Source organism: Heptranchias perlo, unplaced genomic scaffold, assembly GCF_035084215.1.
Source record: "Heptranchias perlo isolate sHepPer1 unplaced genomic scaffold, sHepPer1.hap1 HAP1_SCAFFOLD_50, whole genome shotgun sequence".
NCBI classification, from domain to species: domain Eukaryota; kingdom Metazoa; phylum Chordata; class Chondrichthyes; order Hexanchiformes; family Hexanchidae; genus Heptranchias; species Heptranchias perlo.
Window position 1 is genome coordinate 5,802,711 of NW_027139516.1, and position 69,901 is coordinate 5,872,611.

The window sequence follows — 69,901 nt, forward strand, 5'->3', positions numbered from 1 at the left end:
AGAGAGACAGAGAAAGAGAGACAAAGGGGAAGAGAGAGGGAAAAGGCGAGAGAGGGAGAGAGAGTGGGAGAGAGACAGGGAGAGAAAGAAAGAGAGGCACAGAGACAGAAAGGGAGATATAGAGAGAGGGAAGCAAGGGAAAGAGAGAGACAGAGAGGGAGACAGAGAGAGTGGCACAGAGAGAGGCCGAGAGAGAGAGAGAGACCAGGAGAAAGACACAGAGAGAGGGAGAGACAGAGAGGGCAGAGAGAGGGAGAGAAAGAGACAGAAAAAGAGGCAGAGGGAGAGAGACGAGAGACAGAGAGAGGGACAGACAGAGAGAGAACCCAAGGACAAAATAAATGTAACACTGAGAAAACTGCAGAAATAAAGAGGGGCAGAGACAGATTTACTCAGAGACTGAGAGAAATAAAGAGTAAGTTGTTAAGACAAGAAAGAAAAATAAAGAGAGAAAGAAATCATATCGATATATCTATCTATCTATATATATATACATATATATATATATATATATATACACATAATGAGAGAGAGAGATACTGCTAAATAATTACAAAGTGATATGGGAGGAGAGGTAAATAGACAGATGAAATCAATTCAAAATACCTAGAGACTGAGGAAGAGTCAGAGCAGGAGAGTGTCGGACATAAAACGACAAAGAGAGAGAGAAAAAGAGATACAGAAAGCAGGGAGAAAATAGAAAAGTGGAGAGAGGAGGAGAAATACAAATATTAAAACAGAGACTGAGAAAGATGGAATGAAATACAGAAACAGATGCAAAGAAGAGTTCGAGAAGTCAAATAGAAACAGAGAGAAAGAAATAGGTCGAAGTAGAGCTGGAGAGAGTGAGAAACAAACAGAATGAAATAAAGACAGATGGAAAGGGAAGGAGGAAGAGACAGATAGAAAGAAGGAAAAGGGAAAAGTAGATCCACAGAGAGAAACAAAGAGAGAGGTGATGCCAGGAGGCTGCACAATAAAGTCACTCAGCCTTGTGTACCTGACCCTGACCATTACTTACTGCAGGAGTTTCCCAGCTGCTCTGTGTAGTAAACATTCATCTGATAAACGAAAGCCTGAGACTAAATCGGCTTCAGCATGTCTGAAGGAAAAGGACGATTAAAAGGAGGAAGGGCTGTTGGAAGGATTGTTAATGACACGTTGTGAAAGACCACACAGCAGAGGATAGATCACCATCGCAATAATAACGATTCCAGGAGGGCTGGAGATGGTTTGAACTCCTGCCGGCTTGACTTGGTTACGTTGTGGACACTGAGAGAAAACAAGTGAAATGTCAATCAATCATGGGTTGTATTTGTAGGAACCTATTTTTGATAAGCTAACGTCCCAGAGGTGTGGTTCGATGTTACAAAGAAGCTGGTCAGAAGTTGAGTGGGGAGAGACACAGATCCACCACTGCCGCTCCAAACTCACCTTTCGCTTCCTGGCAGCACCACCTCACCTGGAATCTTCATGACTGCTCGCCACCTCCCAGCTTGATGCCTCGATGCTGGTTTACAGATTGCCTGTGAAGCAGATGACCTGGATGCCAGAGTAAGACAGGCTACACTACAACGGTATCCATCAAAACGCCTGGAATCTTCCAGGCAAGCTTGAGTCAACCATGAGGATATAACTTTCGTTATCAGCTTAGTCGAAGACAGATATTGGATTTCCAAACGGTTATGCATTTTGGGAATCCAGACTATGTTGTTTTGTTGGTGTTAAAGCAATTCTAAATCGGGTATAATCCCCAGATGTTGATTAAATTCTAATGTAAATGCTTCTCGTGTATTCAGAATAATAAATGATTGTTTTGTTCATAAAGCCATGGTTTGTGCCTAAAGTTTCTTTCGGAGAAAGAGCCCATTATTTAAACATAAATTTTAACCTTTTGGAGATAAAAAGGCACTGCCCCAAATTAAAGTGTAAAATCACTTTGCACATTTTTATTCCTCCATCTGTACCATCTGTAACTTTCCCAGTGAGCTGCTGGGATTCTGTAATAAATCACAATGTACTCTTACCTCTTCTGCTGTGTTACTAAACTGGGCAGGGTCCCGCAGCACTCTCCTGTTCTGTTACTGTTACAAATACTGTTATTGTTTCAGATTAAAGAAACATATGAATAATGGAGACATTAACCAAATCCTAGATCAGAACTACACTCAGATTGATTCCAATTTTACAATGATTTATTTAATAGAAGATAGAACACAAAACGGCTCATTTGACCTTTCCTCTGAATGGCTGGTCTTTCCTTTTCCAGAAGCGTTACGTCCAAATAACCAAATGTTAATCCATTTTTTTGCAGAAGTTCACATTTTGTTCCTTGATTTCCTCACTGCTCCGCTGTCTTTTTGTTAAACACCAGCTAGTGCCAGTCTCACTCCGTTTGTAACTTTAACTATAGTGCGACAGTGATTTAACAGGAACAGCAAATGAACCCTCTCCGTGTCTCACACCACAGCAAACTTCATCTTGCCCCACAGTAAGATGGCTGCCTTTTTGGTGGCCATTCGGTTTCAGGATCAAGGCGGCCATTTTGTTTAAGCTTCATGGCGGCCAATTTGTTCAATGTGACCATCTTGTCCCCCAGTAATTTGGCCGCCTTGCCGCTCAGTTAAATGGCAGCCTTGCCCCTCAGTTAAATGGCCGCCTTGCCCCTCAGTGAAATGGCAGCCTTGCCCCTCAGCTAAATGGCTGCTTTGCCCCTCAGTGAAATGGCCGCCTTGCCCCTCAGTTAAATGGCCGCCTTGCCCCTCAGTAAGATGTCCAGCTTGCCCCTCAATAAGATGACTGCCTTCCTGGTGTCCATTGTGTTTCAGGTTCATGATATTGAAGTTGTTGTTCATAGATTTAAGGTTTCATGGTAACTATGGCACAAGAGGAGGCCTTTCGGCCCACTGTGCCTGTGTCAGCTCTTTGAAATGGCTGTCGAATTAGTCCCATTTCCCCCTTTGCTCTTTCCCCACATCCTTTATGGAGGCTTTGTAATAGTCGTTGTATTATGCAAATACATAGATATGTATATGTGCAAATTGATGTTGTAGTATTTGCTGTAAGATATAAATACAAGTTGTTGTCGATAAAGATTGCCTCTCAATCTTTTACTACTTAGATTCTTCTCCTTTATAAACTGGACTTTGTTTCTGTGAAAATTAATGTTGCTGAGAGATTGTCCCTGTAACTGAGTGAGGGATCATATTGTGTGTTAGGTTTTTTAAAAAAACGTTTTGCTTTGGCTGTTTTAAATGTCATGAATTTGTTTGAACTCTTTGGCTGATTGGAAAAAGCCACAAACTGTAAGTTGACCACGAACTACAGGCTTTCTCTCCACAGGGCACTGACCGAGGTCTTTAACACAGGCTGCACCCAAATGGGACTCACGTGAGTTTTGTCTGGGTCACTGTGGGATCATTGGGACCATTGTGGGGTCACAAGTTGCTTTGGGATCACTGGGACACTGCAGGTTCACTGGGGTATTTTGGGATCACTGTGACACTGTGGGATCAGTGTGACACTGTGGATCAATGGGGCACTATCACTGGGTGCACTGTGGGATCACTTGGTCACTGTGGGAACACTGTGGGATATTTAATGACCTGGATGGACCGAATGGCCTGTTTCTGTGCCGTGCTGTATTCTATGCAATATATATATATATATATATATAACGATATGTACGGGGTTAAATTCGATAACCCCCGAATCCGGGCGCGGGGGTCGATTAACCCCCACGTGATTAACCTGAACCCGGTCGTTGAGATGCAGACAGTCCGTGAGATTGGTGCTGTCTGGTGATCTCCGTGATTCCTGGCTGCGCTATTGAGCGGCTTCTCACCAGCAGGGGGGCCCCGATATTGCGTGAGTGGTCAGCACCTCTGAAAGGCAGGCTGCACCTCTTAAAGGCAGCCTGCACCTCACAACGTCAAACATTTGATTCAGATACAAACCTCCAGGGTCATTTCTTCTCATACAGTTTTGATTGGCAGCTTCTTTTGAATTAAACAGACAATTGCAAAATGACTGGCTCCCAGTCACTGTTTTGAAGGCATTTATCAGCCTGTCTTTTTCAAACTGGTGAGTATGTTTGGAATCTCTGAGAATGTTAATCAAGTCGACAGTTTCCATAGTTTGTGAGAAAAAGACAACAAAGAACCAGGATGTTTGAAAGTTCGGTCAACGTTTCGTATAGTATTTCTGAATTATTTATTATTATCTTTTCCAATAAGGATCTGGTTGATCTTTGCAGTAAAACTGTTGCCTTACTGCTCCTATTTGTTTATTCTCTTTCTGTTTCATCAATTTGTTTGGCAGTTAAAGTGTAAAACAAGATCTAGTGTAGTGTGAATGTGTCACACTTTGAAGAGCAGGCACTATTAGGCACTGGATGGAACGAGTGGCTGAGATAATCTGAAGGGGTTTCACTGTTCATTATCTGGAGCCCTTCAAATGTTACATTGATATCAGGACAAGCGGAAACACTGGGACATTGGGAGTGAAGCCTCACCTAACAGAGGAGCTGCTTTTTCAAGCTTAGAAATATATCTGATTTTAAATCAGCAAAATTTCACTTCATTTAAGTCCCCACTATCTGAAAAACACAGACATTTTACTGATCAGAGAATAATGAACTTGTTCAAAAAATACAAATTACAAATGAATTGTAATCTTTTTTTAAAACGATTTAATTTAAAGCATTCTCCAACCAAACAAAAGCACCAAGCATTCCCAGGACATTGCGAGATTATGTGAGTGGGTAAAACTGTGACAAATGGAGTTCAATGTGGGAAAATGTGAGGTCATCCACTTCGGATCTAAGAAAGAAAGATCAGAGAGTTTTCTAAATGGTGAGGAGCTCGGAACTGTGGAGGAGCAGAGAGATTTAGGGTCCAAGTGCAGAAATCATTAAAAGCTAGTGGACAGTGACAAAAATAATTAAAAAGGCTAATTGAATGTCGGCCTTTATTTCAAGAGGGCTGGAATATAAAGGGGTGTAAGTTATGTTACAGCTGTACAGAGCTCTGGTTAGAGCCCATCTGGAGGACTGCATTCAGTTCTGGGCACTGCACCTCAGGAAGGATATATTGGCCTTGGAAGGGCTACAGCGCAGATTCACCAGAATGATATCGGGGCTAAAAGGGTTAAATTATGAGGACAGGTTGAATAGACAAGGCTTGTATTACCCTGAATATAGAAGATTAAGGCGTGATTGAATTGAGGTGTTTTAGATGATGAAAGGAGTTGATAGGGTAGATAGAGAGAAACTACTTCCTCTGTTGGCGGAGTCGAGAACAAAGGGGCATAACCTTAAAATTAGATCTAGGCCGTCCAGGGGTGATGTCTGGAAGCACTTCTTCACACAAAGGGTAGTGGAAATCTGGAACTCTCTCCCACAAAATCTGTTGTGGCTCGGGGTCAATCCGAAATTTCAAAACGGAGATTGATAGACTTTTGTTAGTCAAGGGTATTAAGGATTCTGGAACCGAGGCGGGTAGATGGAGTTAAGATACAGATCAGCCATGATCAAATTGAATGGCGGAACAGGTTGAGGAGCTGAAATGTCTACTCCTGTTCCTATGTAACAGGCTCGTGTGGCTGAATGGACTTCTATTGTTCGTATGTAACATGCGCGAGGGGCTGAATGGCGTCCAGATCCTGTATAACAGTCTCGAAGGGATGAATGGCCTCCTCCTGTTCCAGTGCAACAAGCTCGAGCGGCTTAATGACCAAGTCCTATTCCAGTGTAATAGGCTCGAGGTGCTGAATGGCCTTCAGTTCCCGTATAACACGCTCGAGGGGCTAAATGGCCTGCTGCTGTTACTATGTAACAGGCTTGCGGGGCTGATTGGCCTCCAGGTCTGGTGTAACGGGCTCTGGGGCTGAATGGCCTCCTCCTGTTGCTATCTGACAGGCTTGAAGAGTTGGTTGGCGTCCAGTTCCTGCACAACAGGCTCGAAGGGCTGAATTCCTCCTCCCGTTCCTATGTTACAGGTTTGAGGGTCTGACTGGCCTCCAGTTGCGGTGTAATGGGCTCGAGGGGCTGAATGGCCTCCTCCTGTTGCTATCTGACAGGCTTGAAGGGTTGATTGGCGTCTAGTTCCTGTATAGCAGGCTCGAAGGGCTGAATGGCCTTCAGTTCCCAGATAACAGGCTCGAGGGGCTGAATGGCCTCCTCCTTTTGCTATTTGACAGGCTTGAGGGGTTGATTGGCCTCAAGTTCCTGGATAACAGGCTCGAAGGGCTGAATGGCCTCCTCCTGATTCTATGTAACAGGCTTGAGGGGATGATCGGCCTCCAGTAACGATGTAACGGGCTTGAGGGGAGAATTGCCTCCTCCTTTTTCTGTGTAACAGCCTTCAGAGGCTGAATGGCCTTCAGTTCCCATATAAGAGGCTTGAGGCCTCCTTCTGTTCCTGTCAAACAGCCGTGAAGGACTTGCCGCCATTTTGTCCAAGATGGCCACCGTACTTACAGCCATTTTGTCCAAAATGTCCGGCGAACTTGCCTCCATTTTGTCTAAAAATTAGAACCTGACCTTTCAGGAGCGAGATTAGAAAACATTTCTACACACAAAGGGTGGTAGAAGTTTGGAACTCTCTTCTGCAAACGGCAATTGATACTAGCTCAATTGCTAAATTTAGATCTGAGATCGATAGCTTTTTGGCAATCAAAGGTATTAAGGGATATGGGCCAAAGGCGGGTTTATGGAGTTCGATCACATATCAGCCATGATCTTATCAAATGGCGGAGCAGGAACGAGGGGCTGAATGGCCTACTCCTGTTCCTATGTTCCTATCGTATTATTTATATGGAATTCCGACAGGCATTTGATAAGGTTCCACACAAGAGACTGTTGGCAAAAATGAAAGCGCATGGAACTTGAGGCAATGTATTGACATGGGTCGAGAATTCCTCAGGAGATAGGAGACAGAGAGTAGGGATAATGGGTACAAACTCCAATTGGCAGGATGCGACTAGTGGTGTCCCCCAGGGATCTGTAACTGGGGTCTCAGCTTGTTACCATATTTATGAATGACTTAGATGAAAGAACAGAGAGTGGTGTATCCAAGTTTGCTGATGACACTAAGTTAGGTGGTACAGTAAGTAGTGTGGATGCGAGTGGAAAGTTGAAAAGGGACATTAAATATCAAGTGAGTGGGCAAAACTCTGGCAGATGGAGTTCAATGTGGGGTAATCCACTTTGGACAATGGTCAGGGTATTTTCCAAATGGTAAGAAGCTCGGAACTGTGGAGAAGCAGAGAGAATTAACGGTTCATTTACATAAATCAGTAAAAGCTAACGGACGGATACAAAAATAATTTAAAAGGCGAACGGAATGTTAGCCTTTATCTGAGGGGGCTGGAATATTACGAAGTGGAAGTTTTATTACAGTTATGTAAAGCTCTGGTTAGACTGCGTCTGGAGTAACTGCGTTCAGTTTTGGACACTGCACCTCAGGAAGGATAGATTGGCCTTGGAGGGGGTGCAGAGCAGATTCACCAGAATGTTACCGGGGCTAAAAAAGGTTAAATTATGAGGACAGGCTGTATGGACTGGGCTCGTATTCCCTCGAGTACCGAAGATTGAGGGGCGGTCTGAGCGAGGTGTTTAACATGTTTAAATGAGTCGATAGAATAGAGAGAGAGAGAATCAATTTCCTCTGCGGAATCAAGAACGAGGGGGACATAACCTTAAAATTAGAACCATGCCATTCAGGTTCGAAATCAGGAAGCACTTTTTTACACAAAGGGCAGTAGAAGTCTGGAACTCTGTCCCCGAAAAGACTGTGGATGTTGGGGGTCAATTGAAGCTTTCAAGACTGAGATCGGTAGATTTTTGTTAGTTAAGGGTATCGAGGGATAGGGAGCAAAGGCGGATAAATGGATTTGAGGTACAGATCATCTATGATCTAATTGAAGGGCGGAGCAAGTGTTCGGGGCTGAATGGCCTCCTCCTGTTCCCAATGGAAATGTTGAGAATATGTTTTGTTGAGGCTGTGACGTCAGGGTTAATCCCTGTCCCAACAAGGCAGGCCACATTTGGGAGTTTAATAACTTTGAAATGAACATTTTTCTTTTGTGACTTGTGCAACTTCGATCAATTGAATAGTTATGAAAGAGAATCAATGCCGTCATTCTAATTTCTGGCTGATAATCAAAGCAAAGGTTTCCGTAGTGTCGTGGTTATCACGTTTGCTTTACACGCAAATGGATCCTCGGCCGGAACATTATGTCGGGGCAAGTTTTTTTCCCTCTGTGAAATAGCCAGTCCTGTTAAATTTATCACAAATCCGTGGTCTCACGAGCACTGAACATTTTAAACCGAGCCCTTAAAAATACAGTGTGAAAAATGAGAAGGGATAAAAAGTTCATCGCACAAAAGAAATTATTAAAGTTTTTCAACTTCCCTCAGTAGCCTTTCATTCTGCAAAATAACGTTATTGGTTAATTAATGGCGATGAAAACAATGATTGTTTTTTTTTTCATCCAACTGAGTTTGAGTACTTTCATGCGATTAATATAACAACTGTTCAAACGTTAGTATCCTGATTGAGAATTGAACCCCGACCGCGGTTATAAGTGCGCTAAATCCTAACCACTAGACCATCAGGGAGCACTGTTTTGAATTTTATCAGATGTAACATGGATTTCTCTTTCTCTGTGATTCAGCTTTTAATTCTGTTGAGTTCCTGATTGCGGATATTCCCGTGATTAAATAGGAATAAAGTACAATAGGTTCAGGAAAACCCGGGGAGGTGGCATCCCGCTCACCGAGCCTCTCCAGCAGCATTTATCTGACCAAGCACTGGAGTGAGTGAAACTTTCTCCGGGTGGCGGGGGGGGGGGGGGGGGGCGGGGGGCTCTCAATGTGGAAAGGGTGGCGAGTAAAAAAGAGATTTATCAGTCAGGATGGCCGAGCGGTCTAAGGAGCTGCGTTCAGGTCGCAGTCTCCTTTGGAGGCGTGGGTTCGAATCCCACTTCTGACATCCTATTTTATTTGTAGCTTGAGCTGCAGTTGATTTTTCGGCCCAGTTGATTTGCTCTTCCCGCAATAACCAATCCGGTCTCCATCCATGGCACGTTTTGAAGCCCACCGGCTCAACCCGAAACCGAGCTTTAACGAAAATATGCTGGAAACACAAGGTGGTCATTCAAAAACTACAGAGAACAGACACTTGGGGAAATGTACCATCAGAACAAGAAGTGGGCTGTTTCGCCCCTCGAGCCCACTCCGCCATTTGATTAGATCATGGCTGATCTGTGATCTAACTCCATATCCCTGCCTTTGGCCCATATCCCTTCATACCTTCGGTTGGCAAAAAGCTATCGATCTCAGATTTAATTTTTAGACTGCGCCCCCTCGTCCTAGAATTCCCAACCAGCGGAAATAGTTTCTCCCTATCCAGAAAATGTCAATGACACAGTCAATGAAAGGTGCAGTTCACGAAGGCGACTCACCAGCACCTTCTCAAGAGCAATTAGGGATGGGCAATAAATGCTGACCTTGCCATTGACACCCACATCCCATGAATGAAGACAAAAAAGGTCGCCTGCATGGCCGAGTAATTTCATCCTGCTAAACGACGGGAAGAATGAAACCATCGGTTTCAGTCCTCGATGTCTTATTTTTCATTACACACTAATACATAACACAGATACACAGAGATATATTGATAATCACCAAACAGGTACACCCAAATGTATTTATAAGTGTCACAGATGCAATCATATGTATTTATAACGAGATATATCATATTGTAAAAATAATCAAAATAAATTTATAAATGACACACATAACATAAACACTCATTTTATAAAGAAGCATGACATCCATTTATACACATCCATTGTTTAAATTTTCACAACGTCTTGTTAGCAGTCCTGAACAAAGTTCACACATCGAAAGTCTCAGCGTTTTTTCAGATGCTGCCCGTCCTGTTATGATTTTTAGCAGTTCCTTTCCTGTGATATGATGATTCTGGGTGCCGGGTGTGTGCAATTAGATTTGATGCAGTCATGCTGCCGCGGACAGGTGAAGGCTGCTTCTGAGGCTGGCTGACACCCGGTGGGAGTGGGCGGGGATTTGGTAATCTGAAATAAATGAAACGGTGTATGAGAAACTTACATAAAGGTAAACATCCACGTCCCTGCCATCAGACTTCGAAGCGCAACGATAGCGCGTCTGATTCCACATCGGGAGGTAACGTGTTTAAGTCACGTCGGGGTTTTCCATGTATTTAGCGCTGGTAGGAGTCTGAGTAATTCCGGAAATCATTTTGCATTCCCTTTTCAACAATAAACAGAACGATGCTCTGAATTCTGCCTCACTAGTTCTCCAGCGTCAGGGAGAGAAGCGTCTGATTCCCTCATTTATTTATTGCAAGAAACAGACACAAACACACTTATTAATTCAAAATCAGCCTGCAGCTCCACACGCACAGAGATAAACACAGCCAGAGAGACAGGCAAACACCGGGAAATAGACAAACCGGTTTCTCAGAGAATTGCCTGTACCTCCACGGTCGAATGGAAGGGCGCGATGGCCTTAATGGCCTGCTTCTGAGCTGCATCCTTCTGTGATTCTGAACTCAGCCCCTGGGGCGGAGCCAGCAGCCGCCTCGCTGCAATAACAGACCAAATGGAAAACCTTAAGCAGGCCCAGCTAGCTCAGTTGGTAGCTTATGAGACTGTTAGGGTCGTGGGTTCAAGCTCCACCTTGGGCAAATTCTGTTTTAAACTATTACTCTGCTTTCGCGAGTGAACCCTCCGCTTGCTTGACTGTCAGAACAAGAGACGAGTCTGTAAGTGCCGCGTCGTGTGCAATGTTCAAAACTTTAAAAGGAGCAGAAGTTTATTAGGAGTTCAGATACACAAACCTCTCTGATGAGCCTGAGATTTTGTCAGAGGTTGCTGCCTCCCCTCCATCTCTTACCCTCTGACGAGGCACTTGCTCCGGTTTCAATTTACAAACTGGGTGAGTTGGTGATCGGGTGTAGGAGAGCTGGTTTGTGATCTGAGTAGGAGACTCAGCGGCACCGGGTGAGACAGAGAAAAAAATCAGTCCAGGCCCCGGCTCCAATCTGCGGATGTGGAAGAAAACACGGGAGGAGGGTGCAGTGTGAGGTCCCTGTCAAACCAACTGCCCGAACAAAACTGGCCACATTCACAGAATCAGAATGGCTACTTCCTGAGGCGGGGGGAGGCCGGTTCATTTGGAAAAGGATCCGGACGAGAATGCTCTGATTCATAAGGTCAGGGGAGGGAAATTAGGGAGCTCCTTCGGAACGTTAATTACTTGAAAATGAAGCCTTTTTCCTGTGTAACTTGTGTGGTTTTGATGAATGAAATGGTTGTAAAAAGGCATCCGTGGAGAAGGATTGAGAGCTTTCAGGACTAGAGGGGAAATTAGGAGATTTTGTTTTTCACACAGAGGGTTGTTACGATCTGGTAGCCACTCCCTGAAAGGGTGGTGGAAGCAGCTTTCATAGGAACTTTCAAAAGGCAATTGGACAGGTACTTGAAGAGGACTGATTTGCAAGGTTACGGGGAAAAGGCTGGGTTTTTTGGGACTAAATTGGACAGCTCTTTCAAAGAGTAGGCAGGACAACACGGCCGAATGGCCTCCTTCTGTGCTGTAATATTCTATGATTCTATTCCATGATTTTAGTGTGGGACAGGAGAGATGTTGTTTAAAGAGAAGTAAAATTGTCCCAATCAGAGCAGAGAGAGGTGAGTGGTCAGTTCCCCTCTGTCCAGTATAAGTCACCAGCGGTTTTTTTGTGGTGTAGCGGTTACCAGTTCACATTACACACGAACGGCCCTGCTTTCGATCCTGGGCGGACAATTTATATTGCAGTTACTGTTCACATTCTATATTAATGACTTAGATGAGGGGACCGAGTGTAATGTATCCAAGTTTGCTGACGATACAAAGGTAGGTGGGAAAGTAAGCCGTGAGGAGGACGCAAAGAGAGGTGGACGGTTAAGTGATTGGGTAAGAAAGTGGCAGTTGGAGTATAAGGTGGGAAAATGTGAAATTGTCCACTTTGGTAGGAAGAATAGAAAAGCAGAATATTTTTCAAAAGGTGAGAGTCCAATAAATGTTGGTATTCAGAGGGAGTTGGGTTTACTTGTAAATAAATCACAGAAATTTAACATGCAGGTACAGCAAGCAATTAGGAAGAAAAATGGAATGTTGGCCTTTTTGCAAGGAGGTTGGAGTATAAGAGTAAGGAAGTCTTGCTGCAATTAAATAGAGCTTTGGTGAGAACACACCTGGAGTACTTTGATGTAGTCCGCATAGATTTTAGCAAGGCTTTTGACAAGGTCCCAATTGGCAGACTGGTCAAAAAAGATGGAATTGCACGAGAGAGGGGACAGAGGAGATTTACGAGGAGGTTGCCATGGCTGGAGAATTTTGGCTGTGAGGAAAGATTGGATAGGCTGGGGTTGATTTCTTTGCAACGGAGGAGGCTGAGGGGTGATTTAATTGAGGTGTACAAAATTATGAAGGGCCTTGATAGAGGCGATTGGAAGGACCTATTTACCTTTGCAGGGAGGTCAATAACCAGGGAGCATAGATTTAAAGTGATTGGTGGAAGGATTAGAGGGGAGCTGAGGGGAATTTTTTTCACCCAGAGGGTGGTGGGTGTCTGGAACGCACTGCCTGAAAGGGTGGGAGAGGCAGAATCCCTCGTTACATTTAAATAATACTTGGATATGCACCTGGAGTGGCTTAACGTAAAATGCTGAGGACCGAGTGCTGGAAAGTGGGATTAGACTGGGTGGCTTATTTTCGGCCGGGCCGGACGCGATGGGCAGAATGGCCTCCTTCTGTGCGGTAAATTTGCCATGATTCGACAAAATTTGCGTTTGTTTTTTGTAAAAGCAAAATTCCCTAACCGAGAATCGAACCCAGGCCACAGCTGTGAAAGTCCCGAATTCTAACTACAAGACCACCAGGTAAGCCATGACAGACTTTCAAATATATCTGGGAGTGTTTACATTAGGTACAAATAACATTTCTGGTTTCGTGACTCTGTTATTTACAAATGTATTATTGTATTATTTGTATCATTTATTTATTTATTGGGGTGTATATATTTTAAAGCTACTTTTGGCGCTGATATGAGTCTGTATAATTCCGCAATTAATGCTTCATTTGCGTTTTCACAATAACAAGTCTGTCTCACTTGTTTCCCAGTGTCAGGGAGGGAAGTGTCTGATGCCCTCTTTTATTTAATGTTCAAAACAGAAGACAAACACTCGGATTCGTTCAATATCAACCTGCAGGTTGACAGAGACACAGAGATAATCACAGCCAATGATATGGACAGCCAGGGTCGAGTTCACTGAGACGACAGACAAGAGTGGTTGCAACTTCCAGGCCCGGCCAACTCATTCGGCAGCACATGAGCCTCTTAAACTCAGGGTCGTGGGTTCGAGCCCCACGTAGGCCGAATGCTCTTTTAAACTGTTTCTGTTGCTTTCAGGGGTGAACCCCAGCTCTGACTCCCCCCTGACCTCCCGTGCAGTGTCACCGCGCACATTGTGGCCGCGCCCGGGCTGATTTCTCTCTCTCTCACCCGGGACCGCTGAGTCTGCTGGACCGTGATCACCAGCTCACCCAGTTTGTAAATTTAAACCGGAACAGGTGTCTCACAAAGGGCAAGAGAAGTTGGGAAGGCTGCAACCTCTGACAAAATCTCATTCCCATTAGAGGTTTGTGTATCTGAACCCCTGACACTTTCTGCAACTGTTAAAAGTTTTGACATTCACTGTACAGGACGCGGCACCTTGAGACTCGTCTCTTACACTCACAGTGATGCGTATGGCCGTTTTCACTCGTTAAACAGAGATTGTGACGTTGTGATATTGTCTTCGACTCCCTCACCAGCGGAAAGGTTTTGTCTATCTACCTTTCAAAATCCGAAAAAGCCTTCTATATTCCAGGGAATACAATTATGTAACCGCTGCTCATAATTTAACCCTTCGAGCCCTGCTGACGTTCTGGTAAATCTGGGCTGCGCTCCTTCCAAGACCAATATACCCTTTTGGAATAAAAGGGAATAAAACTTGAAATGAGCATCACTGAGGATCAGTTTTCTCTCACTCAAAGTTTCGTGAAGTAAAAGATACAGCTTTTCAATAATAAGGGAGCAGCCACTGTCGCCTTTTTTGGCAGGAGAAAATAACTCCTCCCTGGATTTTTATGGAGAGCAAGTTTCAACATAATATTTATGCTCTGGTACCTTTCGTGTGTTAGAGCAAACGCGATAACCGCTACACTACGGAAACTGCTACTATTTCATTAACAACAATGGTGAACTGACTGACTCTCCTGTCTCTGTTCTGATTTGGAATGTGTTGCTTCTCCGTCCAGCAACACTTAACATGTTACAAAACAGAAGGAGATCATTCGGCCCATCGTGCCTGTGCTAGCTCTTTGAAAGTGCTATCCAATGGTCTCACCACCCATAAGCTCTTTGCTCATAAGCCCTGCAATTTATTTTCCTTTTCAAGTATTTATCCAATCCCGTTTTGAAAGTTACTATTGAATCTGCTTCCACCGGCCTTTCAGGCAGCGCATTCCAGATCATAAAAACTCGCTGTGTAAATTATGTTCCCTCATGTCGCCTCTGGCTCTTTTGCCAATTACCTGAAATCTGTGTCCTCTGGTTACCGACCCTTCTGCCACTGAAAACAGTTTCTCCTTATTTGCTCCATCAAAACCTTTCATAATTTTGAACACTTCTGTCAAATCTCCCCTTAACCTTCTCTGCTCCAAGGGGATAATCCCAGATTCTCCATTCTCGCCATATAACTGAAGTCCCTCATCCCTGTTACCATTCTATTAAATCTCCTCTGCACCCTCTCCAAGGCCTTGACATCTTTCCTAAAGTGCGGTGCCCAGAATTGAACACAATACTCCAGCTGCAGCTTAATCAGTGTTTTGTAAACGTTTGTCATAACTTTGTTGCTTTTTTACTCTATGCCCCTATTAATAAAGTCCATTTCACAAGGCTGTCTATGTCCTCCTGAAGTCTGATAGTATCCATCACATTGTTTGATCGATTCCCGAGTTTCGTGCCATCTGCAAACTTTGAAATTATACCCTGTACACCCAAGTGCAGGTCATTAATGTATGTAAGAAAAATGAAAACTTCTTGCAGTGTGACTTGTGTGATTTTAAGCCTAGTTCATATAACATCTTCTCATAATTTAAGGCATCGCACCCTGGTAACAATCTGGTGAATCTGTGCTGCACTCCTTCCAAGGACAATATATCCGTTCAGATTCAAAGGGTATAAACTTGAAATAAGCGTCACTGTGGATCAGTTTTCGCTCACTCAAAGTTATCTGTTGAGTGAAATAAAAGAAAGCGCTTTTAAAAAATAAGCAAGCAGCCACTATCGCCCCTTTTGACAAGACTATTTTGTGGCACTTTATCAAACGCCTTTTGAAAGGCCATATACAAAACATCAACCACATTGCCCTCATCAGCCCTCTCTGTTAACTAATCAGAAAACTCAATCACGATTTGCCTTTAACAAATCCACAGTGGCTTTCTTGTCCAAATGACAATTGATTTTGTCCCGGATTATCATTTATAAAAGCTTCCCACTACCCTGATTAAACTGACTGGCCTGTAATTGCTGCGTTTATTCTTTCACTCTTTTTTGAGCAAGGGTGTAAAATCTGCAATTCTCCAGTTCTCTGGCACCAAACCCTGTATCTAAGGAGGATTGAAAGGTTATGGCCAGGACCTCTGTAATTTACACCCTTACTTCCCTCAGCAACCTCGGATGCATTCTATTCGGACCATGTGACTTATCTACTTTAAGTACAGCCAGCCTTTCTACTATCTCCTCTTTATCAATTTTCACCCTATCCAGTATCTCAACTACCTCCCCTTTTACTGTCATTTAGGCAGCATTTTCTTCCTCGGTAAAGACGGATGCAGAATACTCATTTAGTACCTAAGCAATGCCCTATGCCTTCATGTGTAGATCTCCTTTTTGGTCCCTAATCGGTCTTACCCCTCCTCTTACTACCCGTTTACTATTTATATACCTATAGAAGAATTTTAATGACTTGATGAAGGGATCGAGTTCAACGTATCCAAGTTTGCTGATGATACAAAGCTAGGTGGGAAAGTAAGCTGTGAGGAGGACACAAAGAGTCTGCAAAGGGATATAGACAGTTTTAGTGTGTGGGCAAGAAGTTGGCAGATGGAGCATAATGTGGGGAAATGTGAGGTTATTCACTTTGGTAGGAAGAACAGAAAAACAGTATATTTTTGAAATGGTGAGAAACTATTAAATGTTGATGTCCACAGAAACTTGGGTGTCCTGGACACCTGATCTCCAGGCTGTACTAACCTAGTATAAGCATATAAAACGTGATGACGGAGAAAGGCTAAATAAACACGAAGACATGAAGCAATCCTTGGTGGTTTCTGAGAGTCAGCAAAGTCGGAAGGTTTACGATCATGAGTTAAGATCAGTGGTGTTTACGTACAGAACAATGTAACCGAATCGTATAAAGATAGGGCATGCTCCCTTCTCAAATGATAGACCTCTCAATAGGGGTCAGTCAGAAGTCCATTGTCGCAGGCAGTCCGCAAAGGTCAGGTCTGATATATCTGGATTCGCAGACAGGTCAAGTTGTGTTGATTGCTTGACATTAATGTAATCTGTAGACAGTTATATTATAATAATAATCCTGTTTAATGTAATGTTGAAGACAGCTGTGGTACAACTCTGTTGTAAGTCAATCGACTAAACTTGCTATTTTGTAACCACTCGGGCTAAAATCTAGCGGAAGTTATTGTTGATGAATTAACAACCCATAGTTGCGACAGGAACGGGAGAAATCCGCTAACATTCACTTTATATATAAACATCACACCCATAGTTTATATTTTCACACGTTCTCTTTTGCAGTTCTAACCAAAGTCCAAACATCGAATGTCCACGTGTTTTTTAGAAGTTTCCCGTCCTGTTATGTATTTTGAACAGTTTCCGACAGACAGAAACATCACACCCACAGTTTATATTTTCACACGTTCTTTTTTGCAGTTCTAATCGAAGTCTAAACACCGAAAGTCTAAGAGTTTTTTAGAAGTTTCCCCTCCTCTTCTGTAACTTGAGCAGTTTCCCACATCCTTTTCCTGTGATGTGATAATTCTGGGTGCAGGATGAATGTAATTGGATTTGCTGCAGTCCGCTGACAGCAGGCGATGGAAGCGAGCGCCATGCTGCCCCTGACAGGTGAAGGCAACTTCTGATGCTGCCTGACATCCGGTGGGAGTGGGCGGGGATTTGAAAGCCAACCCATTCGACCAATCTCGGAGCTCAAAAGCGGTGCTTGACAAACATTGATAGAAACAATCACCTTTGAAACACCCAAGCATCGTAGAGCAACGGTAGCGCGTCTGACTCCAGATCAGAAGGTTGTGTGTTCAAATCACGTCGGGGTCACAGTTTTTTCCCTGAGAGCCGGTTTGAACAATTCTGCAATTCAAGTTTTCTTTGCGTCTTCACAATTCACAGAACCCTGCTCCAAAGTCTGCCTCTGGCCGGGAGGGAAGCACCTGATGACCTCATTTATTTAATGCAAATAACAGAAGACAAACACACATCTTCGTTCAAAAACCACCCTGCAGGTGGACACATAGTGAGATAAACACAGGGCAGAGATGCAGACAGTATCCGGAAACAGAGGGAAATAGATTGAGCGCTTTGTTATCAGAAAATTGTCTGAACCTCCACGGTCAATGAAAGGGCTTTTGTTGGTCGGTTTCCCATTGAACCGGAGAATTCGGGAGAACTTGGTGGATGGTTGGTTCGTATTCCCTTGTCCCCCACCATTGGAAAAGGTTTGTCCATCCCACCGGACGAACTCCTTTCAAAAGCCACTCTGTCCAAAGCCAATATATCCTTCCAGATGAGAAGGGAATAAAACTTGAAAAGAGCGTCACTGTGGATCAGTTTTCTCTCACTCAAAATTATCTGTTTAATGAAGTAAAATATGCAGGTGACAAAGAATACGGCAACAGCCACTGTCTCCCTTTTTGGCAGGAGAAGAAAATCGATCTGTCTGTTTGTGGAGACCAAGTTCCAACATAATGTTTCCGCCCGGGATCGAACTGGGGACCTTTCGCGTGTAAAGCGAACGTGATAACCACTACACTACAGAAACCGATGGCATGGTATGTAACACAATGGGTAGCTGAATGGTGTGCTCTCTCTGCTCGGACTTGGAATGTGTTCTTTCCATTGCAGCTGGAGACACAGACAGTGGCTGCTCCCCCTTTTCTTTAAAAACTCTCAGGGTAGTGGGTTTGAGCTCCACGTTGGGCGAGTACCGTTTTAAACTTTTATGCTGCTTCCACCCGCCCCCCTCCGTCTCACCGCACACGATGGGGCCGCGCCCGGGCTGAATCGCTCCAATCAGGTTTCCGCCCCTGTCGCAGCATGAAATGGTCCTTATCAAAGTCACAAATGATACCCGATGTGACTACAACCATGATAAACTATCCCTCCTCATCCTTCTCAAATACAATATCTCACCGTGCTGTTTTGCTGTTAGACTAGTTTCCTCTCTCTTCTCTTATTTGGAATGTGTTACTTTTCCGTCTGACAACACTTGGTATCATGGTATTATGTTAGTCCACAAGAGGAGATCATTCGGCCCATCGTGCCTGTGCCGGGTCAAACACACGTATTCGTTCAAAATAAGTTCAGAGACAGATTGAGTGTTTTTTTTTATCAGAAAATTGCCTGAACCCCCACAGTCCACAGCTTTCCTCCCCGCTATCAACCACACGGCCTACTTTTATGTCAACCGCAAATTTCTCAATCATGCCCCCTACGCTTAAGTCCAAATCGTTAATGTATACCACAAAAAGCAAAGGACCAAGTACCGAGCCCTGCGACACCCCACTGGAAACAGCCTTCCAGCCGCAAAAACACCCGTTGACCATTACCCTTTGCGTTCTACCACTCAGCTAATTTTGGATCCAATAAGCCACATTCCCTTGGATCCCATGGGCCTTTACTTTTTCGACCAATCTGCCATGTGGGAATTTTTCAAAAGCCTTGCTACAATCCATGTAGACTACATCAATTGCGCTACCCTCATCGATCCTCCTTGTCATCTCCTCGAAAAATTCAATCAGGTGAGTTGGACACGACCTCCCCTCAACAAATCCATGCTGACTGCCCTTGAATGGTCCGTGCCTTTCGAAGTGACAGTTGATCCTGTTCCTCATTTGAAATGGAGTCTTTCTCCTGCTTGCTGCAATAACAGATAAGGCGGTTATTAGTACTCAGGCCTGGCTAGCTCAGTTGGTAGAACATGAGACTATTAATCTCAGGATCGTAGGTTCGAGCCTCACATTAGGCGAGGACCATTTTTAAGTTTCATGCTGCTATCACTGGCCAACAGTGCAGAAATAATGCAGAATAAAGCATGGCATTGGTTGTCAGAATGGCCGAGCGGTGTAAGGCGCTGCGTTCAGGTCGCAGTCTCTTCTGGAAGCGTGGGTTCGAATCCCACTTCTGACCTTGCTCATTTTTACCAAGACGTGGAAATATTTTATTTGTGGATTGGGCTGCAGCTGATGTTTCTGCCAAGTTGATTTGCTCCTCCCACAAAAGCAACTGGCTTTGTCATGCATATGTCACTTGAGAAGTTTTGAATGGTGAAATGTTTGACATATTAATGACCGGGACAAAGAAATAGAACAGCAGTGGGAAACATTTAAAACGATGATCGATAGAGTCCAGGAGAAATATATCCCACGACAAAGCAAGAAAAAACTAGACAGAAATGATACAAAAGGGATGAATAAAGAAATAAGGACAAAATTGAAACTAAAGAAAAAGGCACACACGAGACAATAAAGGAGAGAGGGGAATGTGAAAAGACTGGGAAAGAAGTCTAAAGAACTATTGGAAAGGCAAAAAGGAATATCAAAAAAGCGAAGTGTTCTGGACACATCAACAGCCAAAGAAAATTTAGGATTGAAATAGGGCCACTAAGGGATACACATGACAAACTCACAGGCAATTACAGCGAAATGGCAGAAATATTAAATAATCACTTTGCTTCAGTATTTACCAGGGAGACTAATATTGTGGGCATGACAGGAGAAGAAGAGATCAAAAAAAATATAAAGACATTTAAGATCGAAAGGGGGGAGATAATTCATAAACTAATCAAAGCTAGAGAGGAAATTTCCTGTTAGGAGCCGAACGACAGTTTCAAACCGCTCAGCCACGCTAATTTCCGTATTACTGTTCAGGAGCTCAGTTCACAGGGACACGATGACTGCGCTCCATTTAGAGAGGCTTAGTGACAGGTGGAAATTGACCTATTAATAGAATCATAGAATAGGACAGCGCCATTCGGATGCCATTCGGCCCATCGTGCCTGTGCCAGCTCTCTGAAAGTGCTGCCCAGTTCGTCCCACTCGCCTGCTGTTTCCCCATAGACCAGAAAAAAGTTTCCATTCAAGCGTTTATCCAATTCCGTTTTGAAAACTGTGAGTTAAGAAAAACAATATTGAAAGGGGTGCTGGGGCCTCTGCAGAGTCGATGTAGAGTGTGTGATGATTGAAGTTATCAAGATGGTTGCTTTACACATGGTATGTTGTGCAATCATCCTGAAATATCTTCAATATCCAATACAAATTGAATTGCAAATCTGACGGACAAACACTGGAAAACAAGTCACGAGTGAACGCAAATCATCTGGGACCCGTTTTCAGCCTCACCGCACTTTAAATAAAGAAAAATAACTTTGCATTGAAAAGATTTGGAACTTGCATCTGTGCCTTTATCTGTTCCATTTCTTAAAGTTGCTGGCGTCTGATGATGAACACGCTTCTGCTCCCTCCATTGAACAAGAAAGGAGGTGTTTGACGTTGACGGGACCTGTTGGTTATGAGCTCATTCTTTCCATTGAGTGGGTTCGCGTCCTTCAACTTTAGCCCAGCGGTGAACTTCGCAGCAAACAAGTTCGAAACCGTCTCACCGCGGGCACTGACTGCCATGTTTATTGTAAACAATTTTACAACACCAAGTTATCGTCCAGCAATTTTATTTTAAATTCACAAGCTTTCGGAGGCTTCCTCCTTCCTCAGGTGAACGTTTGTTGGAAATGACAAACGTTTCCAACAAACGTTCACCTGAGGAAGGAGGAAGCCTCCGAAAGCTTGTGAATTTAAAATAAAATTGCTGGAATATAACTTGGTGTTGTAAAATTGTTTACAATTGTCAACCCCAGTCCATCACCGGCATCTCCACATCATGCCATGTTTATTGTTATTTCTTTCAGCCCTAAATGAATAGTGACCGTGATTTAAAATTTGCACTCAGTGATTTTTAGGTAGTCTCCTTTCAGTGTTTCAAAGGCGACCCCTAATTTATGATCGTCCGGCCATTTCACCAGCCGTGTTGAAAACAAAACATGTCTCTGCTTTTCGCGTCTTTTTTCGAAAGGCAAAAAATATATTTCCCGTGACCTCTGAAGGATGGACAAGTACAGTTCAGAAAGCAGAAGCAAGTTCACCGAGCTTAAATCGTCTGACCACGTTAAAGGCGATATATACAGATATATATACATATATATATATATATATATATACAAGTAGTTGCTGTCTGTTTCTGTGGTTGTCTTTTTTCTGTGTGTGTCCATCTGCAGGTCGATTTTGAATCAATACCAGTATTCGTGTCAGTTTGTTGCATGAAATAAATGAGGGTATCAGGCGCTCCCCTCCCTGCCACTGGGTCGGTACTGAGTCAGGGTTTAGACTAAACTTCTGTTTTGTTTTGTGTGAAAAAGCAATTGAAACCTTCATTCGGGAATTATCCAGTCTCATGTGAGCGGTGAAAGAAACAGTGACCCCGATGTGATGTGAACACGCAGCCTTTTGATCTGGAGTCAGACCTTTGCGCCACGCACTCTGAAGACAGGATCCTGGATGTTATTATATTTTTTGAATGTTTCTCAAACACCGTTTCATATATTGGTTAAACAGACAGGACTTATCAAATCTCCGCCAGATCCCACCGGGTGTGAGACAGTCTTGGAAGCAGCCTTCACCCCCAATATCACGCTGGCATTCATCGCCTGCTCCCAACGGACTGCATGAACAGGGCTGGGAGATATGGACTTTGTTCACATCATTCAGCAATGTGAATCGTTAAATATTTAATCATTTTTAATGGGGACAAGGTTTCAAAATGCTCCCGCCCGGTTTCGAACCGGGGACTTTTCGCCTGCTCGGCAAACGTGATAACCACTATACTACGGAAAACTGATGCTTCAAGCTCTGTGATATGGATATCACCCCTCAGCCAAACTAATTTCCGTATTACTGTCCAGGAGCTCATTTCACAGGGATACATTCACTGCGCTGTATTTCGGAAGGCTGCAGAGAAGGACAGGTGGCGTTGGTCAGGCAGGGAATCTCAGAGCATCGCGCCGACACAAACATTTCACTGTTTTTTTCATGTACCTGTTATCCGACCGCAGTTTAAACTATTGCGAATGGCATGCGCAGATGATATTCTTCATTGAGTGTTTTCTTGCTCGAAACATCAGCCTTTACGGTTAACAGCCGAACGCGCTAACCGATTGCGCCACAGAGACCAACCGGTGTGGTTTCTTGCAAGATACACGAAAGCAGCGTGTCACCTGGTCAAAGTTTCATGTTGCAGCCACAGAAATGTAGTTGTCCATTATCAGTGTTACTTTTCCAGAAATAAAGGAAGGAACATTGTTTGTGGAAACATGGAAACGGTCTGATCTCGCTCACAGCATCGATATCACCGCAAACCAGCTCTCCTGCAACCGGCGCGCTAATCGCTGCTTTGTCTGTTACTTATTAGCACTGCGGGAGAGCATTCGTCACACGGATTGCAGCGGTTCAACAAGGCGGCTCACCACCACCTTCTCAAGGGTAATTAGGGATGGGCAATAAATACCGGCCTCGCCAGCGACACCCACATCCCATTAACGAATAAAAAAATATATTAACTTCAGATTCTGCATCAATTTGAGGTGCTGTATTGGATTAAGCTGTTGTATTTGTTTGAGGTACTTTATTGCTTTGAGATACTGTATTAGATTGAGATGCTGTATTAGTTTGAGGCATTAAATTATGTTTCAGGTTCTGTATCGGTTTCAGGTACTGTATTAGTTTAAGGTGTTGTATTTGATTGAGGTACTGTATTAGTTTGAGGTACTTCATTAGTTTGAGATGATGTATTAGATTGAGGTATTATATTAGTTTCAGATTCTCTATCCGTTTCAGGTATTGTATTAGCTTGAGGTACTGTATTAGTTTGAGGTACTGTTTTAATTTGAGAAGCTCTATCAGTTTGAGGTGTTATATTAGTTTGGGGTATCTGTATTGTAAGGAAAGAGTTAGTCTTTATATTGAATTAATATTAACCTTTACCATTTGCCTCTTAAATAAGGAAGTATAAATCTCTGTTGGGAGAATGAAACTACAATCATAAGACAGATTTGCTTCATTTTATATGCAAGCATATGTTTAATATAGAGACGAGTAGATTCTGAAGTCCAGAAACTCTTGGATCGGAGCTGATATCATAATACTCATAAGTTTAATTATCCTTTTGATATAAACAATTCTCTGACAATCATAACAAGGCCTTTAAATCATTCAGAGCTGGTGTGTATGTGTGTCAGACAGCATTGTGTGCTATTCGTCTTACCAGCTTCACAGGGAAGCAGGAGAGATGTGAGATCTGTATGATTGCCACGTATCATTCCAAGCTGACGCAGCGGGAAAGGGCTGCACTTGGGAGAGATAAACACCATTCTGCTCTCTGGTCAATGGGCAAGGCCATATGTTTTAACAAACAAGTTCAAAAGTTATAGTTATAATTAATGCCTAAAGCAGAACACCTGGCTGTGCGGAAGGAGCCTGTTTGCACCACAAGGCTGCATCTGGTGAAGGAGTGCAGTTCGGTAATGAGGGAAGTGATACTCTGATGACAGAGAAAATTCTGGAAACCCTCAGCAGGTCAGGCAGAATCTGTGGAGAGAGAAACAGAGTTAATGTTTCAGGTCAATGACCTTTCATCAGAACCACGTTGGGCAGTTGTGTTTTGTAATAGGATGAAACATTGGAATTGTTTCACTCATGTGGGGTGATTTGGGTACTTTTCTGTCTTTGGAAGTTGAAGAGTAAAATAAGGGCTCGTCCGGGATTTGAACCCGGGACTTCTCACATATTTGGATAGACAACCCCGAAACGAGAATCATACCCCTAGACCAACGAGCTCGTTAACAAAAAACAGTGCATTCAAGAGCCAGCCGTCATAAAACCCTTTTTGTTGGCTATCCTTGATAAGGAATTATGAGGACAGGTTGCAAAGATCAGACTTGCATTCCCTTGAGTGCAGAATATTAAGGGGTGATCTAATTGAGGTGTTTGGATCATTAAAGGATTTGACAGGGCAGATAGAGACTATTTCCTCAGGTGGGGAGAGTCCAGAACAAGGGGGCATAACCTTAAAATTAGAGCGAGGCCAGCATTTATTGCCCATCCCGAATTGCCCTTGAGAAGGTGGTGGTGAGCCGCGTTCTTGAACCGCTGCAGTCCGTGTGGTGAAGGATCTCCCACAGTGCGAATTAGTAACAGACAAAGGACCGGTGGGCGCGCCGGTTGCAGGAGAGCTGGTTGGCGGTGATATCGACGCTTTGAGCGAGACCAGACCGTTTCCATGTTTCCACAAGCAATGTCCCATCCTTTATTTCTGGAAAAGTAACACTGATAGTGGACAATTGCATTTCTGTGGCTGCAACATGTAACTTTGGCTCGGTGACACGCTACTTTAGTGTATCTTGCAAGAAAAAGGACCAGACGGTCTCTGTGGCGCAATCGGTTAGCGCGTTCGGCTGTTAACCGAAAGGTTGGTGGTTCGAGCCCACCCAGGGACGAAAATTGCACCTTTTTCGTCCCACTTTCGGATTCATTCCCTCATTCTGATCGCCCTGAAGCCGGTGCCAAGTTTTGATTCCTGATCAGCAGTAACTGGGAACACTTTAAATGGCTCTGATCTCTTCATCTCATGTGTGATTTGGCTGCAAGAAAACACTCTGTGAACAATGTCATCTGAGCATGCCTGATTCGCCATAATTTACACTGCCGTCGGATATCAGGCACATGCAAAAAAAACAGTGAAATGTTTGTGTGGGCGCGATGCTCTGAGATTCCCTGCCTGACCATCTCCACCGATCCTTCTCTGCAGCCTTCCGAAATACAGCGCAGTAAATGTATCCCTGTGAAATGAGCTCCTGGACAGTAATACGGAAATTAGTTTGGCTGAGGGGTTATATCCCTAACACGAGGTTGGCGGTGTCAGGTTTCCGTAGTGTAGTGGTTATCACGTTCGCCTTACACGCGAAAAATCACCGGTTCGAAACTGGGCGGAAATATTTTGAAACCTTGTCTCCATTAAAAATGATTTAATATTAAACGATTCACATCATTGATTCAATGTGAACAAAGTCCATATCTCCCAGCCCTGTTAATGCAGTCCGCTGAGAGCAGGCCATGAAAGCCAGCGTGATATTGGGGGTGAAGGCTGCTTCCAATGCTGTCTCATTACCGGTGGGATCTGGCGGAGATTTGATAAGACTCATCCATTCAACCAAGATATGAAACGGTGTTTGAGAAACATTGAAAAATATAATAACATCCAGGATCCTGTCTTCAGAGTGCGTGGCGCAAAGGTCTGACTCCGGATTAAAAGGCTGGTGAACTTGCTTCTGCTTTCTGAAATGTACTTGTCCATCCTTCAGAGGTCATGGGAAATATGTTTTTTGCCTTGCGAAAAAAGACGCGAAAGTTAGAGACATGTTTTGTTTTCAGCACGGCTGGTGAAATGGCCGGACTATCATAAATTCGGAGTCGCCTTTGAAACATTTAAAGGCGACTACCTAAAAATCACTCAGTGCAAATTTAAAATCACGGTTCCTGTTTATTTCGGTCTGAAAGAAATAACGATAAACATGTCAGTCAGTGCCCGCGGTGAGACGGTGATGAACTTGTTTGCTGCGAAGTTCACCGCTGGGCTAAAGTTGACGCCGTTTAAAGGACGCGAACCCACTCAATGTAAAGGATGAGCTCATAACCAACAGGTCCCGTCAACGTCAAACACCTCATTTCTTGTGCAATGGAGGGAGCAGAGGCGTGTCCATCATCAGACGCCAGCAACTTTAAGAAATGGAACAGATACAGGCACAGACGCAAGTTCCAAATCTTTTCAATGTAAAGTTATTTCACTTTATTTGAAGTGCCATGAGGCTAAAAACGGGTCCCAGATGATTTGCGTTCACTCGTGACTTCTTTTCCAGTGTTGGTCCGTCAGGTTTGCAATTCAATTTGTGTTGGATATTGAAGATATTTCAGGATGATTGCACAACATACCATGTGTAAAGCAACCATCTTGATAACTTCAATCATCACACACTCTACATCGACGCTGCAGAGGCCCCAGCACCCCTTTCAATATTGTTTTTCTTAACTCACAGTTTTCAAAAGGGAATTGGATAAACGCTTGGATGGAAACATTTTCAGTGTTATGGGGAAACAGCAGGCGAGTGGGACGAACTGGACAGCTCTTTCAGAGAGCTGGCACTGGCACGATGGGCCGAATGGCGCTATGTTATTCTATGATTCTATTAATAGATCAATTTCCGCCTTTCACTGAGCCTCCCTAAATGGAGTGCAGTAATCGTGTCCCTGTGAAATAAGCTCCTGAACAGTAATATGGAAATTAGCGTGGCTGACCGGTTTGAAATTCTGGTTAGGCTCCTAACAGGAAATTTCCTCTCTAAGATTGATTATTTTATCAATTATCTCCCCCCTTTGGATCTTATATGTCTTTACATATCTTTTTGATCTCTTCTTCTACTGTCACGCCCAAAATACCAGTCTCCCTGGTAAATACTGAAGCAAAGTGATTATTTAATATTTCTGCCATTTCGCTGTCATTGCCTGTGAGTTTGTCGTGTGTATCCCTGCGTGACCCTATTCCTATCCTAAACTTTTTTTGGCTGTTGATGTGTCTCGAATACTTTGCTTTTTTTGATATTCCTTTTTGCCTTTCTAATAGTTCTTTAGACTTCTTTCCCAGTCTTTTCACATTCCCCTCTCTCCTTTATTGTCTAGTTTGGGCCTTTTTCTTCAGTTTCAATTTTGCCCTTGTTTCTTTATTCATCTCTGGTGTGTCATTTCTGGCTGGTTTTTTCTTGCTTTTTAGTGGGATATATTTCTCCTGGACTCTATTGATCACTGTTTTAAATGTTTCCCACTGCTGTTCTATTTCTTTGTCCAGATCATTAATATGTCAAACATTTCACCGTTTGAAACTTCTCAAGTCACATTTCCATCACAAAGCCAGTTGCTTTTGTGGGAGGAGTAAATCAACTTGGTCGAAAAATCAGCTGCAGCCCAATCCACAAATAAAATATTTTCACGTCTTCGTAAAAATAAGCATTGTCAGAAGTGGGATTCGAACCCGCGCCTCCAGAAGAGACTGCGACCTGAACGCAGAGCATTTGACCGCTCGGCCATCCTGACTACAAATTTAACATTTCATTCTGCATCAATTCTGCACCATTGGCCAGTGAACGCAACATAAAAGTTTAAAATGATACTCGCCCATCGTGGGGCTCGAAGCCACGACCCTGAGATTAAGAGTCTCATGCTTTACCGACTGAGCTAGGCGGGTTTTCGTGCTTTTCACCACCTTATCTGTTATTGCAGCAAGCAGGAGAAAGACTCCATTTCAGATTATTGGAATCAATTCTGAGGGACAGGATGAACTGTCACTTCGAAAGGCACGGACGAATCAAGGACAGTCAGCATGGATTTGTTAAGGGGAAGTTGTGTCTGACGAACCTGATTGAATTTTTCGAGGAGGTGATAAGAAGGATGGATGAGGGTAGCGCAATTGATGTCATCTGCATGGATTTTAGCAAGGCTTTTGAAAAGTTCCCACATGGCAGATTGGTCAAAAAAGGAAAGGACCATGGGATCCAAGGGAATGTGGCTTGTTGGATCCAAAATTAGCTCAGTGGCAGGAAGGAAAGTGTAATGGTCGACGGGTGTTTTTGTGGCTGGAAGGCTGTTTCCAGTGGGGTGCCGCAGGGCTCGGTACTTGGTCTTTTGCTTTTTGTGCTCCACATTAACGATTTGGACCGAAACTTAGGGGACATGATTAAGAAATTTGCGGGTGACACAAAAATAGGCCGTGTGGTTGACAGCGAGGAGGAAAGCTGCAGACTGTGGGGGTTCAGCCAATTTTCTGACAACAAGGCACTCAATCCATCTCTGAACGAATTTTGAACGAATACGTGTGTTTGACCCAGCACAGGCACGATGGGCCGAATGGTCTCCTCTTGTGGACTAACATAATACGATGATACTAAGTGTTATCAGTCGGAAAAGCAACACATTCCAAATAAGAGCAGAGAGAGGAAACTCGTCTAACAGGATAACAGCACGGTGAGATATTGTATTTGAGAAGGATGAGGAGGGATAGTTTATCATGGTGGTAGTCACATGGAGTATCATTTGTGACTTTGATAAGGACCATTTCATGCTGCAACTGGAGCGGAAACCTAATTGGAGAGATTCAACCCGGGCGCGGCTCCATCGTGCGCGGTGAGACGGAGGGGGGCGAGGGGAAGTGTCAGAGCTGGGGCTCACCGGTGGAAGCAGCATCAACGTTTAAAACGGTACTCGCCCAACGTGAGGCTCAAACCCACGACCCTGAGACTTTTTAAAGAAAAGGTGGAGCAGCCACTGTCTGAATCTCTTGCTATACTTGAAAGAACTCATTCCAAGTACGAGCAGAGAGAGGACACCATTCAGTTGCCCATTGCGTTGAGCAAGATACCATCGGTTTCTGTAGTGTAGTGGTTCTCACATTTGCTTAATACGCGAAAAGTCCCCGTTTCGATCCCGGGCGGAAAATTATGTTGGAACTTGGTCTCCATGAACATCCAGGTTGATTTTCTTCTCCTGCCAAAAATGGAGACAGTGGCTGCTCCCTTATTCTTTGTAAGCTGCATCTTTTACTTCATTAAGCAGATAACTTTGAGTGATAGAAAACTGATCCTCAGTGACGCTCATTTTAAATTTTATTTCCTTTTACTCCAAAAGGGTATATTGGCCTTGGAAGGAGCGCAGCCCAGATTTACCAGAATGTTAGCAGGGCTCGAAGGGTTAAATTATGAGGAGCGGTGACATACTTGTATTCCCTGGAATATAGATCGCTTTTTAGGATTTTGAAAGTGAGATAGACAAATCCTTTCCTCTGGGGAGGGAGTCTAAGACAATATCAGAATATCACAATAGCTGTTTTACGAGTGAAAACAGCCCAACGCATCACTGTGAGTGTCAGAGACGAGTCTCAAGGTGCCGCGTCCTGTACAGTGAATGTCAAAACTTTTAAAAGTTGCAGAAAGTGTCAGGGGTTCAGATACACAAACCTTTAATTGGAATGAGATTTTGTCAGAGGTTGCAGCCTTCCCTACTTCTCTTGCCCTTTGCGAGACACCTGTTCCGGTTTAAATTTACAAACTGGGTGAGTTGGTGATCACGGTACAGCAGACTCAGCGGACCCGGGTGAGAGAGAGAGAAATCAGCCCGGGCGCGACCACAATGTGTGCGGTGACACTGCACGGGATGTCGGGGGAAGTCAGAGCTGGGGTTCACCCCTGAAAGCAACATAAAAAGTTTAAATCAGAATACGCCTAACATGAGGCTTGAGCCCACGCCCTTGAGATTTAGAATCTCACACTCTATCGACGGAGTTAACCAGGCCTGAAAAGCTCAGCCGCTCTTGTCTGTCATTGCAGTGAACTCGCCCCTGGGTATGCATGTGCAGCAATCCCAACATAACGACCATATCATTGGCTGTGTTTATCTCTGTGTGTGTGTCCACCTTCAGGTTGATTTTGAACGAATACGATTGTTTGTCTTCTGTTTGTAACATCAAATAAAAGAGGGCATCAGACACTTCCCTCCCTGACACTGGGGAACCAGTGAGACAGACCTGTTATTGTCAAAACGCAAATGAAACATTAATTGCGGAATTATATGGACTCTTATCAGCGCCAGAAGTAGATTTACAGTATATACACCCCAATAAATAAATAAATAATACAGATTCATGTAAATACATTTGCAACTAACAGAGTCACTAAACCATAAATATTATTTGTACCTAATAGCAACTTTCCACGTTTTCCCTGGTGGTCAAGTGGTTAGGATTCGGCGCTTTCACCGCCACGGCCCGGGTTCGATTCCCGGTCAGGGAATTTGCTCTTGCAAAAAACACGAGCCACTTTTGCAGAATCATCGCAAATTGACGGCACAGAAGGAGGCCATTCGGCCCATCGCGTCCGGGCCGGCCGAAAATGAGCCACCCAGCCTCATCCCACTTTCCAGCAATCGGTCCGTCGTCTTGCAGGTTACACCACTTCAGGTGCAAATCCAAGTATTTTTAAAAAAAATGTAACGAGGGATTCTGCCTATACCACCCTTTCAGGCATTGAGTTCCAGACCACAAACACCCTCTGGGTGAAAAAATTCTCCTCAGCTCCCCTCTAATCCTTCTACCAATCACTTTAAATCTATGCCCCCTGGTTATTGACCTCCCTGCTATGGTAAATAGGTCCTTCCCATCCACTCTATCTAGGCCCTTCATAATTTTGTACACCTCAATTAAATCACTCCTCAGATTCCTCTGTTCCAAAGAAAACAACCCCATCCTCTCCAATCTTTCCTCACAGCCAAAAATCTCCAGCCCTGGCAACCTCCTCGTAAATCTCCTCTGTACCCTCTCTAGTGCAATCACATCTTTTTTGACCAGTCTGCCAATTGGGACCTTGTCAAAAGCCTTGCTAAAATCCAAGTAGACTACATCAAAGTACTCCAGGTGTGTTCTCACCAAAGCCCTATTTAATTGCAGCAAGACTTCCTTACTCTTATACTCCAACCTCCTTGCAAAAAGGCCAACATACCATTGTTCTTCCTAATTGCTTACTGTACCTGCATGTTAACTTTCTGTGATTTGTTTACAAGTACACCCAACTATGAATAACAACATTTATTGGACTCTCACCTTTTAAAAAATATTCTGCTTTTCTATTCTTCCTACCAAAGTGGACAATTTCACATTTTCCCACCTTATACTCCAACTGCCACCTTCTTACCCAATCACTTAACCTGTCCACCTCCCTTTGCGTCCTCCTCACGGCTTACTTTCCCACCTACCTTTTTATCATCAGCAACCTTGGATACATTACACTCGGTCCCCTCATCTCAGTCATTAATATAGATTGTAAACAGCAATTGCAACATAAATTGTCCGCCCAGGATCGAAAGCAGGGCTGTTCGCTTGCAATGCGAACTGATAACCACTACACCACAAAAAACCGCTGGTGATTTATACTGGACAGAGGGGAACTGACCAGTCACCTCTCTCTGCTCGGATTGGGACACTTTTACTTCTCTTTAAACAACATCTCTCCTGTCCCATACTAAAATCATGCAAGAGAATCATACAATTTTACAGCACAGAAGGAGGCCATTCGGCCGTGTTGCCCTGCCTACTCTTTGAAAGAGCTGTCCAATTTAGTCCAAAAAACCCAGCCTTTTCCCCGTAACCTTGCAAATCAGTCCTCTTCAAGTACCTGTCCAATTGCCTTTTGAAAGTTCCTATGAAAGCTGCTTCCACCGCCCTTTCAGGGAGTGGCCACCAGATCGGAACAACCCTCTGTGTGAAAAAAACCTCCTCATTTCCCCTCTTGTCCTAAAAGCTCTCAATCCTTCTCTACGGATGCCTTTTTACAAACATTTCATTCATCAAAACCACACAAGTTACACAGGAAAAAGTCTTCATTTCAAGTAATTAACGTTCCGAAGGAGCTCCTTAATTTGCCTCCCCTAACCGAATGAATCAGATCATTCTCGACCGGATCCTTTTCCACTTGAACCGGCCTCCCCTCCCTCAGGAAGTAGCCATTCTGATTCTGTGACTGTGGCCAGCTTTGTTCGGGCAGTTGGTTTGACATGGATGTCACACCGCACCCTCCTCCCGTGTTTTCTTGCACATCCGCTGATTAGGGCCGGGCCTGGACTGATTTTTTTCTCTCTCTTACCCGGGGCCGATGAGTCTCCGACTCAGATCACAAACCAGCTCTCCTACACCCGATCACCAACTCACCCAGTTTGGAAATTGAAACCAGAGCAAGTGCCTCGTAAGAGGGCAAGAGATGTCGGGGAGACAGCAACCTCTGACAAAATCTCAGGCTCATCAGAGAGGTTTGTGTATCTGAACCCCGAATAACCTTCTGCTCCTCATAAATTTTTAGACCATTGCAGAGGACGCGGCACTTGCAGACTCGTCTCTTGCACTGACAGTCAAGCAAGCGGAGGGTTCACTTGCGAAAGCAGCGTGAAAGTTTAAAACAGAATTCGCCCAACGTGGGGCTTAAACCCACGACCTTGAGATTAAGCGTCTCATGCTCTACCGACTGAGCTAGCCGGGTCTGCTGAATTATCTCCAATTGGTCTGTTATTGCAGTGAGGCAGCTGCTGGCTCCGCCCCAGGGGCTGAGTTTAGAATCGTGGAAGGATACAGCTCAGAAGCAGGCCATTCGGGCCATTGCGCCCATGCCTTGTCCGATAAACCACGCACCAGATTATCCTGAATTCCAAGGTGTGGAACGAAAGCGAACAACAAAAGCCCTTACATTCGACCGTGGAGGTACAGGCAATTCTCTGAGAAACCGGTTTGTCTATTTCCGGTTGTTGGCCTGTCTCTCTGGCTGTGCTTATCTCTGTGCGTGTGCAGCTGCAGGCTGATTTTGAATTAATAAGTGTGCTTGTGTATGTTTCTTGCAATAAATCAATGAGGGAATCAGACGTTTCTCTCCCTGACACTGGGGAACCAGTGGGGCAGAATTTAGAGCAGGGTTCTGTTTATTGTGAAAAAGGGAATACAATGCGAACTCCGGAATTATTCAGAGTCCGACCAGCGCGAAATAAGAGTGTAATCTCGACGTGATTTGAACACGCAACCGCTTGATCTGAAATCAGACACGCTACCGTTGCGCCACGAGATCCAATAGCAGGAACTTGCATGTTTACCTTTAGATAAGTTTCTCATACACCGTTTCATTTATTTCAGATTACCAAATCCCCGCCCACTCCCACCGGGTGTCAGGCAGCCTCAGAAGCAGCCTTCACCTGTCCGCGGCAGCATGACTGCAGCAAATCCAATTGCACACACCCGGCACCCAGAATCATCACATCACAGGAAAGGAACTGCTAAAAATGCATAACAGGAAGGGCAGCATCTGAAAAACGCTGAGACTTTCGGTGTGTGGACTTTGTTCAGGTTTGCTCACAGGTGTGAAAATTTAAATTATGGATGTGTATAAATGGATGTCATGCTTCTTTGCTTCTTTATAAAGTGAGTGTTTATGTTATGTGTGCCATTTATAAATTTATTTGGATTATTTTTTACAATATGATATATCTTGTTATAAATATATATGATTGCATCTGTGACACTTATAAATACATGTGGGTGTAACTGTGTGGTGGTTATCATTATATCTCTGTATCTGTGTTATGTATTTGTGTGTAATGAAAAATAAGAGATAGAGAAATAAATATCCAGAAAATACATTTACAATATATACACCCCAATAAATGAATAAATAATACAGATACATCTAAATCCATTTACAATATGTACACACCAATAAGTGAATAAATAATACAGATACATGTAGGTGCATTTTGTAATTAGCAGTCATGAAATGCATTTACATCTAACAAATCAGAAATATATTTTTATATACTTTTTTTATCGAGCTACTTAGTCGTCTAATGGTTACGATTTTGCGCTCTTACAACCACGGCCCGCGTTCGATTTCCAGTTAGGGCATTTGTATTTACAAAACAGTTCACTTAATTACACAGAATAATTCAAGTCTCTGAGATAATTATTTTAATAACCATTAATAAACCCACAACTTTCTGTTTCGCACTGAACGAAATGCTAACAAGTTTGCCGAGTGACTGTCGAAACTATGCTAACTTTTCTGACTTTCATCCCTTCTGATTTTTTGCACTTTATTTTAGGAGTCTGCTTAAAAATGTTCAGTGTTTATGAGACCAGGAATCTGGTGCAGCCGTTGTTGAATGTGAAAGGATTGCAGCCCAATTTACACGAGGGAAAGCTCGCGCCTGGAAGTTTGTGAGGAGCAAGTTCCAGCAAATTGTTTCTGACCCGGGATTAAACCGGGAGTTTTTCGTGTGTGAGGTCAACATGATAACCATTACACCACGAAAACATCTGTTTAGTCCAGCCAAGGTTAGATGATAGTGTTAAGTGAGAAAGTGAACTGGTGACTCCCACTTCTGGGGGATATCCCAAAGCGCTTCATAGAGGTGTCATCAAAAACATAGAATCATAGAATCACAGGAGGCCATTCGGCCCATCGAGTCTGTGCCAGCTCTTTAAAATAAATGGTGCAATTTTAAAGGGGGTGCAGCAACAGAGAGACCTGGGGCTATACGTACACAAATCTTTGAAGGTGGCAGGACAAGTTGAATAGATTGCAAAAAAAAAAGTGTTCGGAATCTTTGACTTTATTAATAGAGGCATCGAGTACAAAAGCAATGAACTTATGCTAAACCTTTATAAATCACTGGTTAGGCCCCAGCTGGCCACCACACAATTCTGCCCACCACACTTTAGGAAGGATGTCAAGGCCTTAGAGAGGGTGCAGAGGTGATTTACTAGAATGGTGCCAGGGATGAGGGACTTCAGTGAGGTGGAGAGACTGGAGAAGCTGGGGTTGTTCTCCTTTGAGCAGAGACGGTTGAGGGGAGATTTAACAGAGGTGTTTAAAATCATGAACGGTTTTGATAGAATAAATCAGGAGAAACTATTTCCAGTGCCAGAAAGGATGGTAACCAGAGGACACAGATTTAAGGTAATTGGCAACAGAGGTGAGATGAGGAGATTTTTTTTTTACGCAGCGAGTTGACATGATCTGGAATGCGCTGCCTGAAACGGTGGTGGAAACAGATTCAATAATAACATTCAAAGGGGAACTGGATAAATACTTGAAGGGGAAAATTTTGCAGGGCTATGGGGAAAGGGAAGGGGAGTAGGTCCAATTGGATAGCTCTTTCAAAGAGTTGGCACAGGCACGATGGGCCGAATGGCCTCCTTCTGTGATGTTTCCATGCTGTGATTCGATGTTATGGAGGATTTTCTGATGTAGTGGATATTCGGGGCAGAGGACCAAGTGGGGATTGAGCTCGACGGCAGGTGTATACAGTTCGTTCAAAGGACTGAAGCCGATGGTTTCATTCTTCCCGTCGTTTAGCAGCAGGAAATTAGTCGGCCATGCAGGCGACTTTTTTTTGTCTTCAATCATGGGATGTGGGTGTCAATGACAAGGTCAGCATTTATTGCCGATAACCTAATTGCTCTTGAGAAGGTGCTGGTGAGCCGCCTTCGTGAACTGCACCTTTCGTTGACTGTGTCATTGACATTTTCTGGATAGAGAGAAACTATTTCCGCTGGTTGGGGATTCTAGGACTTGGGGGCACAGTCTAAAAATTAGAGCCAGATCTTTCAGGAGTGAGATTAGAAAACACTTCGACACACAAAGGGTGGAAGAAGTTTGGAACATTTTTTCCCTAACGGCAATTGATGTTTGCTTAATTGCAATTTTTAAATCTGAGATCGATAGCTTTTTGCCAACGGAAGGTATTAAGGGATATGGGCCAAAGGCAGGTATATGGAGTGAGATCACAGGTCAACTACGATCTTATCAAATGGCGGAGCGGACTCGAGGGGCTGAATGGCCGACTCCTGTTCCTATGGTACATTTCCCCGAGTGTCTGTTCTCTCCATAGTTGTTTGCCTTGTGTTTAAAGCATATTTTCGTTTAAAGCTCGGTTTCGGGATGAGCCGGTGGGCGGCAATACGTGCCGTGGATCGAGACCTTGTTGCTTTTTGCGGGAAGAGCAAATCAACAGGGCCGAAAAATCAACCGCAGCTCCAGCAACAAATAAAATAGGAGTCGAAATAACTGATGTCAGAAGTGGGATTCGAACCCACGCCTCCAATGGAGACTGCGACCTGAACGCAGCGCCTTAGACCGCTCGGCCATCCTGACTTACAAATGGCTTTTTCACTCGCCACCCTTTCCACATTGAGACCCCCCCGGAGAAAGTTTCATTCACTCCAGTGCTTGGTAAGATAAGTGCTGCTGGAAAGGCTCGGTGAGCGGGATGCCACCTCCCCGGGTTTTCCTGAGCCTATTGTACTTTATTCCTATTTAATCACGGGAATATCCGCAATCAGGAGCTAAAAATAATTAAAAGCTGAATCACAGAGAAAGGGAAATCCATATTACATCTGATAAACCAACGAACAGCGCTCCCTGGTGGTCTAGTGGTTCGGATTCGGCGCTTTCACCGCCGCGGCCCGGGTTCGATTCCCGGTCAGGGAAACAACTTTTGAACACTTGTTGTATTCATCGCATGAACTCACTCAAAGTCTGTGGGAAGAAAAAAAAACAATCATTGTTTTCATCACCATTAATTAACCGATAACGTTATTTTGCAGAATGAAAGGCGACTGAGGGAAGTTGGAAAACTTTAATAATTTCTTTTGTGCGATGAACTTTTTATCCCTTCTCATTTTACACACTGTATTTTTAAGGGCTCGGTTTAAAATGTTCAATGCTCGTGAGACCACGAATTTGTGTTCAATTTAACAGACCGGCTATTTCACAGAGAAAAAATAAATTTGCCCCAACATAATGTTTCTGCTCAGGATTGAACCAGGGACTTTCCACGTATAAAGCAAACGTGATAACTGCTACACTGCAGAAACCTTTGTTTGGGTTATCAGCCAGAAGTTCGAATGACTGCATTGATTCTCTTTCATAACTATTCAATTGATCGAAGTTGCACAAGTCACAAAAGAAAAATGTTCATTTCAAAGTTATTAAACTCCCAAATGTGGCCTGCCTTGTTAGGACAGGGGTTGACCCAGACGTCACAGCCTCAACAAAGCATATTCTCAACATTTCCATTGGGAACAGGAGGAGGCCATTCAGCCCCTTGAACCTGTTCCGCCCTTCAATTCGATCAGAGATGATCTGTAACTGAAATCCATTAACCTGCCTTTGCTCCCTGTCCCTCGATACCCTGACCCAACAAAACTCTATCGATCTCAGTCTTGAAAGCTTCAATTGACTCCCAGCATCCACAGCCTTTTGGGGGACAGCGTTCCAGACTTCTACTGCCCTTTGTGTAAAAAAGTGCTTCCTGTTTTCGAACCTGAATGGCATGGTTCGAATTTTTTAAGGTTATGTCCCCCTCGTTCTTGATTCCCCAGAGGAAACTGATTCTCTCTCTCTATTCTATCGAATCATTTGAACATGTTAAACACCTCGCTCAGACCGCCCTTCAATCTTCCATAATCGATGGAATACGAGCTCAGTCTATGCAGCCTGTCCTCATAATTTAACGTTTTTAGCCCCGGTAACATTCTGGTGAATCTGCTCTGCACCCCCTCCAAGGCCAATCTATCCTTCCTGAGGTGCAGTGTCCAAAACTGAACGCAGTTACTCCAGACGCAGTCCAACCAGAGCTTTATATAACTGGAACATAACTTCCACTTCTTTATATTCCAGCCCCCTCAGATAAAGGCTAACATTCCGTTCGCCTTTTAAATTATTTTTGGACCTGTCCATTAGCTTTTACTGATTTATGGAAATGAACCGTTAATTCTCTTTGCTTCTCCACAGTTCCGAGCTTCTTACCATTTGGAAAATACCTTGACCATCGTTCCAAAGTGGATGACCCCACATTGAACTCCATCTGCCATAGCTTTGCCCACTCACTTAATCTATCAATGTCCCTTTGCAACTTTACAGTCGCATCCACATTACTTACTGCACCACCTAACTTAGTGTCATCAGCAAACTTGGATATACGACTCCCTGTTCCTTCATCTAAGTCATTGATAAATATGGTGAGAAGCTGAGACCCCAGTTACAGATCCCTGGGGGACACCACTAGTCGCATCCTGCCAATTGGAGTATGTACCCATTATCCCTACTCTCTGTCTCCAATCTCCTAACCAATTCTCTACCCATGTCAACACATTGCCTCAAGTTCCATGCGCTTTCATTTTTGCCAACAGTCTCTTGTGTGGAACCTTATCAAATGCCTGTCGGAATTCCATATAAATAATATCATAGGAACATAGGAACAGGAGTAGGCCATTCAGCCCCTCTTGCCTGCTCCGCCATTTGATAAGATCATGGCTGATCTGTGATCTAACTCCATGCACCCGCCTTTGGCCCATATCCCTTAACACCTTTGGTTGCCAAAAGCTATCTGTCTCAGCTCTAAATTTAGCAATTGAGCTAGCATTAATTGACGTTTGCAGAAGGGAATTCAAAACTTCTACCACCCTTTGTGTGCAGAAATGTTTTCTAATCTCGCTCCTGGAAGGTCCGGCTCGAATTTTGAGACAAAATGGTGGCAAGTTCGCCGGACATCTTGGACAAAATGGCTGTAAGTACGGTGGCCATCTTGGACAAAATGGCGGCAAGTCCTTCACGGCTGTTCGACAGGAACAGAAGGAGGCCATTAAGCTCTTCAAGCCTCTTATATGGGAACTGAAGGTCATTCAGCCTCTGAAGGATGTTACACAGGAAAAGGAGGAGGCCATTCAGCCCCTCAAGCCCGTTCATCGTTACTGGAGGCCGATCATCCCCTCAAGCCTGTTATATAGAATCAGGAGGAGGTCATTCAGCACTTCGAGCCTGTTGTACAGCAACTTGAGGCCAATCAGCCCCTCAAGCCTGTCAAATAGCAAATTGAGGAGGCCATTCAGCCCCTCGAGCCTGTTATTTGGGTACTGAAGGCCATTCAGCCGTTCGAGCCTGATATACAGGAACTAGACGCCAATCAACCCTTCAAGCCTGTCAGATAGCAACAGGAGGAGGCCATTCAGCCCCTCGAGCCCCTTACACCAGATCCGGTGACAAATCAGCCCCTCAAGCTTGTTACATAGGAACAGGAGGAGGCCACTCCGCCCCTCGAGCGTGTTATATGGGAACTGAAGGCCATTCAGCCCCTCGAGCCCATTACACCGGAACTGGAGGCCAGTCAGACCCTCAAGCCTGTTACATAGGAACAGGAGGAGGCCATTCAGCCCTTCGAGCCTTTTATACAGGAACTCGACTTCAATCAACCCTTCAAGCCTGTCAGATAGCAACAGGAGGAGGCCATTCAGCCCCGAGCCCGTTACACCAGACCTGGAGGCCAATCAGCCCCTCAAGCCTGTTACATAGGAATAGCAGCAGGCCCTTCAGCCCCTCGAGCGTGTTATACGGGAACTGAAGGCCATTCAGCAGCGCGAGCCTATAACACTGTAATAGGATTCGGTAATTAAGCCCCTCGAGCTTGTTGCACTGGAACAGGAGGGGGCCATTCAGCCCTTCGAGACTGTTATACAGGATCGGGACGCCATTCAGCCCCTCGCACATGTTACAAAGGAACAAGATGAGTCCATTCAGCCCCTCGAGCATGTTACATAGGAAAAAGAGAAGTCCATTCAGCCACACGAGCCTGTTACATAGGAACAGGAGGAGACAATTCAGCTCCTCAACTGTTCCGCCATTCAATTAGATCATGGCTGATCTGTATCTTAACTCCATCGACCCGCCTTGGTTCCAGAATCCTTCATACCCTTGCCGAACAAAAGTCTATCAAACTCCGTTTTGAAATTTCGTATTGAGCCCCAGCCTCAACAGACTTTTGTGGGAGATAGTTCCAGATTTCCACGGCCCTTTTGTGAAGAAGTGCTTCCTGACGTCACCCCTGGACGGCCTAGCTCTAATTTTAAGGTTATGCCCCTTTGTTCTAGAATCCCCCAACAGAGGAAGTAGTTTCTCTCGATCTGCCCTATCAAATCCTTTCATCATCTGAAACACCTCAATGCAGTCACGTCTTAATCATCTATATTCAGGGGAATACAAGCCTCGCCTATCCAACCTGTCCTCATAATTTAAACCTATTAGCCCCGATATCATTCTGGTAAATCTGTGCTGTAGCCCTTCCAAGGCCAATGTATCCTTCCTGAGGGTCAGTGCCCAGAACTGAATGCAGTCCTCCAGATGGGCTCTAACCAGAGCTCTGTACAGCCGGAACATAACTTCCACCCCTTTATATTCCAGCCCTCTTGAAGTAAAGGCCGACATTCTATTAGCCTTTTTAATTATTTTTGTAACAGTCCACGATCTTTTAATGATTTCTGTACTTGGACCCCTAAATCTCTTTGCTCCTCCACAGTTCAGAGATCCTCACCATTTAGAAAACTCTCTGATCTATCTTTCTTAGATCCGAAGTGGATGACCTCAAATTTCCCGACATTGAACTCCATTTGCCACAGTTTTGCCCACTCACAAAATCTCTCAATGTCCTGGGAATGTTTGGTGCCTTTGTTTGGTTGGAGAATGCTATACATCAGATCGTTATTTTAAAAAGATTACAACTGATTTTCATTTTGTACTTTTTGAACAAGATCATTATTCCCCGATCAGTAAAATGTCTGTGTTTTTCATATAGTGGTGACAGTTCAGAGATAGTTCTTTTTTTGCCAAATTGAATGAAGTGAAATTTTGCTGATTTAAAATTAGCTGTCCTTCAAAGCTTGAAAAAGCAGCTCCTCTGTTAGGTGAGGCTGCACTCCCAATGTCTCAGTGTTTCCACTTGTCCTGATATCAATGTAACATTTGAAGGGCTCCAGGTAATGAACAGTGAAACCCCTTCAGATTATCTCAGCCCACTCGTTCTATACAGTGCCTCATAGTGCCTGCTCTTCAGATGGTGACAGATTCACACTACACTAGATCTTGTTTTAGACTTTAACTGCCAAACAAATTGATGAAACAATAAGAGAATAAAGAAATAGTCGCAGTAAGGCAACAGTTTTACTGTAAAGCTCAACCAGATCCTGATTGGAAAAAAAAATAATAAATAATTCACAAATACTATACGAAACTGTGACCGAATTTTCGAACATCCTGGTCCTTTGTTGTCTTTTTCTCACAAACTATGGAAACTGTCGACTTGATTAACATTCTCAGAGATTCCAAACAGACTCACCAGTTTGAAAAAGACAGGCTGATAAATGCCTTCAAAACAGTGACTGGGAGCCAGTCATTTTAAGCAATGGTCTGTTTAATTCAAAAGAAGCTGCCAATCAAAAGTGTACGAGAAGAAATGACCCCGGAGGTTTGTATCTGAATCAAGTGTTTGACTTTGTGAATTGCAGCCTGACTTTAAGAGGTGCAGGCTGGCTTTAAGATGTGCAGCCTGCCTTTGAGAGGTGCTGACCACTCACGCTATATCGGGGACCCCCTGCTGGTGAGAAGCCGCTGAACAGGAATCAGGTAAATCACCAGGCAGCACCAATCTCACGGGCTGTCTGCATCTCAACGAACGGGTGCAGGTTAATCACGTGGGGGTTAATCGTTCCCGCCCCCAGATTCGGGCGTTATCGAATTTAACCCCGTGCATATCTTTATATATATTTTACATAGATTATAGCACGGCACAGAAACAGGCCATTCAGCCCATCTGGGTAAAGAAATTCCTCTGAATTTTTTATTTGTCAACAACAACTTCTGGAGTAGAAGATATGATAAAATATATAATCGAATAATATATTTATATATATTTAACATCGAATGCACAGCACAGTAGAGAGGCCATTCGGCCCGACTGCTATTTCTATTTTACAACAACTACTTCTTGTATGTATAATACAATGTAATATATCTTTACATATATATTACATAGAATGCACCACGTCACAGAAACAGGCCACTCGGCCCATCTGGGTAAAGATTTTCCCCTGAATTCCTCAATTGACAACAACAACAAAATCTTGAATATGTTTTATAATGTAATATATTTATATCTTTTACTTTGAATGTACAGTACAGCGCATATATCACAGAAGCCATTCGGCCCAACAGCTATTTCGATTTTACAACATCTTCTTGTATATATAATATATTTATGTTTAGACATATACTGCATAGAATGCAGCACGGCACAGAATTAGGTCATTCGGCCCATCTGGGTAAAGAAGTCTCTCCGGGATTCCCTGTTTTACGACAACAACAACGGCATTATATCTATTTTTATATGCATAGAATTACATCGAATAAACTGCAGGGAAAAAGGTGCCTTTCGGCCCAACTGGGTAAATAAATATCCCACAGTGTTCCCGCTGTGACCAAGTGATCATCGAGTGCACCCAGTGTTAGTGCTCCATTAATCAACAGTGTCCCAGTGATCTTACAGTGCACCCAGTGATTCCACAGTGATCGCAGAGTGACCCAGTGATCTTACAGTGCACCCAGTGATTCCACAGTGATCGCAGAGTGACCCAGTGATATTGCAGTGCACCCAGGGACAGGGCCCCAGTCATGCACAGTGTCCCAGTGATTCACAGTGCACCCAGTGACAGTGCCCCATTGATCCACAGTGTCCCAGTGATTCACAGTGCACCCAGTGATCCCACAGTGATCGCAGAGTGACCCAGTGATCTTACAGTGCACCCAGTGACAGGGCCCCACTCATGCACAGTGTCCCAATGATCTACAGTTCACCCAGTGATTCCACAGTGATCGCAGAGTAACCCAGTGATCACACAGTAAACCAGTGATCCCACAGTGGTTCCAGTGATCCCAGAGTTCCACTGATCCCACAGTGTTCCAGTGACCCCACGTTGTTCCAGTGATCCCACGTTGTTCCATTGATCCCACAGTGTACCAGTGAACCTGCAGTGACCAAGTGATCCCAGAGTAACCTAATGGTCCCAGTGTCCCACTGATCACACAGTGTCCCAGTGGTCCCACAATGTCCCAGTGAACCTGCAGTACCTTATTGATGCCACAGCAACCCGTGATCCCACAGTGCTCCTAGTTATCCAACAGTGACCCAGACACAATTCACGTGAGCCCCATTGCGTGCAGCCTGTGGTGAAGGCCTCGACCAGTCCCCTGTGGAGAGCAAACTTCTTCCCAAAGAATTCTCCTCCTCCCAAAAATTCACTTTCCACATCTTCATGTTACAGCATTTCTACAAAAAATATCCTCTGGAGGGAGAGAGAGAGAGTGAAAATGAATTGATTAAAAACAAAGTAAGCGATTAAAAAGGCACAGCAAGAGCCCAGAGCTCCCTCACACTCACTCACTCACTCACTCACTCACACACATTCACACTCACTCACTCACTCATTCCATTACACAGGCAGGCAATCTCTCAGCAAACACCACTGACAAACAAAATCCTTAGTTAGAAAGCAGAGAATCGAAAGAAAAGTGAGAAAAGTTGGGCGAGAGAGAGAGACAGAAAGGCACTCAGGGCAGACTGAAGAGCACAAGTTGCTTCTCTCTCTCTAATACAAGTAGCAGGGTTTTCTCTCCTGTTTTGCCACTCAATCCCTCACCCACCAACTCCCCCCTCCCCACCCCGCCCCTAAAATGTGCTGGTCAGTCTGCCTGTTCCAGTTAGTTTTTGCTGCGTGGTCCAAATTGCCCCTGTGCTCATTTTCTCTTCTGTTCCGGGAGCAGGGGACGCAAACCCTGGCCATTTTTTGCTACTTCACCCTTTATGTTGCAGTTTGCTAAGGTGAACGAACTTTACCTTTGCTCTTTTCTCTTGTTTTAATGAGCAGTGGACAAAAAGCCTGTAGTTTGTGGTCAACTTACAGTTTGTGGCTTTTTCCAATTAGCCAAAGAGTTCAAACAAATTCATGACGTTTAAAACAGCTAAGGTAATTTTTTTTTTAAAAAACTTAATACATAGCATGATCCCTCACTCAGTTACAGGGACAATCTCTCAGAAACATTCATTTACACAGAAACAAAGAAGAATCTAAAGAGTAAAAGATTGAGAGACAATCTTTATCGACAACAACAACTTGTATTTATATATTACAGCAACTACTTCAGCATCAATTTGCATATATACATATAGATGTATTTCCATAATACAACTGCTATTACAAAGCCTCCATAAAGGCTGTGGGGAAAGAGCAGAGGGGGAAATGGGATTAATTCGACATCCCTTTCAAAGAGCAGGCAAATGCACAGTGGGCTGAATGGCCTCCTCTTCTCCCATACTTTCCATGGAACTATGAATTTATGAACAACAACTTCAATGCCATGAACCTGAAACAAAATGGACACCAGTAAGGCAGTCATCTTACTGAGGGGCAAGCTGGACACCTTACTGAGGGGCAAGGCAGATATTTAAGTGAGGGGCAAGGCGGACAACTTACTGGGGGGCAAGATGGATATTTTGAACAAATTAGCCGCCATGAAGCTTAAACAAAATGGCCGCCATGATCCTGAAATCTAATGGCCGCCAATAAGGCAGCCATCTTACTGAGGGGCAAGGTGGAGCTTGTTATGGTGAGAGACACGGAGAGGGTTCATTTGGTGTTCCTGTTGAATCACAGCTGCACTATAGTGAACAATACAAACTGAGTGAGACTGGCACTAGCTGGTGTTTAACACAAAGACATCGGTGCAGTGAGGGAAATAAAGACCAAAATGTGAACTTCTGCAAAAAATGGATTAACATTTGGTTATTTGGCCTTAATTCTTAAAGAGAAGGAGAGACCAGACATTCGGAGGAAAGGTCAAATGAGCCATTTTGAATAGAGTTTGCAATTCTAGTTTCTACCAAATAAATCAGTAAAAAATTGGACTCAATCTGAGTGTAGTTCTGATCTGGGATTTGATAATTTCTCCATTATTCATATTTGTTCTTTAATCTGAAACAAGAACAGTATTTGTAACAGTAACAGAGCAGTTTAGTAACACAGCAGAAGGGGTAAGAGTACATTGTGATTTATTTCAGAATCCAGCAGCTCACTGGGAAAGTTACACATGGTACAGATGGAGGAGCACAAAGGTACAAAGTGATTTTACACTTTAATTTGGGGCAATGACTGTTTATCTCCACAAGGTTTAGTTTTATATTAAAATAACGGGCTCTTTATCCTAAAGAAACTTCAGGCACAAACCATGGCTTTGTGAAGAAAACAATAATTTATTAATATTAATAAACTAGAAAAATTGAGATTCGAATTTAAACAACATCTTGGGTTTATGCCCGATTAAAATTGCTTTAACAACAATAAAACAACACCTTCTGAATTCCCAAAATACGTAACCGTTTGGAAATCCAATGTCGATCTCAGGTTAAGTCCGTAACGAAATTTATATCCTCGTGGTTGGCTCAAACTTGGGGCAAGTCTCCAGGTATTTTGATGGACAATGTTGTCGTGTAGCGTGGCTTTCTCTTGTATCCAGGTCATTTGATTCACAGGCAATCGGTAAACCAGCATCGAGGCATCAAGCTGGGAGGTAGCGAGCAGTCAGGAAAATTCGAGGTGAGGTGGTGCTGACAGGAAGCGAAAGGTGAGGTTGGAGCCCGAGTGGTGGATCTGTGTCTCTCCCCACTCAACTTCTGCCCAGCTTTTAAAGACCTTTTCAACAGAGAATCACATCTCTGGGACGATGGCTTATCAAAAAAAGGTTCCTACAAATACAACCCACGATTGATTGACACTTCACTTGTTTTCTCTCAGTGTCCACAACGTAACCAAGTTAATTCGGCAGATTTTCAAACCACCTCTAGCCCTCCTGGAATCGTTCTTGTTGCTATGGTGATCTATCCTCTGCTGTGTGATCTTTTACAATGTGTCATTATCAATCATTTTAACAACCCTTCCACCTTTTAACAGTCCTTTTCCTCAGGCTTTCGTTTATCGGTTGAATGTTAACTACACAGAGCTGCTGGGAAACTCCTGCAGTAAGTAATGGTCAGGGTCATGTACACAAGGCTGAGTGACTTTATTGTGCAGCCTCCAGGCATCACCCTTATAAATGTCAAAATTAAATCCACAAGAGTGTTACCACAGAACAAACATGAACTGTCTGGCCTGCTTCATCTACTGCTGTTCTGCTGGTCAGCACTCTCACACACTCCAGGCTGATGACACAGTTTGTTTGGTTATTTAATGCTTTCTGTGTTCTATTCTCACTCCTCTCTCTATCCTCCTATCTCTTTATGTGTTTGTCCGTCTTTCATTGTATCTGTTCTCTGTTTATGTCGTGTGTCTCTATTTATTTTCTGTGTGTTTTTCTATCTTGTTCTTTCCACTTTTACTTCCATCGTTTGTAACTTTTTGTCAGTGTCTCTCTGTCGTTCCGTCCATGTCTGCTCGCTCACTATATATATATAGATGATTTCTTTCACTCTTTCTTTCTCTCTTTGTTTTTCTCTCCTTTCTTACAAACTGTCGTTATTTCTCTCCTTCTCCGAGTAGCTCTGTCTTTCTCCCTCTTTGTTTCTCTCTCTCTGTCTCTCTCTCTCACACACACACAAACACGCACACATACACACCCTCGCTTTCACGTGAATCTGTCTGAAATTTTCTGCGCTTTTTTAATCTTTATATATTTCTTTTTTCCATGTGTACTCTCCCCATCTGTCTAAATCTCTCTCTCTTTTTCCCCTTCTCTCTGTTTCTTTATCCCGCTCGCTCTCTCTCTCTCTCTCCCTCCCCTGTCTCGCTCTCCCTCTCCCTCTCTTCCTCTCCCCCTATCTCTGTCTCCTTCACCCTCTTTCTCTGACTCTCTATCATCATCTCTCTTCCTCTCTCCCTCACCCTCCCTCGCTCTCCCCTTTTCCATTTATGAGGACTGCATCCATTCTGATCAGGCTCAAAGCAACTACTTTTATGACCAGCTTTTCAAAATTTGCCCGGTGGCCAATTGGTTGATGTCCAGCGGAGCTCTTTAGTGCCGCCATTTCGATCAAAAATTCATATGTCGTCTGCGCAGTAAATCCTGCCTCAATGGGAAATATTATCAATAAAATATATCAGAATCAGATTTAAGATCATTTCAGGATTCTGTGCTGCTAATATAAAATGTACTTTCCATCCCCCGGGAAGTGTAGGGGATGGAGTATGAAATGGGATTTAGTTCTAGTGCTTGAAACCCTTCAGCTCTTTCTATGATTTCACTAATTTAACAATTAGATTGAATGGATATTTCACCGCGTTCTTCAGCTCCTCTCTGAATTTAGTCTGGGTCAGGACATAAATACACGTGTTTGTGCAGGAACTGAGAAGCTGCAGCATTTTGGCTGTGTGTTCTGTGAGATAAACTGGGTCAGTGTAGGAGTAATAATACCGAATGTCTGCAATTCGCACATGAATGTAAAAGACAACCTGTGTCAGCCACAACAGTATAAAACTGCCCGATATACTGAAGAGTAAAATGATGGATTTCTTTCGGTTCTCCATCTCTGGATCACTCTGATTCTCTCCATTGCTGCGGCCCCGGAGTCCCCTGCGGACTCGACTGGACACTAAAATACGCCTGACCGTCAGAACATTGAACAGAAAAATCAGACCGAACGGGGCACAAGGGGTTAAAATGAGGTGAAACATCTCAAATGCGGCCCATGCGGGGGAAGTACGGAAGATCAATTTGGTCACACAAAACCAGGGAACATTATCAATTATGTAGCCAGGTTCATATGTGAAGTACCAGGGAACATTCACCAAACAGCCCAGCACACTCACTGTTCCCAGAACCACAGCCGCCGTTCTCTCGGTGCAATATTTAGTTTTCAGCTTCTCACAACAAATGGCCACAAATCGATCAAAAGTGAAAGTGACTGTGAGCCAGACAGAATCATTCGCGGTTGCAAAACCCAAGAATATAATAAAACTACACACGGGAGTAATGTCCAGGAATGACCGTGGGAGATACATCAAAGGAATCTCTCTCAATATCGGATCCGCTATAACGACCAGGAGATCGGCCATTGCCATTCCCACCAGGTATCGACTGATGCATTTGGAGAGACCGCAGTTTCCTCGGTACAGGATCACAATCGCCACCAAGTTAACTGGAAGAGAGAGAAACGGAAGCAGATAAATTATTGATCAGACCTGGAGCCAAAGCAGCAGATTGAGAGGATCTGAGGTGAAATTTCCAGCTTTGTTGCTGCATCGAAGGGTGGAAAGTGATTGATTGACCTGGGCAGCGCTTTCGGGCAGAGAGATGTTTTTAAACACAATGATCAATAATGAATTGGGAGATGGATATAGAAAGTGAATAAAGTGAGCACCGGATCCACTGGAAGGGCTGAGTGAGGGCTCAGTGCCGGTGGAGAAGGATCAAGGTGTTTTACATAGCGGGAATCCATCGGATTAAAGCCGGTTTTGGGCTCCAGACGGACGGGGAAAGAGAGCGAAGGGTCAGGAAGGTGAGGGGACAGGGGGAGGTGTAGCCTCTTTGTTGCTATGGGTGAAGAGAGCCGACAGTGGCTGGCACTAATTGGTAAAGTCAGCTGGAGACCGAGCCAGTGAGTGAGATTAGGACGGAGACAAGTAAAAGGACCTGTCGGAGCTGGAGGGGAGTCAGGAGCAGATGGTTTGGAAAAGCGAACAATCTGAAGCAACGGTCGAGAAGACAGAGGATTCAATGCAATGGGAGGAGAGGCTGGGATTCACAGGGAGAGACTGCAGCAGAGTGTTAGAGGAAATCTAATCTATAGGTCCCACTAACACAATCTAACTAATACATTCAACTGTTCATTTCTGTGGTTATTGGTGTCAGGGAACCTGTGTTGTGTATAAAATATGTTCAATAAATTTACTCTGTACATTCAATTAAAATTAAATTTATAAGTATTAATTATATCAACCTCGTTGTTTATTGAATTCAGCCGAGCTTTAAAAATACAGTATCTGAATAATTCCTTACGATCAAGAAATTACTGATTCTATTCTTGAAGTAAGTTTTCATTATGTTTAATGTCACGTTGGAAAACAAGGAACATTCACAAAAACAGATTGAGGACCTGACAGGGATATAAACATGAGGAGCGAGTCCCACAATAAAAACTCACCCAATATGACCGTATCATAAGTCACATTTTCCATATATAATTGTACTGGAAGTTTCAGCAGTTCATTCTGATGAATTATTCACACCACAGGCTCTCGCTTTCCCTCTCAGTCGCCCTCTCTATCACTCACTCTACTCTCTTTCTCAAGTCCATTTTTATATCCGATTAAATCCTATCATCCTGTGCCTGCATTCTGTTCACCAGCCCCGTGTTCCACCGATCCTATTCTCAGTGTCAGTTTGTTCAATAGTGAAGCCTCTGTGGGAGAGTTTAATGTTTCTACAGATCATCCGATTCTCCACCTGTTCACCTACACTGTTCACTTCATCTACAAATCATGGAATAAACAGAATCAAATCCCTCTCCCAGGCAGATCTCACAATAATTGGGATTCCTTCTCCTGCAATTATAAAGTAAAGGGATAGATGGCGGGATTGTTCAATTAACAAAACGCCAACAGAATACTTATAATCTACAGATACATAGAAGGGCTCCTGATTCCAACAGATAGAGTGCGAACTGATACAAGATAACATCAAAACATTTCATTTTACAGTGAAGTCCAGTGACAGTCAGTGAATTCATACACAGTGAAGCAGAGAAGGAGATGTGAAAGAGTCAGCAGCAAACTCAGTTCAGTAACCAGACATCTGAAGCGGCGTCAGATACACACATAATGAAATAATATTTCATAACAGTCATCACTAATAAATACATTGAAGTCCCAGTTAAACTGAAGCATATTATTAAGGAGGGAGGACACTGCACTGCCTTCTTGTAACACTGAGAACGTGAGCTGTCTCATTATCAATCATTGAAAACACATTGATGAAAACATATTCTAGAACAGGTTAGATCCACACGATGGAAATATTAACAGCTCCTGATGGTCTGATACCAGCTCTTAGCCCTGACTGCGTCTGATTCCAATACATTCAGTACAGGGAATAATCCAGTAATGATGCCAGGTTTGTATATACAAAGGTCAGTACAGAAATAATGTAACTCCTACAAGTCGGAGCGTTTAGAAGTTAAGGAGATAGCATTATTCAACAATATATTAATACAGAGAATAATCCAGTAACAATGTCAGTGTTGGATATACAAAGTTCATTACGGATATTAAGCACGTCCTACAAGACCGAAAGAGCAGAGACTTAACACATTCCATCATTCAACCAATAGAACAGAACAGGTCACTGTGTAATAGATGTTGGGAGAAAAAGTAATTTGCCAAGTACAGCATTAGACTTAACACTGATTTAAACTATTAACAGCTGGGATAATGGCTTACCTGGAACTCCAACGGCTGCAAGAACAGGATAATACATGCGTTGTACATGAATTATTACTGAATATCCCATTTCTGTGAGAAGCACTGATTTCTGTTGGCCTGGAAACCACAACTCCGGCAGGCACTCTGAGCTGATCCATTCCAACAAGCCCTGATTTATAAAGTGGGTAAGTCTCCACTGACACGGTTATACTCCTGACCATTGCTGTTAATTACAGTCAGTTTAACAAACACATTACATCAGAAACTTTGACTCCGATGTAAATAATGTAGTGAATAAAACACCAAGATCTCAAAGTCCAGGTTATTATCTTAATCAGACCAGTCTCAGGAATAAAGTTTAAATTTGTTCTCATACAGGACTGATCCAACAATAATGAGCGGGTCCATTTACAGTTTTTATATAATTGTATTGACCATGTTCACTCCTGGAGATTCATTTATAAATGTTACCGATTCTCTGCATTGTAGACTGAATCCACGGACACAAGCGTTTCACGATGTCCTGCAGTTTCCCAGTTAAAATATGAATATTGAGTCAGTGACACGAGGACAGTTAAAGGGCAGGTTGAGGATTGTAGCCTAGAAATGACTGTGGGTGATATTAGGAGATGGACACTGAACGTGTCCCATTGACATTCCTCTCTCCGCTATTTTGCTGCAGATGTTTACCCGTTTATTCCACATTGGTTAACGGCTCCAGTAAAATTCGCCCCGTGTAACACTGAGCTGAGCTCATGACCCGATTTGACCTCCATCACAAAGGCCCCGTGATTCCCTCACCCGCCTCCATTCCTTCCTCAGCCCATTGCCATTGAAACCTTCATCAATGCCTCTGTTCCCTCCAGACTTCATTCCTCCAATGCACTCCTGGCCGGCCACCCAACCTCCACCTTCCATAAACGAGAGCTCGTCCAAGACTCTGTTGTCCGTGTCCAACCAGCACCAGGTCCTGCTCGGCCTCACTGACTCTCAATGGCTCCCAGTTCCATATCACTTAAATTTAAAGTTCTCATCCTTGGGTTTAAATCCCTCCATGGCCCACCCATCCCCATCTTCACACCTACAGCAAACCCACCAATGACCTCCTCATTCATCGGACGCTGGTCTCTTTTCCTGGGACTACCCCCGCTTGGTTCCACTCACCTATCTGATCACAGCCAGGAGAAGCTTCTCTTCCCACCCTATCACCGTTATCTCTGATGTCTCTGAAGATTCAATCCTTGGCTCCCTCCTCGTCCTCATCGACATGCTGCCCTTTCGTGACATCGTCCACAGACACGGACCGGCTTTCAGATGGACGCTGATAAAACCACCGCCTCTCTTGACCCTTCGTGCAGGAACAGAGAGATATGGGGTTATATGTGCACAAATCGTTGAAGCTGGCAGGGCAGGTTGAGAAAGGAGTTAAAAAAATCATACGGGATCCTGGGCTTTATAAATGGAGGCATAGAGCACAAAAGTAAGGATGTCATGATGAATCTTTATAAAACACTGGTTCGGCCACAATTGGAGTATTGTTTCCAGTTATGGGCCCCGCACTTTAGGAAAGATGTGAAGGCCTTCGAGAGGATGCAGTCGAAATTTACGAGAATGATTCCTGGGATGAGGTACATTTTTTACGTGAAAAGACTGGAGAAGCTGGGGTTATTCTCCTTGGAACAGAGAGGGTTGAGAGGAGATTTGATAGATTTGTTCAAAATCATGAAGGGCCTAGATAGAGAAGATAGAGAGAAACTGTCCCCATTGGCGGGATGGTCAAGAATCAGAGAACATTAATTTGAGGAGTTTGGCAAAAAAACCAAAGGTGTCATGAGGAAAACTTTTTCCGCAGCGAGTGGTTAGGATCTGGAATGCACTGCCAGATGGGCTGGTGGATGCAAATTCAATCATGGCCTTCAAAAGGGAACGGCATAAGTACTTGAAAGGAAAAAAATGCAGAACAACGGGGAAAGGGCGGGGGAGTGGGACGAGCTGGATTGCTCTTGCACAGAGCCGGCACCTACTCGATGGGCCGAATGGCCTCCTTCTGTGCAGTCACCTTTTATGATTCTATGACTCCAATGTCTTTGCGTTTATCAGTCCCACATTTTGTTTCAGGTGAGACACAATTTCCTCCAATTAAAAATTGGGAAGTCCTAGCGACGGATTCCATCCCACCCCTGGCTTTTTGATTGGTGAGTCGCTCATCACTCCGGTCCCCCATTTCTGGCAACTTGTGCATCCACAGTTCATTTGTCCTACTTTTGGCAGCCGTGACTTCAGCCATATCCACGGTCCAGTTCGCCCTTCACAAGCCCCTCCATCTCCCTCTCCCCGTTTCAGGTGCCAGCCGTGGCTCAGTGGTACCACTCTCACCTCTCAGTCAGAAATTTGTGAGTTCAAGTCCCACTCCAGAGACCTGAACACATAATCCAGGCTGACACTGCAATGCAGTACTGAGGGAGCACCGTACTTTCGATGGTTAGTACTGAGGGAGCACAGTGCTGTCGGATGGTCAGTACTGAGGGAGCACTGTGCTGTCGGATAGTCAGTACTGAGGGAGCACTGTGCTGTCGGATGGTCGGTACTGAGGGAGCACTGTGCTGTCGGATAGTCAGTAATGAGGGAGCACAGTGCTGTCGGATAGTCAGTATTGTGGGAGCACAGTGCTGTCGGATGGTCAGTACTGAGGGAGCACTGTGCTGTCGGATGGTCAGTACTGAGGGAGCACTGTGCTGTCGGAGGGTCAGTACTGAGGGAGCACAGTGCTGTCGGATGGTCAGTACTGTGGGAGCACAGTGCTGTCGGATGGTCAGTACTGAGGTAGCACAGTGCTATCGGATAGTCAGTAATGAGGGATTGCAGTGCTGTCGGATGGTCAGTACTTAGGGCGCACTGTGCTGTCGGATAGTCAGTATTGAGAGAGCACATTGCTGTCGAAGGGTCAGTACTGAAGAAGCACAGTGCTGCTGGAGCGTCACGACTGAGATAGCGCAGTGTTGTCGGAGTGGCAGTACTGAGGGAGCACAGTACTCTCGGAGGGTCAGTACTGAGGGAGCACAGTACTCTCGGAGGGTCAGTACTGAGGGAGCACAGTACTCTCGGAGGGTCAGTACTGAGGGAGCACAGTACTCTCGGAGGGTCACTACTGAGGCAGCGCAGTGCTGTCGGAGGGTCAGTACTGAAGGAGCGCTGTGTTGTCGGAGGGTCAATACTGAGGGAGTGCAGCAATGTCGGAGGTGCCAACTTTTTTCGGACACAATGAAGCGGGGGCCCATCTGCCCTCTCAGGTAGGTGTAAAAGATCACCCGGCAATATTCAAAACAGTGCAGGGGAGTTCTCCCGGGTGTTCTGGCAAATAACTTTCCTGCAACCAACATTACTGAAACCGATTGTCTGGTCATTTATCTCAATGAAATGTGTGGGATCTTGCTGTGTGCAAATTATATGTCGCGTTTCCGACATTACCACAGTGAATACACTTCACAATGTCCTTCATTGATTGTTTTGGGATGTCCTGAGGCCTTGAAAGGCGCTATATAAAGGCAAGTTCTTTCCTTCTTTCAAAACTTCCATGAAACCCATCTCTTGCTCCAAGCTTTTGTCATCCCTGTTAATATCTCTTTATTTTGGGCCTTCTTTCGGGCACAATCGAGTCCGGCTCTACTCTGCCAAAACTGCTCAATATTCCAGGATCATCCTGGAATGTAAAGATAAACCCCCGGCTTCTCTTCTCCACCACAAACCATCTTCATAAATCCCTCTCTCTGCCCCCTCCACACTCGCCTGCAACGAAAAGTGCGAGGAGCTAATGGAATTCTTTGTCACTAGGATTGAGACCATCCGTTCAGCTGCCTCCCTTCCCCTAGCCCACCAAGCAAAACTTCCCCTATGGTTCCCCCCTGCCCTCGCCCTGAACTCACATCTTTCTCTTGTTTCTCTCCTGTCTCCTCTCATACTCTCTCCGAGCCCATCTTGACCATAAGACCCACTTCCTGCTCCCTCGACCCTATTCCCACTAAACTGCTGACCACTCAACTTCCCTTCCTGGCCCCCATGTTAGCTGATATTATGAACGGTTCCCTCTCCTCAGGTATTGTCCCCCTCCCCTTCAAATCCGCCATCATCAGACCCCTCCTCAAAAAACCCAACCTTGAACCTCTGTCCTTGCAAATTAACGCCCCATCTCCAAACTCCCATTCCTCTCCAAAGTCCTTGAACGTATTGTCACCTCTCAAATCAGTTCCCATCTTTCTCTCAACTCCATGTGTGAATCCCTCCCATCAGGTTTCTGCCCCTGCCACAGTACTGAAACGGCCCTTATCAAAGTCACAAATGACATCCTACGTGACGGTGACGATAGTAAAATATCCCTCCTCACCCTTCTCGACCTGTCTGCAGCCTTTGACACGGTTGACCACACCATCCTCCTCCAACACCTCTCCTGCATCTTCCAGCTGGGTGGGACTGTGCGCGCCTGATTCCATTCTTGTCTCTCCAGTCATGGACAGCAAATAACCTGCAATGGCTTCTCTTCTCGCTCCCGCACCATTACCTCTGGAGTCCCCGAAGGATCTATCCTTGAACCCCTCCTTTTTCTCATCTATATGCTGTCTCTCGGCGACATCATCCGAAAACACAACGTCAGATTCCACGTGTACACTGACGACACCCAGCCCTACCTCACCACCACCTCCCTCGATCCCTCCACTGTCTCCCATTTGTCACATTGCTTGTCCGACATTCAGTACTGGATCAGCAAAAATTTCCTGCGACTCAATATTGGAAAGAGCAAAACCACTGTGTTTGGTCCCTGCCACAAACTCCGTTCCCTAGCCACCGATTCCATCCTACTCCTTTGCCGTTCGCAACATTGGCGTCCTACTTGACCATGAGATAAGCTTTCGACCACGATTCGCTCCATCACTAAGACCGCGTCCTTCACCTCCCCAAGATCAGCTGTCTCTGCCCCAGCCTCAGTTCATCTGCTGCTGACACCATCATTCTTGCCTTTGTTACGTCCAGACTGGACTATTCCAATGGTCTCATGGCCGGCTTCTTATCTTCCACTCTCCATAAACTAGAGATCATCCAAAACTCTGCTGCCCTCATCCTAACTCGGACCAAGTCCCTTTCTCCCATCACCACGGCCCGCATCCGAACTCGCATCAAGTCCCTTACTCCCATCACCACGGCCCGCATCCTAACTCGGACCAAGTCCCTTTCTCCCATCACCACGGCCCGCATCCGAACTCGAATCAAGTCCGTTTCTCCCATCACCACGGCCCGCATCCTAACTCGGACCAAGTCCCTTTCTCCCATCACCACGGCCCGCATCCGAACTCGCATCAAGTCCCTTACTCCCATCACCACGGCCCGCATCCGAACTCGAATCAAGTCCCTTTCTCCCATCACCACGGCCCACATCCTAACTCAGACCAAGTCCCTTTCTCCCATCACCACGGCCCGCATCCTAACTCAGACCAAGTCCCTTTCTCCCATCACCACGGCCCGCATCCTAACTCGCACCAAGTCCCTTACTCCCATCACCACGGCCCGCATCCTAACTCGGACCAAGTCCCTTTCTCCCATCACCACGGCCCGCATCCGAACTCGAATCAAGTCCGTTTCTCCCATCACCACGGCCCGCATCCTAACTCGGACCAAGTCCCTTTCTCCCATCACCACGGCCCGCATCCGAACTCGCATCAAGTCCCTTACTCCCATCACCACGGCCCGCATCCGAACTCGAATCAAGTCCCTTTCTCCCATCACCACGGCCCACATCCTAACTCAGACCAAGTCCCTTTCTCCCATCACCACGGCCCGCATCCTAACTCAGACCAAGTCCCTTTCTCCCATCACCACGGCCCGCATCCTAACTCGCACCACGTCCCTTTCTCCCATCACCACGGCCCGCATCCTAACTCGCACCAAGTCCCTTTCTCCCATCACCACGGCCCGCATCCTAACTCGGACCACGTCCCTTTCTCCCATCACCACGGCCCACATCCTAACTCGGACCAAGTCCCTTTCTCCCATCACCACGGCCCGCATCCTAACTCGGACCAAGTCCCTTTCTCCCATCACCACGGCCCGCATCCTAACTCAGACCAAGTCCCTTTCTCCCATCACCACGGCCCGCATCCTAACTCGGACCAAGTCCCTTTCTCCCATCACCACGGCCCGCATCCTAACTCGGACCAAGTCCCTTTCTCCCATCACCACGGCCCGCATCCTAACTCAGACAAAGTCCCTTTCTCCCATCACCACGGTCCGCATCCTATCTCGCACCAAGTCCCTTTCTCCCATCACCACGGCCCGCATCCTAACTCGGACCAAGTCCCTTTCTCCTATCACCACGGCCCGCATCCTAACTCGCACCAAATCCCTTTCTCCAATCACCACGGCCCGCATCCTAACTCGGACCAAGTCCCTTTCTCCCATCACCACGGCCCGCATCCTAACTCAGACCAAGTCCCTTTCTCCCATCACCACGGCCCGCATCCTAACTCGGACCAAGTCCCTTTCTCCCATCACCACGGCCCGCATCCTAACTCGCATCAAGTCCCTTTCTCCCATCACCACGGCCCGCATCCTAACTCGCACCAAATCCCTTTCTCCAATCACCACGGCCCGCATCCTAACTCAGACCAAATCCCTTTCTCCAATCACCACGGCCCGCATCCTAACTCGGACCAAGTCCCTTTCTCCCATCACCACGGCCCGCATCCTAACTCAGACCAAGTCCCTTTCTCCCATCACCACGGCCCGCATCCTAACTCGGACCCAGTCCCTTTCTCCCATCACCTCGGCCCGCATCCTAACTCGGACCAAGTCCCTTTCTCCCATCACCACGGCCCGCATCCTAAATCAGACCAAGTCCCTTTCTCCCATCACCACGGCCCGCATCCTAACTCAGACCAAGTCCCTTTCTCCCATCACCACGGCCCGCATCCTAACTCGGACCAAGTCCCTTTCTCCCATCACCACGGCCCGCATCCTAACTCGGACCAAGTCCCTTTCTCCCATCACCACGGCCCGCATCCTAACTCGGACCAAGACCCTTTCTCCCATCACCACGGCCCGCATCCTAACTCGGACCAAGTCCCTTTCTCCCATCACCACGGCCCGCATCCTAACTCGGACCAAGTCCCTTTCTCCCATCACCACGGCCCGCATCCTAACTCAGACCAAGTCCCTTTCTCCCATCACCACGGCCCGCATCCTAACTCGTACCAAGTCCCTTTCTCCATCACCACGGCCCGCATCCTAACTCAGACCAAGTCCCTTTCTCCCATCACCACGGCCCGCATCCTAACTCGGACCAAGTCCCTTTCTCCCATCACCACGGCCCGCATCCTAACTCGGACCAAGACCCTTTCTCCCATCACCGCAGCCACGGCCCGGATCCTTACTTAGACCAAGTCCCTTTCTCCCATCACCACGGCCCGCATCCTAACTCGGACCAAGTCCCTTTCTCCCATCACCACGGCCCGCATCCTAACTCAGACCAAGTCCCTTTCTCCCATCACCACGGCCCGCATCCTAACTCGCACCAAGTCCCTTTCTCCCATCACCACGGCCCGCATCCTAACTCAGACCAAGTCCCTTTCTCCCATCACCACGGCCCGCATCCTAACTCGCACCAAGTCCCTTTCTCCATCACAACGGCCCGCATCCTAACTCGGACCAAGTCCCTTTCTCCCATCACCACGGCCCGCATCCTAACTCGCAACAAGTCCCTTTCTCCCATCACCACGGCCCGCATCCTAACTCGGACCCAGTCCCTTTCTCCCATCACCTCGGCCCGCATCCTAACTCGGACCAAGTCCCTTTCTCCCATCACCACGGCCCGCATCCTAAATCAGACCAAGTCCCTTTCTCCCATCACCACGGCCCGCATCCTAACTCAGACCAAGTCCCTTTCTCCCATCACCACGGCCCGCATCCTAACTCGTACCAAGTCCCTTTCTCCATCACCACGGCCCGCATCCTAACTCAGACCAAGTCCCTTTCTCCCATCACCACGGCCCGCATCCTAACTCGGACCAAGTCCCTTTCTCCCATCACCACGGCCCGCATCCTAACTCGGACCAAGACCCTTTCTCCCATCACCGCAGCCACGGCCCGGATCCTTACTTAGACCAAGTCCCTTTCTCCCATCACCACGGCCCGCATCCTAACTCGGACCAAGTCCCTTTCTCCCATCACCACGGCCCGCATCCTAACTCAGACCAAGTCCCTTTCTCCCATCACCACGGCCCGCATCCTAACTCGCACCAAGTCCCTTTCTCCCATCACCACGGCCCGCATCCTAACTCAGACCAAGTCCCTTTCTCCCATCACCACGGCCCGCATCCTAACTCGCACCAAGTCCCTTTCTCCATCACAACGGCCCGCATCCTAACTCGGACCAAGTCCCTTTCTCCCATCACCACGGCCCGCATCCTAACTCGCAACAAGTCCCTTTCTCCCATCACCACGGCCCGCATCCTAACTCGGACCCAGTCCCTTTCTCCCATCACCTCGGCCCGCATCCTAACTCGGACCAAGTCCCTTTCTCCCATCACCACGGCCCGCATCCTAAATCAGACCAAGTCCCTTTCTCCCATCACCACGGCCCGCATCCTAACTCAGACCAAGTCCCTTTCTCCCATCACCACGGCCCGCATCCTAACTCGGACCAAGTCCCTTTCTCCCATCACCACGGCCCGCATCCTAACTCGGACCAAGTCCCTTTCTCCCATCACCACGGCCCGCATCCTAACTCGGACCAAGACCCTTTCTCCCATCACCACGGCCCGCATCCTAACTCGGACCAAGTCCCTTTCTCCCATCACCACGGCCCGCATCCTAACTCGGACCAAGTCCCTTTCTCCCATCACCACGGCCCGCATCCTAACTCAGACCAAGTCCCTTTCTCCCATCACCACGGCCCGCATCCTAACTCGTACCAAGTCCCTTTCTCCATCACCACGGCCCGCATCCTAACTCAGACCAAGTCCCTTTCTCCCATCACCACGGCCCGCATCCTAACTCGGACCAAGTCCCTTTCTCCCATCACCACGGCCCGCATCCTAACTCGGACCAAGACCCTTTCTCCCATCACCGCAGCCACGGCCCGGATCCTTACTTAGACCAAGTCCCTTTCTCCCATCACAACGGCCCGCATCCTAACTCGGACCAAGTCCCTTTCTCCCATCACCACGGCCCGCATCCTAACTCAGACCAAGTCCCTTTCTCCCATCACCACGGCCCGCATCCTAACTCGCACCAAGTCCCTTTCTCCCATCACCACGGCCCGCATCCTAACTCAGACCAAGTCCCTTTCTCCCATCACCACGGCCCGCATCCTAACTCGCACCAAGTCCCTTTCTCCATCACAACGGCCCGCATCCTAACTCGGACCAAGTCCCTTTCTCCCATCACCACGGCCCGCATCCTAACTCGCAACAAGTCCCTTTCTCCCATCACCACGGTCCGCATCCTAACTCGGACCAAGTCCCTTTCTCCCATCACCACGGCCCGCATCCTAACTCAGACCAAGTCCCTTTCTCCCATCACCACGGCCCGCATCCTAACTCGCACCACGTCCCTTTCTCCCATCACCACGGCCCGCATCCTAACTCAGACCAAGTCCCTTTCTCCAATCACCACGGCCCGCATCCTCACTCGCAACAATTCCCTTTCTCCCATCACCACGGCCCACATCCTAACTCGGACCAAGTCCCTTTCTCCCATCACCACGGCCCGCATCCTAACTCGGACCAAGTCCCTTTCTCCCATCACCACGGCCCGCATCCTAACTCAGACCAAGTCCCTTTCTCCCATCACCACGGCCCGCATCCTAACTCGGACCAAGTCCCTTTCTCCCATCACCACGGCCCGCATCCTAACTCGGACCAAGTCCCTTTCTCCCATCACCACGGCCCGCATCCTAACTCAGACCAAGTCCCTTTCTCCCATCACCACGGTCCGCATCCTATCTCGCACCAAGTCCCTTTCTCCCATCACCACGGCCCGCATCCTAACTCGGACCAAGTCCCTTTCTCCTATCACCACGGCCCGCATCCTAACTCGCACCAAATCCCTTTCTCCAATCACCACGGCCCGCATCCTAACTCGGACCAAGTCCCTTTCTCCCATCACCACGGCCCGCATCCTAACTCAGACCAAGTCCCTTTCTCCCATCACCACGGCCCGCATCCTAACTCGGACCAAGTCCCTTTCTCCCATCACCACGGCCCGCATCCTAACTCGCATCAAGTCCCTGTCTCCCATCACCACGGCCCGCATCCTAACTCGCACCAAATCCCTTTCTCCAATCACCACGGCCCGCATCCTAACTCAGACCAAATCCCTTTCTCCAATCACCACGGCCCGCATCCTAACTCGGACCAAGTCCCTTTCTCCCATCACCACGGCCCGCATCCTAACTCAGACCAAGTCCCTTTCTCCCATCACCACGGCCCGCATCCTAACTCGGACCCAGTCCCTTTCTCCCATCACCTCGGCCCGCATCCTAACTCGGACCAAGTCCCTTTCTCCCATCACCACGGCCCGCATCCTAAATCAGACCAAGTCCCTTTCTCCCATCACCACGGCCCGCATCCTAACTCAGACCAAGTCCCTTTCTCCCATCACCACGGCCCGCATCCTAACTCGGACCAAGTCCCTTTCTCCCATCACCACGGCCCGCATCCTAACTCGGACCAAGTCCCTTTCTCCCATCACCACGGCCCGCATCCTAACTCGGACCAAGACCCTTTCTCCCATCACCACGGCCCGCATCCTAACTCGGACCAAGTCCCTTTCTCCCATCACCACGGCCCGCATCCTAACTCGGACCAAGTCCCTTTCTCCCATCACCACGGCCCGCATCCTAACTCAGACCAAGTCCCTTTCTCCCATCACCACGGCCCGCATCCTAACTCGTACCAAGTCCCTTTCTCCATCACCACGGCCCGCATCCTAACTCAGACCAAGTCCCTTTCTCCCATCACCACGGCCCGCATCCTAACTCGGACCAAGTCCCTTTCTCCCATCACCACGGCCCGCATCCTAACTCGGACCAAGACCCTTTCTCCCATCACCGCAGCCACGGCCCGGATCCTTACTTAGACCAAGTCCCTTTCTCCCATCACCACGGCCCGCATCCTAACTCGGACCAAGTCCCTTTCTCCCATCACCACGGCCCGCATCCTAACTCAGACCAAGTCCCTTTCTCCCATCACCACGGCCCGCATCCTAACTCGCACCAAGTCCCTTTCTCCCATCACCACGGCCCGCATCCTAACTCAGACCAAGTCCCTTTCTCCCATCACCACGGCCCGCATCCTAACTCGCACCAAGTCCCTTTCTCCATCACAACGGCCCGCATCCTAACTCGGACCAAGTCCCTTTCTCCCATCACCACGGCCCGCATCCTAACTCGCAACAAGTCCCTTTCTCCCATCACCACGGCCCGCATCCTAACTCGGACCCAGTCCCTTTCTCCCATCACCTCGGCCCGCATCCTAACTCGGACCAAGTCCCTTTCTCCCATCACCACGGCCCGCATCCTAAATCAGACCAAGTCCCTTTCTCCCATCACCACGGCCCGCATCCTAACTCAGACCAAGTCCCTTTCTCCCATCACCACGGCCCGCATCCTAACTCGGACCAAGTCCCTTTCTCCCATCACCACGGCCCGCATCCTAACTCGGACCAAGTCCCTTTCTCCCATCACCACGGCCCGCATCCTAACTCGGACCAAGACCCTTTCTCCCATCACCACGGCCCGCATCCTAACTCGGACCAAGTCCCTTTCTCCCATCACCACGGCCCGCATCCTAACTCGGACCAAGTCCCTTTCTCCCATCACCACGGCCCGCATCCTAACTCAGACCAAGTCCCTTTCTCCCATCACCACGGCCCGCATCCTAACTCGTACCAAGTCCCTTTCTCCATCACCACGGCCCGCATCCTAACTCAGACCAAGTCCCTTTCTCCCATCACCACGGCCCGCATCCTAACTCGGACCAAGTCCCTTTCTCCCATCACCACGGCCCGCATCCTAACTCGGACCAAGACCCTTTCTCCCATCACCGCAGCCACGGCCCGGATCCTTACTTAGACCAAGTCCCTTTCTCCCATCACCACGGCCCGCATCCTAACTCGGACCAAGTCCCTTTCTCCCATCACCACGGCCCGCATCCTAACTCAGACCAAGTCCCTTTCTCCCATCACCACGGCCCGCATCCTAACTCGCACCAAGTCCCTTTCTCCCATCACCACGGCCCGCATCCTAACTCAGACCAAGTCCCTTTCTCCCATCACCACGGCCCGCATCCTAACTCGCACCAAGTCCCTTTCTCCATCACAACGGCCCGCATCCTAACTCGGACCAAGTCCCTTTCTCCCATCACCACGGCCCGCATCCTAACTCGCAACAAGTCCCTTTCTCCCATCACCACGGTCCGCATCCTAACTCGGACCAAGTCCCTTTCTCCCATCACCACGGCCCGCATCCTAACTCGCACCAAGTCCCTTTCTCCCATCACCACGGCCCGCATCCTAACTCAGTCCAAGTCGCTTTCTCCCATCACCACGGCCCGCATCCTAACTCAGACCAAGACCCTTTCTCCCATCACCACGGCCCGCATCCTAACTCAGACCAAGTCCCTTTCTCCCATCACCGCAGCCACGGCCCGGATCCTTAATTAGACACAGTCCCTTTCTCCCATCACCACGGCCCGCATCCTAACTCGCACCAAGTCCCTTTCTCCCATCACCACGGCCCGCATCCTAACTCGGACCACGTCCCTTTCTCCCATCACCACGGCCCGCATCCTAACTCAGACCAAGTCCCTTTCTCCCATCACCACGGCCCGCATCCTAACTCGCACCAAGTCCCTTTCTCCCATCACCACGGCCCGCATCCTAACTCGGACCAAGTCCCTTTCTCCATCACCACGGCCCGCATCCTAACTCAGACCAAGTCCCTTTCTCCCATCACCACGGCCCGCATCCTAACTCGGACCAAGTCCCTTTCTCCATCACCACGGCCCGCATCCTAACTCGCACCAAGTCCCTTTCTCCATCACCACGGCCCGCATCCTAACTCGGACCAAGTCCCTTTCTCCATCACCACGGCCCGCATCCTAACTCGCACCAAGTCCCTTTCTCCCATCACCACGGCCCGCATCCAAACTCGCACCAAGTCCCTTTCTCCCATCACCACGGCCCGCATCCTAACTCACACCAAGTCCCTTTCTCCCATCACCACGGCCCGCATCCTAACCAGGACCAAGTCCCTTTCTCCCATCACCACGGCCCGCATCCTAACTCGGACCAAGTCCCTTTCTCCCATCACCACGGCCCGCATCCTAACTCGGACCAAGTCCCTTTCTCCCATCACCACGTCCCGCATCCGAACTCGGACCAAGTCCCTTTCTCCCATCACCACGGCCCGCATCCTAACTCAGACCCAGTCCCTTTCTCCCATCACCACGGCCCGCATCCTAACTCGGACCAAGTCCCTTTCTCCCATCACCACGGCCCGCATCCTAACTCGCACCAAGTCCCTTTCTTCCATCACCACGGCCCGCATCCTAACTCGGACCACGTCCCTTTCTCCCATCACCATGGCCCGCATCCTAACTCGGACCAAGTCCCTTTCTCTCATCACCACGGCCCGCATCCTAACTCGCACCAAGTCCCTTTCTCCCATCACCACGGCCCGCATCCTAACTCGGACCAAGTCCCTTTCTCTCATCACCACGGTCCGCATCCTAACTCGGACCACGTCCCTTTCTCCCATCACCATGGCCCGCATCCTAACTCGGACCAAGTCCCTTTCTCCCATCACCACGGCCCGCATCCTAACTCGCACCACGTCCCTTTCTCCCAGCACCACGGCCCGCATCCTAACTCGGACCAAGTCCCTTTCTCCCATCACCACGGCCCGCATCCTAACTCGCACCAAGTCCATTTCTCCCATCACCACGGCCCTCATCCTAACTCGGACCAAGTCTCTTTCTCCCATCACCACGGCCCGCATCCTAACTCGGACCAAGTCCCTTTCTCCCATCACCACGGCCCGCATCCTAACTCGGACCAAGTCCCTTTCTCCCATCACCACGGCCCGCATCCTAACTCGGACCAAGTCCCTTTCTCCCATCACCACGGCCCGCATCCTAACCCGGACCAAGTCCCTTTCTCCCATCACCACGGCCCGCATCCTAACTCGGACCAAGACCCTTTCTCCCATCACCACGGCCCGCATCCTAACTCGGACCAAGTCCCTTTCTCCCATCACCACGGCCCGCATCCTAACTCGGACCAAGTCCCTTTCTCCCATCACCACGGCCCGCATCCTAACTCAGACCAAGTCCCTTTCTCCCATCACCACGGCCCGCATCCTAACTCGGACCAAGACCCTTTCTCCCATCACCGCAGCCACGGCCCGGATCCTTACTTAGACCAAGTCCCTTTCTCCCATCACCACGGCCCGCATCCTAACTCTGACCAAGTCCCTTTCTCCCATCACCACGGCCCGCATCCTAACTCAGACCAAGTCCCTTTCTCCCATCACCACGGCCCGCATCCTAACTCGCACCAAGTCCCTTTCTCCCATCACCACGGCCCGCATCCTAACTCAGACCAAGTCCCTTTCTCCCATCACCACGGCCCGCATCCTAACTCGCACCAAGTCCCTTTCTCCATCACCACGGCCCGCATCCTAACTCGGACCAAGTCCCTTTCTCCCATCACCACGGCCCGCATTCTAACTCGCACCAAGTCCCTTTCTCCCATCACCACGGTCCGCATCCTAACTCGGACCAAGTCCCTTTCTCCCATCACCACGGCCCGCATCCTAACTCGCACCAAGTCCCTTTCTCCCATCACCACGGCCCGTATCCTAACTCAGACCAAGTCGCTTTCTCCCATCACCACGGCCCGCATCCTAACTCAGACCAAGTCCCTTTCTCCCATCACCGCAGCCACGGCCCGGATCCTTAATTAGACACAGTCCCTTTCTCCCATCACCACGGCCCGCATCCTAACTCGCACCAAGTCCCTTTCTCCCATCACCACGGCCCGCATCCTAACTCGGACCACGTCCCTTTCTCCCATCACCACGGCCCGCATCCTAACTCAGACCAAGTCCCTTTCTCCCATCACCACGGCCCGCATCCTAACTCGCACCAAGTCCCTTTCTCCCATCACCACGGCCCGCATCCTAACTCGGACCAAGTCCCTTTCTCCATCACCACGGCCCGCATCCTAACTCGCACCAAGTCCCTTTCTCCCATCACCACGGCCCGCATCCTAACTCGGACCAAGTCCCTTTCTCCATCACCACGGCCCGCATCCTAACTCGCACCAAGTCCCTTTCTCCATCACCACGGCCCACATCCTAACTCGGACCAAGTCCCTTTCTCCATCACCACGGCCCGCATCCTAACTCGCACCAAGTCCCTTTCTCCCATCACCACGGCCCGCATCCTAACTCGCACCAAGTCCCTTTCTCCCATCACCACGGCCCGCATCCTAACTCGCACCAAGTCCCTTTCTCCCATCACCACGGCCCGCATCCTAACTCGGACCAAGTCCCTTTCTCCCATCACCACGGCCCGCATCCGAACTCGGACCAAGTCCCTTTCTCCCATCACCACGGCCCGCATCCTAACTCGGACCAAGTCCCTTTCTCCCATCACCACGGCCCGTATCCTAACTCGGACCCAGTCCCTTTCTCCCATCACCACGGCCCGCATCCTAACTCGGACCAAGTCCCTTTCTCCCATCACCACGGCCCGCATCCTAACTCGCACCAAGTCCATTTCTCCCATCACCACGGCCCGCATCCTAAATCGGACCAAGTCTCTTTCTCCCATCACCACGGCCCGCATCCTAACTCGGACCAAGTCCCTTTCTCCCATCACCACGGCCCGCATCCTAACTCGGACCAAGTCCCTTTCTCCATCACCACGGCCCGCATCCTAACTCGCACCAAGTCCCTTTCTCCATCACCACGGCCCGCATCCTAACTCGGACCAAGTCCCTTTCTCCATCACCACGGCCCGCATCCTAACTCGCACCAAGTCCCTTTCTCCCATCACCACGGCCCGCATCCAAACTCGCACCAAGTCCCTTTCTCCCATCACCACGGCCCGCATCCTAACTCACACCAAGTCCCTTTCTCCCATCACCACGGCCCGCATCCTAACCAGGACCAAGTCCCTTTCTCCCATCACCACGGCCCGCATCCTAACTCGGACCAAGTCCCTTTCTCCCATCACCACGGCCCGCATCCTAACTCGCACCAAGTCCCTTTCTCCCATCACCACGGCCCGCATCCTAACTCGGACCAAGTCCCTTTCTCCCATCACCACGTCCCGCATCCTAACTCGCAACAAGTCCCTTTCTCCCATCACCACGGCCCGCATCCTAACTCGGACCAAGTCCCTTTCTCCCATCACCACGGCCCGCATCCTAACTCGGACCAAGTCCCTTTCTCCCATCACCACGGCCCGCATCCGAACTCGGACCAAGTCCCTTTCTCCCATCACCACGGCCCGCATCCTAACTCGGACCAAGTCCCTTTCTCCCATCACCACGGCCCGCATCCTAACTCGGACCACGTCCCTTTCTCCCATCACCATGGCCCGCATCCTAACTCGGACCAAGTCCCTTTCTCCCATCACCACGGCCCGCATCCTAACTCGCACCAAGTCCCTTTCTCCCATCACCACGGCCCGCATCCTAACTCGCACCAAGTCCCTTTCTTCCATCACCACGGCCCGCATCCTAACTCGGACCAAGTCCCTTTCTCCCATCACCGCAGCCACGGCCCGCATCCTAACTCGCACCAAGTCCATTTCTCCCATCACCACGGCCCGCATCCTAACTCGGACCAAGTCTCTTTCTCCCATCACCACGGCCCGCATCCTAACTCGGACCAAGTCCCTTTCTCCCATTACCACGGCCCGCATCCTAACTCGGACCAAGTCCCTTTGTCCCATCACCACGGCCCGCATCCTAACTCGGACCAAGTCCCTTTCTCCCATCACCACGGCCCGCATCCTAACTCGGACCAAGTCCCTTTCTCCCATCACCACGGCCCGCATCCTAACTCGGACCAAGACCCTTTCTCCCATCACCACGGCCCGCATCCTAACTCGGACCAAGTCCCTTTCTCCCATCACCACGGCCCGCATCCTAACTCGGACCAAGTCCCTTTCTCCCATCACCACGGCCCGCATCCTAACTCAGACCAAGTCCCTTTCTCCCATCACCACGGCCCGCATCCTAACTCGGACCAAGACCCTTTCTCCCATCACCGCAGCCACGGCCCGGATCCTTACTTAGACCAAGTCCCTTTCTCCCATCACCACGGCCCGCATCCTAACTCGGACCAAGTCCCTTTCTCCCATCACCACGGCCCGCATCCTAACTCAGACCAAGTCCCTTTCTCCCATCACCACGGCCCGCATCCTAACTCGCACCAAGTCCCTTTCTCCCATCACCACGGCCCGCATCCTAACTCAGACCAAGTCCCTTTCTCCCATCACCACGGCCCGCATCCTAACTCGCACCAAGTCCCTTTCTCCATCACCACGGCCCGCATCCTAACTCGGACCAAGTCCCTTTCTCCCATCACCACGGCCCGCATCCTAACTCGCACCAAGTCCCTTTCTCCCATCACCACGGTCCGCATCCTAACTCGGACCAAGTCCCTTTCTCCCATCACCACGGCCCGCATCCTAACTCGCACCAAGTCCCTTTCTCCCATCACCACGGCCCGTATCCTAACTCAGACCAAGTCGCTTTCTCCCATCACCACGGCCCGCATCCTAACTCAGACCAAGACCCTTTCTCCCATCACCACGGCCCGCATCCTAACTCAGACCAAGTCCCTTTCTCCCATCACCGCAGCCACGGCCCGGATCCTTAATTAGACACAGTCCCTTTCTCCCATCACCACGGCCCGCATCCTAACTCGCACCAAGTCCCTTTCTCCCATCACCACGGCCCGCATCCTAACTCGGACCACGTCCCTTTCTCCCATCACCACGGCCCGCATCCTAACTCAGACCAAGTCCCTTTCTCCCATCACCACGGCCCGCATCCTAACTCGCACCAAGTCCCTTTCTCCCATCACCACGGCCCGCATCCTAACTCGGACCAAGTCCCTTTCTCCATCACCACGGCCCGCATCCTAACTCGCACCAAGTCCCTTTCTCCATCACCACGGCCCACATCCTAACTCGGACCAAGTCCCTTTCTCCATCACCACGGCCCGCATCCTAACTCGCACCAAGTCCCTTTCTCCCATCACCACGGCCCGCATCCAAACTCGCACCAAGTCCCTTTCTCCCATCACCACGGCCCGCATCCTAACTCGGACCAAGTCCCTTTCTCCCATCACCACGGCCCGCATCCTAACTCGGACCAAGTCCCTTTCTCCCATCACCACGGCCCGCATCCTAACTCGGACCCAGTCCCTTTCTCCCATCACCACAGCCCGCATCCTAACTCGGACCAAGTCCCTTTCTCCCATCACCACGGCCCGCATCCTAACCAGGACCAAGTCCCTTTCTCCCATCACCACGGCCCGCATCCTAACTCGGACCAAGTCCCTTTCTCCCATCACCACGGCCCGCATCCTAACCAGGACCAAGTCCCTTTCTCCCATCACCACGGCCCGCGTCCTAACTCGGACCAAGTCCCTTTCTCCCATCACCACGGCCCGCATCCTAACTCGCACCAAGTCCCTTTCTCCCATCACCACGGCCCGCATCCTAACTCGGACCAAGTCCCTTTCTCCCATCACCACGGCCCGCATCCGAACTCGGACCAAGTCCCTTTCTCCCATCACCACGGCCCGCATCCTAACTCGCACCAAGTCCCTTTCTCCCATCACCACGGCCCGCATCCTAACTCGGACCAAGTCCCTTTCTCCCATCACCACGGCCCGCATCCGAACTCGGACCAAGTCCCTTTCTCCCATCACCACGGTCCGCATCCTAACTCGGACCAAGTCCCTTTCTCCCATCACCATGGCCCGCATCCTAACTCGGACCAAGTCCCTTTCTCCCATCACCACGGCCCGCATCCTAACTCGCACCAAGTCCCTTTCTCCCATCACCACGGCCCGCATCCTAACTCGGACCAAGTCCCTTTCTCCCATCACCACGGCCCGCATCCTAACTCGGAGCAAGTCCCTTTCTCCCATCACCACGGCCCGCATCCTAACTCGGACCACGTCCCTTTCTCCAATCACCACGGCCTGCATCCTAACTCGGACCAAGTCCCTTTCTCCCATCACCACGGCCCGCATCCTAACTCGGACCAAGTCCCTTACTCCCATCACCACGGCCCGCATCCTAACTCGGACCAAGTCCCTTTCTCCCATCACCACGGCCCGCCTCCTAACTCGGACCAAGTCCCTTTCTCCCATCACCACGGCCTGTATCCTAACTCGGACCCAGTCCCTTTCT

General features: G+C 47.2%; 11 non-coding genes across 11 annotated transcripts; 6 read left to right on the forward strand and 5 right to left on the reverse strand.

Moving 5' to 3' along the window:
• Positions 1-8,910: 8,910 nt before the first annotated feature.
• On the forward strand, positions 8,911-8,993 carry trnal-cag (transfer RNA leucine (anticodon CAG)). Its single transcript has one exon. It is a non-coding gene; the product is annotated as a tRNA-Leu (tRNA).
• Positions 8,994-18,137: 9,144 nt separating this feature from the next.
• trnav-uac (transfer RNA valine (anticodon UAC)) lies at positions 18,138-18,210 on the reverse strand. Its single transcript has one exon. It is a non-coding gene; the product is annotated as a tRNA-Val (tRNA).
• A 1,133-nt stretch (positions 18,211-19,343) lies between these two features.
• Positions 19,344-19,416, forward strand: trnan-auu (transfer RNA asparagine (anticodon AUU)). The gene has a single exon. It is a non-coding gene; the product is annotated as a tRNA-Asn (tRNA).
• A 78-nt stretch (positions 19,417-19,494) lies between these two features.
• On the forward strand, positions 19,495-19,577 carry trnal-cag (transfer RNA leucine (anticodon CAG)). Its single transcript has one exon. It is a non-coding gene; the product is annotated as a tRNA-Leu (tRNA).
• Positions 19,578-24,916: 5,339 nt separating this feature from the next.
• Positions 24,917-24,990, forward strand: trnan-guu (transfer RNA asparagine (anticodon GUU)). Its single transcript has one exon. It is a non-coding gene; the product is annotated as a tRNA-Asn (tRNA).
• A 2,564-nt stretch (positions 24,991-27,554) lies between these two features.
• Positions 27,555-27,637, reverse strand: trnal-cag (transfer RNA leucine (anticodon CAG)). Its single transcript has one exon. It is a non-coding gene; the product is annotated as a tRNA-Leu (tRNA).
• A 78-nt stretch (positions 27,638-27,715) lies between these two features.
• trnak-cuu (transfer RNA lysine (anticodon CUU)) lies at positions 27,716-27,788 on the reverse strand. The gene has a single exon. It is a non-coding gene; the product is annotated as a tRNA-Lys (tRNA).
• Positions 27,789-30,312: 2,524 nt separating this feature from the next.
• Positions 30,313-30,384, forward strand: trnae-uuc (transfer RNA glutamic acid (anticodon UUC)). Its single transcript has one exon. It is a non-coding gene; the product is annotated as a tRNA-Glu (tRNA).
• A 2,162-nt stretch (positions 30,385-32,546) lies between these two features.
• On the reverse strand, positions 32,547-32,619 carry trnak-cuu (transfer RNA lysine (anticodon CUU)). The gene has a single exon. It is a non-coding gene; the product is annotated as a tRNA-Lys (tRNA).
• A 3,574-nt stretch (positions 32,620-36,193) lies between these two features.
• trnal-cag (transfer RNA leucine (anticodon CAG)) lies at positions 36,194-36,276 on the reverse strand. Its single transcript has one exon. It is a non-coding gene; the product is annotated as a tRNA-Leu (tRNA).
• A 264-nt stretch (positions 36,277-36,540) lies between these two features.
• On the forward strand, positions 36,541-36,612 carry trnae-uuc (transfer RNA glutamic acid (anticodon UUC)). Its single transcript has one exon. It is a non-coding gene; the product is annotated as a tRNA-Glu (tRNA).
• Positions 36,613-69,901: the final 33,289 nt, after the last annotated feature.